Genomic DNA, 68,768 nt, shown 5'->3' on the forward strand with positions numbered 1-68,768 from the left:
TATTTATCCCAGCTGGAGAAGAAACTAGTATGGAAAACTCAGTTACACTGTGCACATCCAGGAAAACAGCTGGCTGAAACTTTTTGGTAGCGTGGAAGTAAACTACCTACAACCATTCCTCCATGCTCCCACTCCTTAATGTAATTCACCACATCTAATGTAGTTAATTTGGAAAGAAGGAAGAGCAGTTTTCCTGAAGGAGTTTGCTGACTGATAGCTGTTTTACATAATCAGCACAGAAACAGCGGTGGTGGAGCATACTGCAGCTATTATCTCCTAATGGACATTTACTTTGCTTTACTACTGTTTTCCTCAGCAAGATAGCTAGGGACATTCAATTTAAATTCCTTCCCCCATACAATTAATTCTTTAGCTAAGCATGTATGTTACAGAAACTTTTGCTTCGGGGCAATAACGAGCACCCAGTGCCCCATCAGTCTGCAAGTCACATACGTATTCCTCAGAAATATCAGCATCAGAAACCAAGTATCAGTTCAAAAATCCTCCTTCCCAGTGAGTAAATGGTAATATCTTAGATACTCGTAGCTTTGTGTAACTGTAAAGAAAACGCAAGGACCCCAATAACATTTGTAAAATGATTTGTGAGTGCTTAATGAGGGAAACTATATTCATTTTAATAATTATTCAAGCCTATTTGACTGAATTTGTGAGGTGAAATGGAAAAGCACTGCAAAGAAAAAGCAAATAATCATTTGATGATTTTCTGGGGCAAAGTGTAGTGAAGAAGGGATGAAGAGTAGTAAATATATAATAAATCAAATATTTGATTCCTCCTGAATAATGTTTACCTCATTTGTGGGAGGAAAAGAATCACACCTTTCCCTCTTGGCTCATGTGATATACAGGCGACTTGTGGAATGCGTGTCGAATTTTCCACGTTTGGTTTAAATGAAAAGCTGTGTATTTTTCTAATCTAAATTTGGAAAGAACCATCAACTTGGTAGGAGTTCCCCCCACACACTGTACATGTAGATGTTCAACAGTAGGTGGTGCTCCCAGGGTAGAAATGTACATAGTCTAAAACGCAAATTAAAGAGCGTTTACTGAGGAAGGAGAGCTCTTTGGGGTTTTTAATATGGTAAGTGAAGAGTATTTAAAGTGCAACATCTCTAAAAAGATATTAAAAACTATACTAACTGATTTTTAAATCCTGTGCAACTACATGACCACTCAAACATGGAAGATGCACATATTTCAGTCCGTTCTTTTTCTTCCAAATATTCAAGCAACAAATTGTTCACTCAACTTACACCCTGACTATGGAATTTCTGTCCATGTGCTTTATTGCCCAGATGTCATTCACATTTGCTGAGAATGTAAGTATCAAATCCAAATTACCTATAGGGTTTTCTCGGTTGTTAAATGTTTAATCTGTTTTATTAGCAATTGTGCACTTCATATATTCTTTTTGAATTTCATCCTAGATTTATAGCACATAACATGGGATTCTTAAAAATCCTAGAGTCTTTTAAAAGTTATAAATAGCAGTAGAAGCTAACATTTTCTGTTGGGTTTCTTTGCTGTAGGCATTCTTCATTCAATATATGTTTGCTTTTCAGTTTTGTTGCTTGAATTTTGTGATACAAATATGTTCTCACACATTCTTTATATGACCAGAGAGCACCACATGGGGGACATAACTTAGTACACTCAAATTCCAGCGTGAATGGCATTGGCAGAGCATCCTACAAATTTTTAATGAAACATAGAACTGAAGTTAAAATTGCAGTTGAAAACAAACCACAAAGATCAAGTGCCCCAAATAGCTTTCAAAGAGGAGGGTGTTGGTTTTGGGGGTTTTTTTGGTGAATATTGGAATTTCTTTGACTGTTTATATTTCTGTAGGAGTTCGACAACATTTGCATAATATACTGCTTGTTTACACACAATCTGACAAATCTGGTAATTTGCAAACAGTGTATTTAGTTAATTATAGTAGGTGCTTTGGCTATTTATGTATTTGAGCAGCTTGAGCTAAATTGAGAGAATAAAACCAATGAGGCAGGAAAGTCCAATTAAAAGCGCATTAATCAAATGCCCCCCAAATGCCTTTCCTCTCTAATATGTATTGTTGCACTTTATGTAGAGTGCCTGTTTGATGTCAGTTGTCCTTCTGTATCTAATCTTGTTCAGTCAGTGTGCAGTAATACACATAATTGTCAAGTGCCTGTTTTGGACACTTCGTTTTATACTTCTATAAATTTCTTTGTTAATTTAAATTTTAAACCATTCTTCTTTTTAAGATTAATTATAACCCGGAAACAAAGAGAAATGAGAAAGTAACTACCATGTTAAGAAATGACTGTTTAAAACACAGGCTTGCTTTTGATCTACCATAGCTGCAGTAGACTGTCTTCTGATCTGCATTGGAATAAGCAGAAGTAAACTCTGTTGGTTTTCACCTAAAATTCAAATAGAAAAAAGTGCTTCAACGCAGCACTTAAAATTTGTTCCCTTGATATCTGATGAACAATATTAGCTTGACTCAGCTTCTAGTACAACACCATAAATCAGGGATATGTCTGTGGGAGCCTGTATGAAAGGTTTATTTTGCTGTACTGACGCATCTCTCAATAAAAAATTGAGGACTTGCAGTTGTTCTGAAACACAAATTATGTAGTCAAGTAGCCTGAGAGCTGGACACAGAATTCCAGTTCTCTGCTCCATCGCAGCATCTTTATGCGATGCCAGGCAAGACATTTAGGACCAGATCTCAAAAAGAAAACAAAGGGAAATTAGAACAAGATTCACACAGAATTTAGGATCTGAATCTGTTCTGTCTAATCCCAGGAGTGCCTCGATCCTGTTGTGCTTTTTGGTTCCTTGTAATCCTAAAGCACATTCCTGCTTATTTTGGAAGCCGCCCTACTTTGAACAAGGCTGAGCAGGGTGCTGTGCTGTCTACCCAACTCTAAGACCGTCCAGGGACGGGGCAGTGTTTGTCCCAGCAGCGGGGTTTGTCTGGCAGGCGTTGTCAGCACATTTTGAAGGCTTGCTGACAAGACTGGGGTCCCTACAGAACCCCACTGCGCTCACAGTCAAAACCTAAACCTCACTCAGATGCTGCTATAGAGAAAGAAATAGACGATTTCCAGAAAATGGTACATCAAGTTCAAATATTTCTTTGTCCGTACAGGGCTGGAAGCTCTTGAGAGGAGCGGTTGGAGTTGAAATTCTCTCAAGCTGGAGAGAGATCTGGAACCAGCACTTGGTTTAGGTTTCTCACTTAGAGGATTGTAAAAGGTGAGTCCCATGGCCTTCTCTTCGGGTGAGAAACAGGGAGACAGAGAGAGGGGCTGTTTGAGTGAAAGGAGTGTAGGAGTCTGCCTGCAGAGGCTGAGCTGTGGGTGCCTGCATCTCTGCATGAGGCATGGGAACCAGAGAAGAGGTTGGATTGCAGCTACACATGCTGTACTCATCATCTCCTGTGTGTTAGTGCTACCTGGTGCTGCACTGAGTGTGATAACTTTAGGTAAGTGCCTGAAAGCAAGTTCCACCAAGTTCATCCTTTGGATCCTTTTCTGAGCTAACTGGCCATGGACACATCTGCCTCCAGTTCCAGCTGAGCCAACTGGAGAGGTTTCACTCCCCAGCTAGCTTCTTCCACCCTCATTCCCTTTTGCATGCCCCCCCAATGCAGACACACCTCCCTTTCTCTCCCTTTCTCCACCTCTTTGCACCAGAGGTTTCCATCCTCCTCAGCCTCCCAGCTGAGCTGCTTATAAGCCATCCCTGACAACAGGAGTCAAGTTGGCAAAGACCTAAATTAATTCTGCTCAAGCCATCCCATCCCAGATAACTGCACTTAAGACAAACTGAGGAGGGTTCATACAAGCAGGTCAGATGGACAGAAGCTTTAAGGCATGAGGGCCCTGTAGGCAGCCCCGCCAGTGACGAAAGAGTCCTTGTGGACAGAGGAAGGAGTATCCAAATAAATTTTGGTAGGAGACTTAAAGATATTGCTTCACATGGGTGTTAAACCTGGGCTCATCTTTAGTGTTCTTCTAGCAATGGCCATTTTGCTGTACAGAAAAAAAATAGCAGTTTGTTCATTATTTCTATTCAAATGACTCACACAATTGTTTGCAGTAGCTGAGTATTCAATAACATGCACTAATATTAACTGTTGAATTTCCCTTCAGTGAGAGGATTTTCAGGAGGAGACTTCTGACTTCTGAATTAAGTTAAAGGGGCTTCATCATAAAATTTTATATAACTAGCAATGGAATCACCTTTGGTGGTTGTATTGCCATTGAATATTTATAACTGGAGAAGTAGCATCCCATGTTAAGCTAACCCTTCCGTGGGAGAAAGAGAGTTTACTAGAGTACATGTTCAATATGCATAATAGATATCATTTCACAGGATTAAAAATGTGGACTTCTGAACGGTAATTTAAGCCTTCTGACTTGCCTTTCCTAGTTATCTTTAGCAGCTATCTTAGGCGCAGTTCAGAAACCATGGTGTCCATGTTCCCTGGTTATAGAGCACGGAAACTGGACAAGTTTAAGGAGAATAGCACTAAATAATGAAGCTTGAATGGCACCTTCAACTCAAAAAGCCCTTAAAACAATGATTAACAAAAATCTCTGAAGAAATAACAAGATAAGATTGTTACCAATGAATTTTCTTTCGTTATATGAAATTCTAAATAAAATAGCCAGGTATATTGTGTCCTTAATGATGAGTAAATAAAATATGCCTAGGTATATGATTGCCCTTTTCATTAGTAATGCTTCTCTACAATCTGGCATGCAGAAAAAAAATGGTTGATAGTACATTATGTGGTGGGCTAATTTGTTTAAATTTGAAATATTGTACTGAACTAAAATTAAAACATATGTTCTCTGCATATGTTATGCAGGCACAAAACATTTTATACATGAAGCACTGCAGATAGATAGATATTCTTGTCATAAGTAAATGAAGATGTTTTAAAAAATGTATCTCTGATTTCTTTCTAGGGATATGCAGGCCAAGCAAATGTGCCTTGCCTCAGTGCTGCTTTAAAAGCAGACTCATAGAGAACCTGGAATCAAATATTTGATATGAACCTCTGACACTCAATGAGGTATGACATAGTAGCTTTTAAGTTTATTCTTCTTGCCATGTTTTGAAAAAATACCAAGAACACTGGCAAACGTTAAATATATATATATATATTAGTCCATTCTGCCTCCTAGCAAAAAATAGAGCTCATTACGCATTTATAAAGCACTACATCCATTCCTCCAGCATTCCAGCAAGGCAGTTTGATTTGTTGTTTTGCAGAAAGGGAAGACTGAGGAACTTGTCTTAGAAGGATGTTAGGAGAAGAAGTTAGGAGGACTTGCTCAAAATCACAAAGTAAAATAACAGAAGCAGAAAGAAAACAGAAAAAACCTGACTGCTTATCTCCCACAACAAATGAATAATTCTCTCCAGTGCTATTATTGAATTATAACAGAGAGTCATATTCTCAATTTTCTTACCTCCAGTAGGATTCCTTCATTGTCCAGTAATGTTTTGCCGCTTAATTAGTTCAATGGTAATCAGAGGCAGGAACCCATTCCTCAGCCTATAAAGTCCTCCTGTGTTTAAATTGAAATAAGACAGAATCATTTAAATGAGAGAGAACCAAAAATCAAGATTTCTTTCACCAGGAAAATAAACACTATAGGAGGCAATTACTGAGCAACACATACGCCATATATGCCTGTAGGCTTCAGCTGTAAGGCTGATTTTCCTTGACCAAGCATAAAAAATGGTTTCTAAAACCAACATGAATTAAAGAAGTCAAAATAAAAACATCTTCTCACAGAATAATTTACTTTCCACAGGATTTTCTGAACCTTGCGCTGTAGATCAATGTTCTCAGTGTGCCTGGAAACTTTTATTCTCTGAATAGGCTCCTTGGCCACGACGCTACTTTACTGAACTCTGCTATCCTGCTAAATAATATGTCATCCCACAATACATCCACTGTTTTATTTGGCCTGTAGACCTGTGGGACTCATTCCTTTTCCAGAATTGTAAGTTATGGGGTCATGTACTGATTATGGAGCATAGCCAAGGGTCTAAATACAGAGCAACTAAAATCACAGTTTCTGAGAACATATCAATAGGATCTAATCCCACTGCTCGATTCCTGATTGCCGGGTGCCTCCAGCCTACGTTTAAATAAAAAAATTAAAAGTTTCAAAGTGGACTAAATATGGTTTTCACAGTCAGCCGTTCTTTAACCTTGGCCTGTGCAGGACTGTGTGTCCATGCCGGGATCCTGACTGTCTCTGCCACTGCCTGCATCCACCTTGTACCTGGCAGAACGTCCCTGGCAGCAATTTGAGCTCCAGGCTATGACCCAGTACTAGGCATCTGTTCCTCTAGGCAGACTGTATCCAACTAAAGCCCTCGATGTCTACTGCTGTGTCTGTTCCTGAGGCAAGCAGTATCAGAGCTTTTTAAAGGAGGTCCCACTCTGTCTTCTCTCCCCATCTCAGGCCACCTTTCCTCCCCCTCATCTGGATCACGGCAACTGGGACAGCTGGAAAAACTATGGAGAAAGCTCTGCCTGATCACATGGCAGACAGCTGCACACTGGAGAACATTAAATGTAAATGCAACTGAGATTTCTTCTGGAATTAACAAGCACACTGGAAACAACTAACGTATTTTAGCTTTGAGCTCATCCTAGGAACTTCTGTGCAGCAGTGGAAGGGCAACTGCTGACAACCAGAGATCCATATGTTCTATAAACATAGAAATGGGGATTTAATTTTAAAAAATCTTTATCAGGTCTTTAAAGCCAAATATCTATTCTGTAAATTGATGGGAATGATGTCATTTTTGGCCTAGGCTTGCATTAACTCAAAAGTTGGGCAGAAAATTGTTCTATTCTTTTTTTTTTTGTCTCACTATTCAAATTAACAGATGCACTTCCTATCATTTGGCATTTTTTCTGTCAATAACACACAAATCCCATGGAAACATGCCAGAGATTTTCTTAGCAACCAAGCCTCTTGCCTGATATACACGATAAACCACAACAGCCTGTTAAAAGCTTAAAATAAACCTGTCTTTTTTATTTAGAATTTCACATAGTGAAATAAGATTCATTGGTAATGAATTTAGCACAGTTTCAGAAGAATTTATTTATTTTTATGGAGGCTGAGCCCTCAAGGGATGCCATGGTAAAAGCGAGTGTCACCATAAAGTCAAATCTGCTGGGATCAGTCCAGTGACCGTGCGTTCAGGTAAAGGAAAAGCACTCTCACCAACTGATGGTATTGGCTCCCCTATGATTAAAATGTAAATTGATTCATGCCTTGTTAGTGCATAATACTGCTGCAGAAAGCATCCTTCTCCACCAAGCAGTAGTAAAATTCATTATGAAAGATGGCATTTTGACAAGGTGTTTCTAGTTCCAAGAGAGTCACCATTTTGGAGAAGAGTATGCAGACTCTCGACACTGCTTTCTAAGCTTCTGGAAGGTGAAGACTAATCACATTTTCAGAAAACAGAAGTTGCAGTTTTTATATCTCCTCACTTGGATAAAGTAAAAGGGAACAAAATATCATAAGTTCTATCCTATTTCTAGAGCATCTTTTTTATCTTTGCTTAGAATAATCTCCATTGACTTCACGGTCTTTGAATTAGACCCAGGGTGCAGGCTGATGGTATATGAAAAAGAATTATTTTAGAAGCAGTGTACATAACTGCTATGAAAATAAATAAAACAACCGTATCTGAAGTAAAGACTGATACTCACTTGAACTCAACTTCATGTGGCATGCTTTTGTTACAAGCGAACCATCCATTTATGTTGCAGCCACCAAAAAATTTAGAGACCTTTAGGTCTCTCTGTAGGTATTAGATGAAGCTAGTATTTAAAAATCCTATTTGTCCAACAATCCTGAAAGTAGGTGTCTATGAGCAGAAACTTTTCTGTCACTGAGAAAAAAAATAACTATTAAGTAGGAGAATAAGAAACAAAGAAACCAGAAAACACAGCAGTAAACCTTATCAGCTGAAGACCTTAAGCATCCCTTTATTCAGGTCTTTTAAATAGTTTATGGACAATGGCAGCTTTAGTGATCTCATAGGAAGAATGATTTCTCCGGTAAACCTGCTTGTTGAAGTTTAATGATATGCCTCCAAGTACAATTCTCCTGATTTGTGCCTGCTGTCAGCCAGTACAATACATCATAACAACTCTTCTCTTCACAAGTGACCCACAAGATGCAACACAAACAGCTGCAGTATAGTAATGTGGAATGATCTAAATGGCTGTACTAAAGCTTACAGCAAGTTAGACATCCTCAAAGCTCTGCAAAGCTGTGCAAACTAGTAAAGAAAAAATTTTAAAAAAAGATTATTTCTTGTTTTAGCAGGTTTTACAGCAAAACATTATTAGAAAAGTAAGTATTTCATGTAACTTTGAAGACAAGGAATTCTTCAGTTACCTGGAGCTGAGTGGCTTGAGCCGTGCCCCACTGCAGTTGTTGGGGGTCTGAAATTGTACTGGTGCCAAATGTTAGCGTGGAGAATCATATTTGCCTGTGTTATGGCATGGTCATAAAATGCAATGACCAGTACTAGCTCTCTCTGTCATTCACTTCTGCTGCCAGGGGATGGGAAAAGGGCTTCCACAGCCATTTTGACAAACACACTGGCACGCCTCAGCGCGCTGCGCCTTTGCCTGATGCAGTTTCTAACCTTCATACCTCTGTTGCAGAGTCTTGAAATAACAGAGTTTTTTTTGTTAAGGTTTGGTCTATGCATAAATTTCTGAAGTAGTATTGTAGAAAATGGTCTTGTAGGGAAGGAATGTATTTTGAGGTAGAAAAAGAAGATAATTCAAGCTGAGTCACCACACCACCCCTGGAGCCAACCACTTTTCAGGCTGGGGAAGAAGTCTCTTCTTTTATGCACAGTGCAGTAGTTCAGTTCTCATTAATTTCAATTAGAAGCTGATGAAGTTCTTTGGTTTATTACGCTGTCATTCACACTACATTTTCAAACTGCAGCAAGACATTAAATATTCTCACAGGCGGTAACTGCTCACAGGGGATTTTATGCAGTGCAAGACATGTAATGAAACCCAACTCATTATTATTATTATTAATTATTTGTATCATTTTATTGCTTAGCAGTTGTAGTCATGGACCAAGCCCTCATTGCATCATGCACAAAGCCAGATCAAAAAGGCCATTACTCCCTTAATTGTTACAGATCTGAGGTTGTTCGTGGCATTGCTTGGCTTAAGAGCCTGAATTTGAATGTTCACCTTTCCAAAACCCAGGCAATGCTACCTGACGAGTCAGTTGGGTTGTCTGACAAGTGTTCAACCTGCCCTCACAATGTCTGTTAGGAACCAGCGCTGTCCGAGCAGCCATCCTCACTCAGCTGACCCCGAAGGAAATGAGAAGGATGCTGCAGGGGTTGGTGCGAGCCTGGGCAGCAGTTCTGGGTAAGTGGTGGATAGCGAAACGTGCATCTCTTAGAAGAGTTGAGTCAAGAATAAATATATCCAATACATATGATGTCTGACATGTCTACACCTATATTTATGCAAGTTACAGGAAGAGTCTGAAGATGAGAGGTGTGACTTGAAGCATACCCCAAGTTCTAGGGCCCTGACTTGCTGGCCGCGTGGGGTGGCCAGCACGATCTCCCCCCACAAAGAAAGGAGCCTGGGAGAAGGCTTGGCTGAGATCCACGTTAGTCACTCTGGGAGCTGATAATTATTCAAGACATGTCAGCAAGATGGGCCTGGATTGAACAGAGGAGAGAGGTCCAGAAGTTAAACCAGCTCTATCACCTGCATAGAGGTATTTGCTGTATATGGGATCAGCCAGCAGCTACACACGGAGAGAAAAGAAGCAAGAGTGGAGCTCCACTGGAGTGCCCCAGAAAGAGCAGTGGGTGAGGAAGATGGCCTGAAAACCATGTTAAGGTTTTTGAGAAATAGAAGGAGCAGCAGGAGATAAGAGGTCTGGAAGCTGGGCGAGAACAAGAAGGTATCTCTCTCTAGAAGGAAGTATTTGTTCTGCAATGAATGAGACTTGTCTCATCTGGGTGCTGCAGCTGCTAAACCAGCTTCCAGGTATTTGTGCCTAACCCAAGTATACGACTGCCCCTTTTTCCCAGCGGGTCTGGAGGGGTGCTGGTGTGTCCTTGTCCTGACGGACTGGCTCCACCAGCAGAGCACGTTCCAGATGGTAACTGCCCTTAGGACAAAGTACATACGGAATGGGGTCAGGGAAGAACAAAACAGTGGGAAAAAATTCAACTCATTTCAGTACAGAGGCTACGCCCTTAGGCTATATATAGATAGCGTACTTCTTAAATGAGAGGAAAGAAATGGATGTGCAGAAAACAGTTGCCAAAACCACGGTACCTTGCTGTCAGCCACCTGCAACCCAAAAGAGAATACCTCCCTGGAGTCATTTTAACGAGCACTGTATGAGCACGAAAAAATGCTCATACTCCCGTTAGAAACACTGACCAACAGCTCCTAAATTTCTAGTTTCCAAAGGATGACAATTACTCTGCACACTGGCTGACCTGGAGCGCACACAGTCTTCCAATTAAAGAAGAACCTAGACGAAGGACCTCAGAAAAGATGTGGAATTCTCTAAACATTCCGTGAATAGAATCGGAAATTAAGCAGTTTTCTGAGCTGAAGACCTTGCAAAAGTATTTCTGAAAGTGGAAATTCCAGATTTGCTGGGGTATAGATGTAAGAAGATGAGGAATTTATTCAACCCTCAAAACCAGGAAAATGAAGCTCTCCTGATGGTTAACAGAGAACTGTAGCCAAGTAGTAACACTGAAAGGACTTGCATTGGGGTAGGTGGACAGGTAATAGCAGCATATTTGGGCTGATAACTTCCTGGACATTTTTATCCAAAGCTTGTCAATCCCAGACAGTAAGGAAGGGGAGGGAGGGGAAAAAAAAAAAAAAAAAGAAGGAAAAAAAGTATCCTTACCTGGAGCATGAGGGCTGTTTTGGACTCAGGAACTTCAAAAGCAGAGTAGTTTCAACAGGAGATGCAGAATCATCCTGGACTTGAGCAATCATGCAGAAATCACTGCTTAATTAATAGAAAATCACAACAGCTAAGTTAGGACACTGCCATGGAGGACATCTGAGATCACTTGAACACCCATCAATCAATGCCAGCTGCCTCCAAGACGGACCCACCGCTGGCCAAGACCGAGCCCATCAGCAATGGTGGTAACACCTCTGGGGTAACAGGGTTAAAAAAGGGGGGAAAAACAGCACACAGCAACTGCAGCCGGAGAGAGGAGTGAGAATATGCGAGAGAACAGCCCTGCAGCCCCCAGGTCAGAGCAGCAGGAGGGGCAGGAGCTGCTCCAGGCGCCGGAGCAGAGACTCCCCGGCAGCCCCTGGGGAAGCCCATGGCGAGGCCGGCTGTGCCCCTGCAGCCATGGAGCTCCACGGGGGAGCAGATCTCCACCCGCACCCGGGGAGGGCCCCACGCGGGAGCAGGGGGATGCCCGAAGGAGGCCGTGACCCCGTGGGCAGCCCAGGCTGGAGCCGGCTGCTGGCAGGAGCTGTGGCCCCGTGGGGAGAGGAGCCCCGGCTGGAGCAGGGTTGCTGGCAGGACTTGTGACCCCGCGGGGGACCCAGGCTGGAGCCGTCTGTTCCTGAAGGACGGCACCCGTGGGGGGACCCAGGCTGGAGCACTGCGTGAAGAACTGCAGCCCGTGGGAAGGACTCACGTGGGAGAAGTTTGTGGAGGACAGTCTCCCGTGGGAGGGACCCCACGCTGGAGCAGGGGCAGAGTGTGAGGAGTCCTGCCCTGAGGAGGAAGGAGCAGTAGAAAACAATTGACCACAGCCCCCATTCCCCATCCCTCTGCACCACTCGGGGGGAGAAGGTAGAGAAATGGGGAGTGAAGCTGAGCCTGGGAAGAAGGGAGGGGTGAGGGGAAAGGGGTTTTAAGATTTGGTTTTATTTCTCATTATCCTACTCTGATTTGATTGGCAATAAATTAAACTAATTTCCCCAAATCGAGCCTGTTTTGCCCGTGACGGCAATTGGTGAGTGATCTCTCCCTGCCCTTATCCCAACCCACAAGCTTCTCATTATATTTTCTCTCCCTGGCCCAGCTGAGGAGGGGATTGGCAGAGTGACTTCGGTGGGCACCTGGTGTCCAGTCAGGGTCAACCCACCAGAGTCCTTTTTTGGCACCCAATGTGGGGCATGAGGAATCCAAGGAACTTGACAGGAGAGCTTTTGAAATCTGAAATAACTTTGCAGCAAGGGGAAACTGTTTCCTACCCATCTCTAGCTTTGATCTTATCAGGTGTCTGAGACATTTATGTGTGAAAGGAAAACCTCACTGTGGGTTGATGAGAAAAGCAATGAGATCCCAACCGTTTTCTCAGCTAAACAAATGGGGTCTTGCCAGGATTAACAAAGCAAGTCTCAGGAGAGCAAAACAACCTTACTGCTCCATAAATAGCAACACAGGATGCCGAGAACAGAGACGAGAGCAGCAGTCACCTGAAATTAATGCAGAAAGAAGAGTATGTCAAGGTGGAGAAGCATCAGTGTAAAAGCACAGCAGCAGTGACCGTACCCCCAAGATGAAGAGAAGCAAAGGGAATTCTCTCATCACTAAAGGATGATCCCTGGAAAGAGATGGACTCGGCATACAAACACACGTAGCGCTGTCTGTTCTGGAGGCTTCACTCATGTTTCCGTGTCTGATTACAGAAAAACACTTTGGTAGTCTCATCTTGTCACTGGTTGTGTCTCATATTGTCACTCACCAATACGCTGGTTTATGCCAATGGCAACTATCTTTTGACATACAGTTTTTGGAGTTTAAAAGTGTCCTTAATAAGAGAAGCAGGAAGAAAAAAAAAATCTAGCTATGTATAAGAATGTAAAAGGCATTAAAAGGATTAGAAAATCAACCATTCTTCTGTCAACCTAATATCAGTTCTAGTAAATGTAACAAAAGAGCAGATATAGGATTTCATTATTAAACAAATGGAAGGAGAGATGTACCATACCAATAAGAAAATAAGAACAGATTTTTTCCAAAGCAACTCAGTACCTTTTTGGTCATGTCACAGATTTGGATGACAAATGCATAAATGACAATCCAATATATGAAATACATGTATATATGGGAAATTTCAATTTTTATAATTATATTTCTGCTGAATCATCACTAAAATGGTAGACGATAAAATCAGTTAACTGCCTGATCTCAAACATAAGCGTACCTAGGGAATCCTCACTAAGGAAGTGCATTTTTAGTGTGCTGCTATATCTCTTCACATTATTTAACTTTTATCAGTGAACTGGAAGGAAATATAATACTGCTGATAAGGTTTGCAGATAAAGCAAAAATTTAAGAAAAATGTTGTTAAATAACAAAAAGGACTGGTCTTCCCTCCAGCAGATGCAATAAACTGAGCACAAACAAGCAAACGGAATTCACTTACAGTGAAGCCAAATAGCTACATAATTGGAAAAAGAACATAGTCTGTGTTTATGGGAGCAGAGATTATGTCCTGGGGAAAAGAAAAGCAGCTGAGGAGTCACTATAGATAGTGAGTTAATCATGAAACTGCAGCACAAGGTGGTGGCTTAAAGGGTTAACATGATCTTTAAATGCATCTGGGATGGCACGCTGAGTAGGAGCAGGGGCTTCTTATAAGTGCTGTATTTGACACCAGTTACTTGAAAAATAATGTTTCTGGCCTCAACAGAAACAACGGGAAATTGTCCCTCATCGTATCAGTCCTTTGCCCTCATGTTAGGTAGGGTGTGAAAGGCAGTTAGCCTGTGAATCTGAAAGATACCAGGGGTTGTGGCTGTATGTTGGATGTATACTTACATCTATAGGTCCCATTAGTTATCAGCAGTACATTGGATGGCAAATTTCATTACGATATATTTGAGTAATTGTCATAAAATGCTAATACAGCTCCTAATCAAGCTATCAGCTGTGAGCTGCAGCCACATTTTCATTAGTGAAATTTTGAGCAAATTACTATAATCAATAATAAATAATTATTATTAATTATTAAGAGATGAGGCACAGATTATATGCCTGGGTCCTAGCTCCTTTAGCTTTGAAGCTGCTCACATCCACGTATCAATTTCAATTCAAAATAATATCTAATGATTCTAGCAGACACCTGCACCAATCTACCTCTGCCTGGCAAGCTCCTAAGGAGAGGGCTCCATACAAACTTGGAGGGTGTTAAGGACAGTAAAGGGACTGGAGAGCCAGTATTTCCAGAGGAGACAAGGGCAGCCTGACTTGTTTAGCATCACGAAGAAAAGCAAGAGTAGCTCCTTTTAGAAATACCTTGGAGCCAGTGGAGAACCAAAAAAGAACCATCAGGGTAATTTTGAATTGGAGGCTTTCTTGTTGCTAAAGCAGTGAGAACAGCTTTCTAGAAGGAACACGAGGCAGAAAAGCCAACTTATGTTAACATTGGGCTAAATCAGCTTAAGTCGAGGATTATATGATATGGTTTCTTGTCTGAGTGCAGGACTGGGGTTCATGATGAAGAGGTCCCTTCTGCTCCTCTGCTGTTACACTGAAACAGAGGCTGAGGGTTAGGAGTGGGTGCATCCAAACTTTGTATGAAAGTTATACAAAGGTCATAAAATGGAATGAAAAGAAAATCTTTGGGGAAAAGTGAAAGAGGTTTAGGAGGCTGGAGTGCTACGGGGTTCTGCATGGCAGCAGTGGGGTGCAGTATCAGGATTCTGGTGAACTGGGGAACATCTGAAATGAGAGAGATTGAGGGAAAGAGAGAAAAACTGAAGGCCTGGAAAGATAAAAAACTGCTAAACCACGACAATATGACACTGGCACTGCTTTAAAGCAGGACTTCCTGAAAGTACAGCCATTTATTTTCCATTATAAAAGCCAGAAGTCACCCTAACAATACAATGTCTGAAGGAAGTTGAACCCTCAGAACACTGTACAAAATACCGTCCAATGTTTCCATTAAGGCAATAGGCAAATCTTGCGGAGTACCTGGGGGTGGCCACAACAGAAGTCTCTTGACCATCATTTTACAAACGATGGGAAAACTAGTGGTTTGAGCAAACGGGGGTTTGATGGTGTGCCATTGGAAGGGGAGGGGAGGAAGCCGTATGTCAGGTACACAGGATGTTAATGGTAGTACACAGGAAAATGAGAAGTCAACATTGTGTTTCAGAAATAAGATGATTTTACATCATCATCATCATCAACATCAAAATAAAATTTCACACTGGTGGCTCCACACAAACTATGGGCGTGCAAAAACACCCAGCAAGCCCTGAGCCCAGGACCAAACAAATGCTAACATGAGCTGAAACCAAGTACCACAGTGACAGCAGTGATTATCAGTAGCCAGGACTGATCACCATCCAAACCCTTCCAGACGGGCTACAAGGTACAGTAGAAGCTTTGTGCCCACGGTGTGATTACGGCACCTCACGCCAAATACTTTGCATTTGAGGGTCTTTCCGATAACTCGCATGGACCAGTCCTCCTTGGATGTATTTAGTCTTTCTAATAAGGACATTTATACCTTGGCTTACCCAACAATCTTTAATAAAAATTCTAGAACTTAATTAAGCATTGCACAAATAAAGCACTTCCTTTTGTTTGATTCAAATACATTGCTTTAATGTCATTGCCTCAGTTCTGACAATACTGTCACCACCCATCGTGTCATTCACTGTTTTATAACTTCTGTGGTACCCCCACTCCATCCCAGACATTTTTATGAAGGCTTCTGACCAACAGGGCAGTTATGGGACAACATTCAGAGTACAAGGAGTAAATTGTTTTTGATATAAGATGCACCTCTATTGCTGTATTAACTACAGTTTCCCTTTAAATAAATAAAATATAGTTGAATTCTGACCTTCCAAGGAGGAAGCTGATTGTGTTTTGGAAAGATAAGTCTAGCCTAAAATTCAAGCAGAACCCATTACGGACATAGTGACAGAGAAAAATTTCATAATTCTGCATCAATGACAGCAGACCATCCAATGGCACCATTGACAGTAACTGGTCTTTGAAAGAGGAAGATCAGGAGCACATGTCTTTTGGAGGAAATCTCTCTTAGGCTGAAGCAGATAAAGTGCTGCTGTATTTGGGACAAGCCTCCAGAAAGAAGACAGCCAAAACTGTACTTGTAAGAAGGGAAGTAACCTCTTCTGCTGCTGAAAGCCTCTTTCACAACTGCTATGAGGATGCAGCCCTGGACTTGACCGCTCTTCAGCTAGCTTTGTCTATGCTGCCTTGCAGTAGAAAGGTGAATTTGGAGCCTACAAGGCATCTGGGGTCCCCGGTACTTCCCTCTTTTATGTTATAGCTGAGCCCGTGGCAGGAAGCTGCACAGAAAGAGGAAGACGTCTTATGCCGTGAGCAGTGAGTCAGCACAGGAACCGACTTCAGGCTCAGGTTTAGCTTGTGTCTGTGACCACCTTCTCCTTTTGCTAGTTTTGCTTTTTGACAGTGGGGAGCTCACTTGTCTCATGAAGAATCATTACGAGCAGCAAGCTAGAGAGGTAAACCCGAGATATCACATAGAGCAACCCTGCTCCACCCACACATTGCTGCAGCCTGCCAGGCTCATCGCACTCAGAGGTGCTCCAGACCTGTGGTCTGAATGCTCAAGAGTATTTCAGGACCTACTGCCCACTGCTTTCCCTGCAGATCAGGTGCCTGAGTGCTCTTAAACCAAGTTTAAGAGCAAAGTGTTTTATAAATGGTCTTGAAACAGAGCAGGTGAGAACATCTTCTTAACCCGAACAGATTTCCTTCTATGACCAGGTGACTTATCTAGTGGATGAGGGAAAGGCTGTGGATGCTGCCTACCTGGACTTTAGTAAAGCCTTTGACAGCATCTCCCACAGCATTCTCCTGGAGAAACTGGCGGCTTGTGGCTTAGACAGGTTTACTCTTTGCTGGTTAAAGAACTGGCTGGATGGTCGAGCCAGAGAGTTGTGGTGAACGGCGTTAAATCTGGCTGGTGGCCGGTCACAAGCGGTGTTCCCCAGGGCTCGGTTCTGGGGCCGGTCTTGTTCAATATCTTTATTGATGACCTGGATGAGGGGATCGAATGTTCCCTCAGTAAGTTTGCAGATGACACCAAGTTGGGTGGAAGTGTTGATCTGCTGAGGGCAGGAGGGCTCTGCAGAGGAATCTGGACAGGCTGGATCGATGGGCAGAGGTCAACTGTATGAGGTTTAATAAGGCCAAGTGCCGGGTCCTGCACTTTGGCCACAACAACTCCATGCAATGCTACAGGCTTGGGGAGGAGTGGCTGGAGAGCTGCCCAGTGGAAAGGGACCTGGGGGTGCTGGTTGACAGCCGGCTGAACATGAGCCAGCAGTGTACCCAGGTGGCCAAGAAGGCCAACAGCATCCTGGCCTGTATCAGAAATAGTGTGGCCAGCAGGAGTAGGGAAGTGATCGTGCCCCTGTACTCGGCACTGGTGAGGCCGCACCTCGAATCCTGTGTTCAGTGTTGGGCCCCTCACTACAAGAAGGATGCTGAGGTGCTGGAGCGTGTCCAGAGAAGGGCAATGAAGCTGGTGAGGAGTCTGGAGCACAAGTCTTATGGAGAGCGGCTGAGGGAACTGGGGTTGTTTAGTCTGGAGAAGAGGAGGCTGAGGGGAGACCTTATCGCTCTCTACAACTACCTGAAAGGGGGTTGTGGTGAGGTGGGTGTTGGGTCTCTTCTCCCAACTATCTAGTGATAGAATGAGAGGAAATGGCCTCAGGTTGCACAAGGGGAGGTTTAGATTAGATATTAGGAAAAATTTCTGTACCGAGAGGGTGGTCAAGCATTGGAACAGGCTGCCCAGGGAGGTGGTGGAGTCACCGTCTCTGGAAGTGTTCAAAAAAAGGTGTCGATGTGGCGCTTACAGGACATGGTTTAGGACACATGGTGGCATTGGGTTAATTGTTGGACTTGATGATCTTGAAGGTCCTTTCCAACCTTAGTGATTCTGTGATCTTAGACCAGTAGGTAACTGATTTCCTTCAAATCTAGTTTCTACTTCACTGGAATGATCTTAACTCTGAGGTGTTTCAGTCCCTTGAGCTTTGCAAGGAAGAAGATCTCAGGGTTACAAATAGTTGTATGTTAACTAGTACCTCCCTGAGACTCATCGCTGTTCTCACCTTTCAGAAGGGAGAGGAACAAAGGTGCAGGGAACTTGTAGTTACAGAGAGGTTGTCACTAGCCCCACTGGCTCTCGTATGAACTGAGATTAAAGCACTGCACTCAAGTCTGAAACTGGACCAAGCAGGTACAGTTACTGAGCGGCAAAGCCTCCCTTAAGGTACCTGGGAGCCAGACGTTCCCAGCGGCTCTGGAAGAGCCAGCTTATGTGTACTTGTTCTCCTCCTCTAAGGGGGAGACACTGATAATAAATAATTATTTAATTGGATTGGATTTAATTGGATAATTCCTCTCTTATTTCGGAAGAATACAGCATTGAGTGTAACGGCACAAACCAGCCTGAAACTGATGGTCATCTTAATGGAGACTTGAAGAACAGTTTTTCTGAGCGAATCCAAAATCATGAATTGTCGCCTTCTGTCATGAAGATTTCTTTTTTTAAAGGACAAGGTGAAATATGCATTTAGAACTTCTATTATTTTATCATGTATTTTTATTTCTTAAACGTACTTCCTTTTTTCTTTGAGGCCTCTAGCTTCTAACTTTCAAGGTTTTCTCCACAGCCATAGGAAAAAAACACCCTGGATTTTGAAAATCAAAGCTAAAAATCTCATGGGATTTGCGGAGACTCAGCAGCCCCGAAATGAAATGCAATTCCCTGAGGTTTAGGATCACAGAGATGTAAACATGCCTGCCACAGAGGACTACCCAAATGAACAAGAAGTCTAGGAGAACTAAATTTTCTTCCAACTTGGTTCTGCTGATATAACTAGGAAACAGAAAAAAAAAGACATTTTATAACATTGTAGAAGACATTTCACGTTTTCAATATGTTGTAACACTGAGGTTGCAAGCTTTTGGGGATCAATGCATAAAAGTGAATCCCACTAACAGAAGGTTTAAGTTTATGCTGAGTTTCCTGAATATCAGGTTTTCATTCAGGAGGTTTAATCTGCTGTGGCAGAGATGGAAGAAGAGATAAGTGATGGGATGGTGAGATTCATAGGATTACATACCTAGGGACTTCTGCTGGGCTGCCTTCCAGCTGTTGCTGCTGCCCTGTGAGTGCTTCACGGTGCTTGAAAAATCCTTTGCAAGGCATCAAAGGATGGCTTTTCCACCCTCATCTGAGCTTTTCTTCATCTTTCTTCAACCCAGTCCTCCTACTCTGCCTGTGCCAGTCAGCCTGCTCCCGCTGTAGGCTACAGGTACCTTTTAAGCCAATGAAAGACGACAATGTTATGAGCAGGATCAAAGATTTGGTTCAGGGGCTGCAAATGCGCTAAACAGACCCCAGGCATCTGCAATGTTAGAGATGGGCTCACTGCAGCTCTGCAGTTAATTAACCACGTAAGTATAAAATATAAACCCACATTATCAGGACTACGTTGATGCAATTGCACAGAAGAGTGTATAAGCAATCATAATAAGGAGCGAGAGAGAAGGTAAGCATCTGAACGACCATTTTGTTGGATGTTACTTCATCTCCATGAAATTACAATAATTATCTGGACAAAAGAGATAAATCTTTTTGAGGGTCCAATTCTAAAATTAAGCTCATTTTTTGTTGCGGAGCAGACATTTATTTACACAATTATCCTGCTTATATCACTGTGGACTTCCCTTGAACCGTGTATTGCCTCAAGCTGGGACACTATGCTAGGCACTTTCTATACTTCCCTGATCTCTGTGCTTCTTCATTAAAAAATAAGCAGAAAAATAGATTAAGAAATCTAAAAGTAACTTTCTTCATTCTAGAAAATAACTCATGTCACCCATTGACCTCCTAGAGCTGCACCCTTCTGGCATCACTTTATCAAGCAAATCTGCCCAGCTTGGGTACAGCATACAAAAAAAAGAAAGTGAGAGTAAGAGAGAAAGAGATGGAGTGATAGATCTGGCTGCAGAAACACCACTTTTGCTGGAAAACAGATAAAGTCATAGGGAAGGAGAATCAAATACATCTTTCTAGATCCAGTAACTAGTCACACAGGATGGGGGAACCTGCATCTCTGAGACCACATGCTGGAAGTGAAGGTTCACTTGTATGCTGGCCTCTATGTCTTGAAGTTGAGCGCTCCATCCCGTTATTGGAAGTCTCTTTATTAGAAGACATAGTTCAGCATCCCGGAGTGTATGCTCCTACCAACATTATACTTGGTGATTAAGAAAATCATCGTAGCCAAGGCCTGAGAAGTCTATCGCAAGGTGTATTTTATGTCAAATATTTGCATATAGTAGATAATGTGCACGAGCCCACAGCATCCCAAATATTTAGAGCAAAAAACATTCAAGACATGGACCTCAGATGTCCAGATGTGGATAATAAGCCTCATTAACAGCAAGTACAGACATTTACGTAGACTTCAGGGAAGTCAATGGTGCCCTCTAAAGGAAATTAATGTGATACACAGGAGCTCTTGGCAGGTGGTGTACCCACTTCCCATACAGCCACTGAATAATCCATGAACTATTTCTGAGCAATAATTCAAATAATCAATAAGCTGACAAAATACAGAGTCCTTAATATCCCTTCTGAATTTGGGAAAGACAGCCTGTGCAAAGCTCAGGTTGTTTTCAAACATTTATTGTCTAGGGCAAGAAGGCATCCTTGTCCCAAAACATAATGTAAATATTGTTGGGTGCAACACTTCAGATCATGGCTCAGGAAAGAAAGCTACATCAAACTAGCAAGACAGTGTGCACAAGTGAAAGTGGGCCATGATATATTTCATAAAACTTTATCCTGAGCTAAACAACACAAAACAGCAGCAGGTACATAGTCGGCTCCTCAGGAATGAGGTGTGTGAGTGAACAAGCACCACAGAGGAACTAGGGCTCTTTAAGCAGCGTTTTGCCTCCGCCTTAGCCAACAGGAGTCTGCAATTAGCTTATAAAATTCAACATATTCTCTTTCAAGAAATATGAAGTACCGTGAACAATAACATATGCTTTTGTTTCAAACTTTCAGTTGAGCTCTGGCTGATTGCACCAGCCAAAAAACATCGTTTGGCCAAATCAGGGAAAGAGCTATTGATCTCCAATATACTGATGGTGCAGATCTTATACAGGGGTATACATTATTTCAGGACAACAGTCTGCTGCCCAGGAAAATTAATCTTGTGTTGAATTCAATAGGCACTGCAATGCTTTGCTGCTCAGAAAGTCAGGACAGTTATTCCCCAGTTTTGTGATTGCCACTCATTAAAATGAGGATTTACTTGATTAGGTTTTGGAGGAACTCTAGATCTCAGAGTGTAATTTATAACTGATAAGAACACAAAAGTATTAATATTGCTTAGAATTAAGTATTTCTAGTGAATGTTGTAAATGTTGCTCATGCTTTAGCTGTGCTTTTTTCTCTGGATTGCAGGTATAGTATGAGAATGGTGTAATTTACCAGTTAAACCAAAGTTAACATATTTTGCTTACAAAAGTTACATCCATGTGCCAGCATATGTGGTGTATTCACTAGAAACAAAAAACCAAACAAATCAGAGACAGAATTTTTAGAAGACATTAGAATATTCTTGGGAACATTTTCATCCTAGATTTATACATTTCTTCAATAGAAGAAATTATACATTGCAGCTCATTCCAGGACTGAAGATTGGTTGAGTGCCTTTTTCATTAAAATACCAGAGATATGCATAGAGGATGCGTATACACACACGAAAATGGGGGCGGTGCCTTATAGTGTGTGAGAATGTGGAAATCTCTAGTCTAACTTCCATCACCGATCAGTGAAACTCTGAGAAGGCCTTTTGTATGTCTCATTTCCTCAGGGTTTCCACATGGGTGGCATGAGGCCAATAGGCTTAGAAAGCACATTGAGACAAAAATGTCTCTGAAACGCAAGCGACGCTGCTGTTACTCTGTATGATGGGTCATAGTCATCATAGTCAAGGAAAATCGTGTACTAAGCGAACAAACGCTTGCTAGTTACCCCAGGGCTCGGATGCTTGGTTCACACAGGCAGTTTAAGGCTTAGTTTTGTGCTTGTTTAGACTGAGAATTCAAAGCTAGAGTTAGCTTTATAGCAAGAGGAAGGTCAGGTACAGGCGTTCAGTTTGTGCCCTTTGCCAATCCAAGCATGATTTCTTCACGCTGAGCGCTAGTAATTAACTGATCTCTAGTGAATTACAGCACCTGGGTTATCCATCCTTGCTACCGTGAGAATTATTAAGCAGCAAACTGTGAAGCTAACAGCTCATTAGAAGCTTTGCAAAACACGCAGCCATAGCTCGAGTCCCACAGACTCCCAATACGTCGCAGCACAGATAACAGCAACGGAAACAAGACGATTGGTATAAAGGGAGAATGGGAAGGTCTGGGATGAGGGAGCAGCAGGAGGATCAGCAGAAGGGCTGCAAGAGGTGCTCAGGTTAGCAGGTGATCAGGATCCTAGCACAGCAACATGCAGCTTTTCAGGTTACTTGGGTTAGCCTATACCGAGGCTAAAACAAAGACTTAAGCCATTGAGGGGACATAGCAGGAAGATGAACAGGCTGGAGCCCTTGGCAGCTCAGAGGAGGTGAGAAAGGACAGTGAGTAAATCCTAATAACTCACAGAGGTGGGACAGGAGGGATACAAAAATCATGGGCAGCTTCTAAAGGGTACTTCCAAAGCCAGCCAGCCACCCTCCCCAGCCAAAGCAGTGACCAGGAGATGTGACTTCAGAGCAGGCAAGCCTTTTTCTCTGGGTCACTGTAAGGACCCATGACCAGGCCAACTGGGTATGAGCATCTTGGTGCCTGGCCACTGGACAGACTGCTTGAGTACATGCATCTTAGGGCTGATATGTGGGTGTGTGAGTACAAGCAAATCAGTTTCAAAATAAGATCACCTCCCCTTCTCAAGAGGCCTTCCTACCCTCTTGCAACATTACTTCCACCCAGAGGTGAGAAGAAACACAGCACAACATTGCTGGAAAGGAGCTCCAGAGTGAGGAAAGAAACTGTGGGAGAGGAGATAAAGGCAATTTAGGGAGAAGACAACTGTGGTGCTTAGGAGATAAAAAGCAAAGACTGTTCAGACAGAACAAATGAATGATGGTCATCAAGAGGAAAGACACCGTGGAAGCAGCAAGAGGAGTTCAGGAAAGTTAAGAGGGAAAGAGAAGAAGGAGGGTTGTGGAACAAGGGAAGATTCACAGAAATGACAGCAAAAGGTCCTGAAGACAAAGTTTGAACAAAATGTTTCAGGAAACAGGAAGATGGAGAAAAAAGGGTATTGGAAGGATGAGCATGCACAAAGCAGCTATTGTGGAGAGAGAGAGAGAGTTGAGTTAGGATTTGTGTCCTGAATACAATGCTGTCATATTCAAGAACAGATGGACACCCAGGAGGTATCTGAGGCAACTTTGTGCAAGGAGCACGAAGGAGCTTTGTACAAAGGATTTCTGCTGGAAGGAAGCATTAATACTGGTGGGATGTAGCAAGGATAACAGGATCACAGAGTAGCTTCCGTTGGGACCTTGGCGGGTCATCTCATCCACCCCCCTGCTCAGCACGGGAAAGAAAATATTGCATAGGAGATGAAAAATTCCCTTGCATCTTTCACAGACAGAAAGTTAAGCCTTAGCTATACGCCAGAAATGCGTATCTAAAGTCAAACCTTCCCTTGGTTTCCCTGTGGTTGATGTTCCCCTCTGGAAGCAATGCTCCTCTCACAGATTGCTGGAATTGCTACTACAGTTGTTCTGGATCCTTTGCTATGGAGCACAGAGTTGTTTTGCATATCAAAACAGGCAACAGACACACATGACAATCAACCTGTAGCTTGCTCTAAACCCGTATGCACATCTGATGCACAGCTGATGCCAGCACAAAATGAAGATGTGAAAAATATTTCTCATGCAAACTGGGTTGGTGGTTACCCAAGTGAATCGTACCTTTTAGAGAGGTATCCTAGCAACTCCCCAGCAGCCACGAGTCCCAGCAGACAGTGCACACTGATGCAATTGTTCTCCTCCTGCAGACATCAAAACTTTGCAGCTAATCAAAGAGATAATTTGGAACAGGAGACCACATTAAATTTGATCCAACAAAAGGGAATTTTATAAATGAGCAATGTCAACTGGGTCATCTCTTATGCTTAAAGTTGTCATCTCAGACCAAGAGTAGGTCACGCTTAGCAAAGCCATGCAGCTCTGGGAACAAAACCTCCCTTCCTGCAATTGGCAGCATGATTCTCCTGAAGGCGCTCACTTCTGCTGCGTAGATTTTTGCTGGTGTCCACTTTAGAGGACTATGCAGAATTTATTACTATTTTCTTGAATAGCAAAGGCTCACCCGAAGCACTTCTAGAGCACAAGTATCAGCAAAAGCCCTGCTGATGCTCTTATAGCCATTTGCCTCAAGATGTTTCCCTGAACAAATTCCTACTCCTAAAGTGCCAGATCAGATATTCTTTCACATCTCCTGACAGAGCAAATAAGGCTCTGAGCTAGCTGGATTAGACCTTCTGTCTCAGGACCAGCAACAAACCTGAGGCTGGCAAGTAGCCTAAGCACATCCTCTCCATGCATCACCATTTTGGAAATATTATAGATTTGCAATTCATTTCTTCAGGCATGTATGCACTAGGCGAAGCAAAATCAGAAACACAAGATTTATTAGGTTTCTGAAAAATCTTTTTTTTTTTTTTTTTTTTTTTTTACTTTTTAGATAGCCCAAAGATACCACAGATCTGAGAAAATTATTTCAATATGTTTAAGCATTTCCCGGTTCACTTTTCGTACCACTGTAGCGCTCTTCAGGCTTCAGCTTAGAGTGGTGAAGAGCAGCATCCTAAATTCTCCTCCTACAGCTCACATCTCTTCTCCTGGATTACAGAAGATCTACTACACTCCCCCCACCCTTCACCATTCAACTCCTCTCTCAAAATCTTCATTCTTAAAACTTCCTGTTTTCTCTGTCAGGTGTGCCCTGACTCCTGGCCACCTTCATCAGATGCTCCAGATACTTTTGTTTGATGACCACTCTCTTGGGTATTAGAACTGGAAGGCCAGTTTTCCCAGGGCAGTAGCAATCTCCCTGAATATTCCACTAAAACAGCTAATCAAACTTTAATGGTCTTTTCTTGTTGGAATGGAGGAAACTCTCCCATCACCTTTGGTGAGTCAGAAGGAAAGCAAAACACAATAGATGGAATAGCCATATGATCTGAACATCTAACAAACAGAATCTACAACTGGACATAAACATCAAATCATACACAAATCATCATCAAAGCATTTGTCACCTCTCTTTACCGCAAAAGATGAATTCTTTTGCAGTCTATCAAGCACTATTAAACACTGCCACTGCTAAAAGCAACATGCAGACTATCTGGATACAGCAGTTGAAACCAGGGGTCAAGAGAACGACAGGGGATCAATGTGCCTAATCATAAGGTCCACAGACCCTTTTAAGACTTTGCAAAAGTTGCTTCCAGTTAGTAGAAAACTGTTGCTCAACAGCAGAAACACTGCTTACAGTTATTAGAAGGACCGAGAGGTTTCCTCCCCACAAACAGAAGATCCCCTCTCAAAGCGCTGGCTTTATACATTTTAACTGTAATGATATTTGCATACAAGTAACCCTAAAACTAGAAAGTGCAGCAAGAAAAGAAAATAAGCCGTAGAGATAGAGAACAACAAGAGGAAAAGGGAAACTATACCTGTGATACTGCTCCCAGCAGATTAATTTATTTTCACTTTCCTAACACAGATACACCTTTTTTTTGTGTGCAAGTTGCCACAGTGTTTGCTTCAGGAAGAGTCTGCTAACAGGATGGGAACATTTGTGAACTTCAGAAGGGGCTGATAATATGAAACAGCTTAGAAACTATACATTTGTAATTGAAACAGCAGGGCACGTCAGTTCAACATGATAGTTACGATTTGCCAGATGTTAATGGGTTGACTTGCAAAGAAACAAAAAACAACCCTCCATAACACTACATGATCCTTAATAACCGCAGCAGCTACATCATTGTTTTATGCCTTGGAATCCTCAACCACAGGAAAGAAAAATAAACAACCCACCCCAGCAGTATCCTCAGGAGCAAAGCGCCTTCTCCTAGAAGGGCAGCAGTCACTCACCATTAGGACAAGACAGTTAAGACAAATAACCACCCACTCACAAACACCCACAGTGCTTACCCACAGACTTCTCCTACCTCTTACAAAACAGTATCTCCCCAAAGAAGTCACTGCAGAAGAGTAACACAGAGAGTTAAATTCACCGTTGCTGGTCAGAACTGTCCTGATATTCTGACCATTTGCAAGCAAAATGAACCAGCTAAATTCTGTAGTATTATAATCAGTATAATTGGGACTGTAAGCAAGCAGGTGAGCATGAGTTGCCTTTCACTACAGGGTGCCTAGTGAGAATGGTCCCACACACTGGGTCTGGGTCTGTGACTAATTTTCTTTCTAAAGGGGGCGGGGGGGAAGGAGCAAACAAAGTTATTGCATGATGCAGACATCAGCCTTTCTTTTCAGAAGAGCCATTGTCTTCAGAGAAATCTGGACTCAAAGCATCTTGAAATCATGGGAATTCTTTTCTGTATTTTGGTATGTTTTGAATCAGGCTCATAGGGAGCATATCAGAGAGGCATTTCAAAATCTGTTGTTCTAGTAGGGAATGACCTTCAGCTTATTTTCTGGAATGCCTCTGCCAAATCCTTCATTGTCTACCTTTTTGTCTGTGTACATGGCACCATGCAGTGAGTAACATCACTCACAATGTTGACTGTCAACCCTCTCTCCCCCCAGTATCAGTAACATTATAGAAAAAGTCAGAACTTTGTGTTAAATATGATCTACACACAAAAATTTTACTCAAGTCATTTAATAAAACCATTTTGTTAAAAAATGACTTAGTAATGATTTGAATTTTACATAGAAAATTCAGAAATTACAAAAAATGGCATTATATAATAAATATAACCTGAATGTATGAGAAGAGTTAGACAAATTTGGTAGTAAGGTCTACAGAAAACCTATGCAGAAGAGAGACCAGCTGTTCCTGAGTTAATTGTGTTTCTGTTGACATCTTCTGAGATAACATGATTGCAGTGTAGAATATTCTCTTTCTACCTGAGCTTTTGTGCTGGGTACCTCTCTTCTACCTGTTTCATGACACTGATGTTACACATGCCTTCTCCTGACACAGTTAAAAGGCTCTCCAAACGCCTGAGAAAGAAAAGAGCTGAGGCCTAGAAGAACACCTAAAAGCAGTGTACTGTGAGCAGCCTACAGGTATAAAAAAAACCCAAACCACCCAACACTTCCTATGCTGGCTAGCCAGAGATGCTCAGCAAGTAGCGGCCCTGAATGCCAGGGCCACCACCTTAGCCAACTCATTCTGTAATAAATAACAATGCTCCCTTGTGAGAAGTATCATTTTACTTAACATACCACTACACATTGGTAGGTCTCAAAAATGTAAACAGCGATGGCAAGAGAGAGAGGCTGAGAGCAAGCAAAGGGAAAAAGTGACAGGATGATGAGGGGGGGAAGAGAGCGAGCACACAAGAGAGCAAGAGCGAGAAGGAGCATGAAGGGTGTGTGAGAGAGCATAAGCAAAGGGCGCAAGCGAATGTGAGCCTCTGCAAGTCTTTCCATTCCTGTGGCATCCCGACCAGCTCTGCGCTACCGAGCCTCTGGGACCCCGACCCATAGCTGTGCAAGTCAGATGGCACCACATGGCACCAGTGACAGTCGGTCTGGAGCCCAAGTCGGGGCAAGAGTGTCTTCCTCCGATTGACGGAAGCGGCCAGCCAGCACCTAGCTCACCTATCAAAGTCTCTCAGGACACCTTCCCTATCTTTCTGCCAGAAGAGTCACTGCCACAGCTCCAAGGGCTGTATTTGGATATTACACCTTAGAAGAAAATTCCTGCATATAGGTTAGGAATTGTTGATAGAACTTTTGTTCTATCCAAGTGCATCTTTCCTCTCTACATATACTCATTTACGTAAATTATTCCTTCATAAGGCTTTACAATATATCTGACGTTTCAAATCTGTATCTAATAAATATTACATGAAAATATTTTTTCAGTATTTACATATGAAACATATAAAATTACGATCATTGTAAAGTTACTTCTTCGATTTCATCTTGTAAAGAACCAAGGGTCTTAACTCCTGGCTTGCTTGTAGTATGTTGCAAACGGTGCCTGTTTAGGTTTCTTCCTTTACTGAAAAGCTCATTGTCGTCTTTTACTTTGACTTTACTGCTTTTATCAACAAGAAGAGTATTACTAGAGTCCCAGTCGAGGTCAAAAGGTGTTGCATTGTTATTTTTAGAAAGAAGGATGGTACTGGCACGGCTTCCAAAGAGTTGTTCCATTAAATTGGACTTCTTTTCTTTCTTACTATTGAAATCTGCATTTTCCTTAACATTTTCTTCTAAGTTGACACTTTTCTGGGTAAGCCAACTCGGTCTCCCTGATCCTTTCCCAAAGGAAGGTACATAACTACCAAACGTTAACTCACTACTTAAATCTACGGTCCTTAGATTTCGTTGCTTCTGCCCTTTTGCTCTTGTGGCATCATCCTGGCTGTCATCTACAGGAAATCCATTAGTAACTTTCCCAGGAATCTCAGAGAATTGATTAGTTTTTTCTTTTTTCTCCAGGGAATCAGATTTTCTTGCTGTATTTAGGAGTGGTGGCTGGGAAGCAGGTTTCATGTTTGTTACATTTTGAGTCTCTCTATCAATTTCTCGCATTTTAGCAAGCAGGAAGTCTCTTTTTTGCCGCTCTTCCAGCATTTCAGTGCTTTCTCTCTCTACTTCAGGTTTGTGGATTTCTGTCTCCATTTTTGTTTTCTCATCTTTATCCAGTAAAAAGCTGCTTTCTTTTTTCATTTTGTCATATTCTTCCCTTTCCCACTCTGCAGGAAACGTTTAGACATTATTTAAAATGTTTTAGCTTTAAAATGCCTTTAGAAGACTATTTAAAAAATAACACAAGCAAAAGTCATTGAGTTTTTAATATGCTCTTCTATGCATAAAGTAGTTTTCCTACTGCAAAAATAAATTCTTAAAAAATTAAACTAAATTCACACCAGGTTCGCTGCTAAGATATAAAAGTTTACTGTCATCTTCCAAAGGGATTAGGACATTATCCACATTTTAGAATTTTCAGAGGAATTTAATTTCTGCCAACTGGCTTCCTGTTTCCTGGGTTTGAATGAAAATGAATACAACACCCCCAATGTTAATAGTTCTAACTTGCACAGCACTTTATTTTTCTTTGTCAGCACCACTGACATTAGGATGGTTCTGGGATATATGTTTGGCATTTTTTTTCCATAAAAGGAACTACTCCTGTAAAGCTATCAGGCCATAAAGTCATAGGAGTCATTACAGGTCTCAAGTAGTGAATGATTTAAAGTATACTGCATCTGCTGCACACAGAAAACACCTTTACACGAGTGTTTTGCACATCACCATGTGAATTCAATGACAGTGTCTGTGGAAATACCAGTATCAGTTTGCACAGCTATAAAGGGACACCAAAGGTGCAAAACAGTAATAAACTTCTAGATAAGACCTGCAAATACTGTACAAATAAATGTGTACATAAAAAGGAAACTTCTCAAATATTTCTCTCTTCAAAATATTTTTCTATCAAGACAACAGATGTGTGTTTGACCAGAAGCTGAATACGACTACTTGGCCCCTTCAAGATACTGGCATTCCCCTTTGAATACTTTATACAAATTTCTGACTGATGTTTACACAAAGTTCTACGTTATCTATTGTACTTTGGATCAAGCTTACAGAAATAGCTGCAACAGTTCAGTTAATATACTTACCATATATATTTTTTCAATAGCATATCATTATACCAAGTTGAGCAAGGTGGGCAAAGTATCAGTTTATACTGTAAGATGGGTAAGGTGGTCAAATCATCTTAAGAGACACAACAGAACAGATTTTTGGCTTACGTAAGTTGTGCACTGGTGCTAACGGAGATAGAAGATTTTTCACAGAATTTATCTCTGAAAGCGTCTACAGATTTTTCAAAATTCTTCCCTGTCATCTAGACTAAGTGTTGCTGTTCATTAACGATAATCACTGAAAGATTATTTAACATGACAGGATGGAGTCCATCTAAAATATTGTAGATTAAAAGACTTATGAATGTAAATCATTAAGAAGTTATGAAAACCAAATTAATAAAAAGCAACATTAAAATATGATGATAGAAACTGACATTTCTCAAATAGCCACACCAAATCATAACCACAAGCAAAAAGAGAAACCACAATTTCAAATGATACAAGTGAAGTAGATATGTACTGAAAAAACAGGCCATATTAAGGAAAGCAGATTTGTTCTACAACAGTAAAAATCTACTGCCTATCTCAGTAACATCTGGCAAGTCAGAGATAACATCAGCATTTACCTGCTATGTCATCCTTGTTTTGTAAAGAAAAATCTCTCAAGGCTTCAATACTTTTTCGTGGACAGCATTTTTTGCTGCTGCATACTTAATCACAGCAGAGTACAGGGCACAGATTATTCTATATCCCATATTTCTTTCTGATTCTCTTTGCATAATATAACTGAAAATAATTTTCCACTGTAGTGATCTCTGAAAATCATTTTGCTCTTCTCACAAGAAACTAGCAGCCTCACTCAATTAGTATTCTACGGTGTATTTTCCATCCTTCAGCTGCCTGTCTCCTTACCATCATGAGGTTTTTGAACCCTCTCCTCTAAAGCCTCTGTTTCCTGAAAACGTTTCAGTTTCTCTTCCCCTTCCCTGTCTTGGTCTTGTCTTAGGAGGTCTGCTTGCTCTTTCCATCCTTTGTCTTGAGTTTCTTTTTCCTGAAATAAATTAATACAAAACTGAATGCTGATGGGGGAAAATAATCAATAAAAACAAAATCATATGAACTTCTATGTCATTCTGAAACCACATTCTTACTGCTACACATGAAAACGAGCAAGGTATCTAAACCAAACCAGCTTTGGAAACCCAGGGGTTTGGCCCTACAATCTTATCACCTCTAGCATAGTTTTATGCACCTAAAACAAAATTAATAGACAATCAACTCTATTCTGTATTACACATTTCAGGGAAGTTGCAGCTCCAATGTCATAAAGCAAAATTATCACTGTGTGACAGTAGTTCTCTTTAGAAGTCAGAAGTTGTCTTTTTCAAGGACTTTAATAGAAGGCCAGACCCCACTACCTTATTCTTTTAACAAGCAAGCAATTAGTTACCCTCTATTTCCACAATCTGATCTTTTTACTGAAGTGAGGGCATTGTAGATTCACAGTCTCACAGTGGTAAAGTTATGGAGTATTAAGTAACAAACAGTGAAAGAGAAAGGTTTCATCTTGGCTGAAAAATTCAGCTAGTGAGTGTATTCAGTATACATTTAAAGGAAAGAACCTGCAGAAGAGATATTAATGTCAGCAGTAAAAATCACTAACACAGAAAAGTAGTGGCAATGAAGTGAAGAGAAAGCCAGCGTAACCCAACGTGTGGATGCTAACTTTGTAGCTTGTGCTTATTTTAGAGCAAAATAAGCTTCCAGATAAAAATACACTTCCAAGAGAAGTAAGAGAAAGTTACTACTTAATGAAAAAACAAAATATGACTGCTAGCCAAAACAACTTCAAGTATTTTCCCTTCATGTACAAGACTATCATTATTATATAAAAAAAAAAAAACCCCACAACAAAAACCTTCATGAAGAGATGGTGGCCAAGTATTTAAAATGCTTGACTTCGAAAAGTGATGAAAGCACAGGCTCGCCAAATTTAATTGCCGTTACTTAGAGCAATAGCCATACACAAACTAGAGAGGTTTGTAAGATGACATACAGTTGTACTCCATAAGCTGCACCTGTACCAACTGTGTGGTTCTGTAACTCACACACCAAAGTATATGCTGGAATAATGCATCCATTAAACTATATCCATAGTTACAGAAAGCATTTTGGAAGACAGAACATGTGAATGAAAACAGCCATGAAAAAGCTTCAGTCCTACCAGGAAGCCAGTCAAGACCATCATCAGAGCATTGTTTTTGACAAATAGTCCTAGCCTTATGTAATCAGAATTTGTACAATTTGTACCAGACTGTGTCATTCTGATTTGGAATACCTTACGAATCTCTTTAATTTTAGCCTGAGGTCACAGAAGTATTAGCAATATTTCTAATGGTACTATTTTATAATAAAAAGGGAAATGGAAAAAACAAAAAAAAATCCAACCATATTCACAAAGCTGGAAAAACGACAGAAGAAATACCAGCACTATGACAATAAAAGGAAGTGTTAGATTTATGCATTGTGAAATAAAACTGGAAAGTAAAAGAAACCATAATTAAGACCAAAGCAAAAAGAGAGACAAGGCAACTGGCACTGTTACAACAGATTGCTCAAATAAGCATTAGAAATGAAGAAAAGGGGAGAAAACCAAAATGAAGTCTCAAAAACTTTAAAGAAATGACAGTGGCAGAAAATGAAACAAACAGAGTTAATGGCTATCAGTAAGACATAGAACATGATGAACTAAGTGCCACAAAAATGGAGTAGGGTATTTCAGGAAAAGCAGAGTTTCTCTTAAAGATCAGAATGTTTTCTAAATTATATTTTCTATATATTTATATTTGTATATTTACGCATTTTCTAAAATATAAGTTCTGCATTAAACGTTCAGTCTGATAGATGAGTTATGTGGAACAAGTCTCAAATTTTTATGGAACTCACTATTTTAGGAAGAATCCCTTCTTTCTTGTTTACTGTGTCACCACAGACAAGTTCTGATTCTGGAAGAAATTCTACTGGTGAGAAGTATCCACTGGTCTGTACACCTTTTGTGAGCTGTGCTCCTTTTTTAATATTTTGGATGTTGGCTGTAGAAAATACAAACTAATCAAATAATGTTTTTGCTTGAAAATATTCCACTATATACCTATCTCTCATTTTTAATGATTTGCAGCAAACATAAAAGACTGTATCAGAGCCAATGGAAGCAGAGAATATTGACAAATTTCACATAGTGGTTTTCAGCATCTGTAAAAGCTAATGAAAAAAATTGCATGCAAAACTTCTACTGAAAAAAATAATTAAAACTCCCACCTTAAAGCTACTTATAAAGTCATTACAGTATACTGAATATTTGTTAAAAAATCCCCACAAACTACCTTGCTCATCTTACTGCTTGTCACAGAAGCTACATGTAGAGAAGCAAACTCTAAGAAATTAAAATTCACCGCTTTGCCCCTTTGAAACACATACGCTTATCTCTATGGAATGACATTTAAAAAAACCTGAACCTAAAACGTAATAATAGTAGAGTATCTATAATAAAAGGAGCAGCAGACAAACTGTTTGAAATGCTGGCATTAAATATTTAAAACAATCCCATAAATTCCTGCTTCTTCTGACAAGTAGATTCTACTGATCCAGTGAAAATAGTCTAAGTACACACACAGACACACATACATACACACATATATATGTGGTTAGCATAAGGCTTGAGGCTGCCTTGTCACACCAGAAGAAATTACTGCACCGATATTTTCAGAAGATTATGTTCTGGGACATACGTACTCTTTGAGGAGAAGGAAAAAAAAAAAAAAAAAAAAAAAGAAAAAAAAAGAGTGCAACTCATCTCCCAGACAGTCAATTTGAATTAGTAAAAAATAAGTAAAAAACATCACCAAAATATTCATAGCAGTGAAGTTACGTATTTTAAAATCCTCTGTAATTTATTGCCATGTAGACATTATCTATGATCTATTAGAGAATTTACTAAACAATCTTCCCCTCCTCCTTCACCCAGGAAAATCTGGTACAAAAGGAGTTAAGAATGCTGTTTGATGAAGTTCTGGGTTTTTGTTCTGCTACAGTTACAGAATGCTCAAACAACGTGTCCTTCTTTGTAACCAGTGCTGTGTTGAAAGCAGTGCACAAAAGTAAACATTCTTGAACAAGAAGTGGTAGGGCCAAACACTGAATGGCATGAATGATATAACCTAGCACAATAATTTTAAAGTGTCGCTATTATTTTCTCTGCCTTTATTGCTTTATGTAGGTTACCTCTTTTTCTTTGTGTAATATCCATGTCTTTTCTTGGTGATAGCTTCAACATACGATTTGCATATATATTTTTTGCTTCAAGTTCTCTTTCTTTTTCCTATGAATGAAAGAGGTAGCTGTAACAATGAGCTACTAATGTTTCATTTACTAGCCATTAGCAGAGCTGTAAATTAAATTAAAAAAATTAAAAATACATGTTGTAAATAGAAACAGAGTAAAGTCATCGATAGTTACGTCCAATGCTTTAAGGAGAACAATCACATTGTTAACTTTGCTTATTCTGTAAGAAAGCAAGTAGAACTTTCCCCGCCCCCAAAATCATTAGCAAAATATTTCGGGAGGGAGAGGGAAAGCATCTCTGCAGTGAAAATGAAACTAAATGCCAGTGCTTTCATGAACTTGAATAAGACTTGCAATATATAGATTGCACAACTGAATTTTCAGTATTGTAAAGAGTTAAACATTTCAATGCTAGCAGTGTCATGTGTCACAGGGCATGTCAGTACCACAGAGCAGAGGCCCACTGCATCACAGAGGTAGAGGCATATTCTTCTTTCATGACATTTGCTAAATAGAATACAGGAATGAACAGTGAGTTATCAGAAATCATCTGATAATGAAAATATTTTCAAAATATTAAACTCTTCACTAACAAATCAGGCTTAAAACACTTACTCTAAACAAATATGGTTTTGAGTTACTAACGCTACTGCTACTTGCTTGATAGCTAGTAAGGTGGTAAACTGGTGCATCTCCATTATATAAGCATGTTTGAAACTTGGCGTTTCAAGGAAATTCTGCTAGAAACTAAGTACTTTAGCTCAAGTCTTTTTTTTTTTTCCTTGAAGATAAGCTGACTAGGTAGAATATAACAATATTTTCAGTCCTTAAATTTAGAATTTGGACCATGATGGGGTGGAGGGTGCAAATAAACTTTGCACAAATTTAGTAACACACGTGGCTATCACAAATACATTAAATTAATCTTCACACAAACTACTGTAATGCAAGTACATTATTAACATAAAGTACTGTATATACCTGCAGATTTAATTTTAAATTCAAGCCTTCAAAACCTAATTTTCCAGGAGATCTTGTATTTTAATCGTAATACTTGGCTATGTACTTGATCTTGCCTTTCTCAACTAGTGCTAACAATAATGATTAACATAGAGACATTCCTGTTATAAACGCTCTAAGGTCAGAGAACAGAACACTTCAATTTAAAGCAGGAAAAGAACTCACATGTGGTATATAATTAAGTACACATCAGAGAGTACAGTCACTGGTAAACTATTCAAACTTGATTACAGATACTCCCAAAGATAAAATGCCAGAACATGGTCAGCAACTTGTATCGCTTCACGTTTTACCTTCAGTTTCTGATTTAGTCGATGAAGCTCTTCTTGGAGAACTCTGTTTTCTTCTTGAGCCTCATACATCTTTTTTTTCTTTGAATGTAACTCTCGTTGAAAACTGCTGCCACTTAATTCAAGGTTTTTTTCCAGATCCTTCAATTAAAACAAAATAATATTTTTTTAGTAACTGAAGTACTTTTTTCATAGTCAAATTACTTGAATAAGATTACAGTAAACCAGCATCTTGGATTCAGATATTGGCTCCGTGATTGCTGTAACACTGAATACATTTAAACCATTTAAACCAAAAATCCTAACTTTGTGAGAGGGCAGACAGAGCACCTGCAGATGCTGCGGCTCATCCTTCTGCAGTATTGAGAGGTGATTTGAGGACATAACAGGAACACACACTACTTTCTGCAAGGCTCTTATCACAGTGGACCTCCAGACCTCTACGATAAATCTCAAACTGATGGTTAAGAAAGAGAATACATCCCTGAAAGTGCAGGATTAGAAGGAAGAAGACAAGAAATAATTTTTAACCTTTCTACTAGAAACAAATTTGTGAATGTGTTTTCATTTACATAACCTCGTCTTGCAATAGCTGTTTTAAATGAACCTGTGACGATGACAGAAGGAAAAAAAGTAGAAGAAAACCCTTTACTTTTTAGAGCATGATTCACTTTAACATTATCCAGTACTACAAATGCTGAAATACCTGATCATAAAACTACAGATGCCAGATGGTGACACAACAGGGTGTACAGAGGTGATTTGGGTAACTCAGCAGTTTGCATCTTGGTATTTTGGGATTTATTTTATGAAAGCTTAGTTTCCAGCTTAATCGTTTGGATGTCCACATCTATTATCTCTGTAATGTAATTCAGCTTTAATTACCAATATAAACACTGAACTTTAATGCCGTTTTAATGACCAACATAATTTCAACTAAAAATAGTATTGCATACAACTACCAACAGTTTAATAGTGTTCACTCAATTATTTTTAAATGAGTTTTTAGACATGCTTACAGTGTAAACATGTAAACAGTTTTGCTGAACCAAATTAAAATATATTGCACAAAATTCTTAAAATGGATACTTGTAAAATGTTTTAAAGCTCATTTTGGTATTAAAAATAATTGCTGTAATTTTGTTCAGCTCAGCTCTCAGATGTGCAGAATAGTGGACAATCAAACACTGCATGAATGCAGCTCACAAAATTGAAAAAGAATTACTATATACATGTTTTTTAGAATTTTAGCATACAGTTCCTTAAATACCCAGAAATTTTTTAACAAATGTTTCCCCTCCAAGAGGATAAATTAGTTTTCATAAAGTTGTATTATAGCTGCATGCATTTCTGAAATATTATTACTAGTTATAAAAATACTAAAAGCACAAGCCCACAGTATATATTCTGACAAAATATACTTAATCTGTAAACAGAAATTTGAATGCACAACTACCAAGTATGTAACTATATAATCACCTTGGAAATAACTTACTTGACACTACTTCTATGTAAAAAAAAAATTAAAATCTATTTGCTCCACAGCTGTGAAAAAATACAATTCATGAAGCTCACTATGGTAAGAAATATCTGTACCAGAATTTCTTACAAAAAGGAAGTCATCTCACCTTAATTCTTTTTTCACTCTCCTCTAGTCTGCTCTCGGCATAGGCTAGTTTCTTTGCCAGGTCATCTCTTTCGGCAAGGTGCTTATCTGCAGACAGCTTTTTCAGTTTCTGCAAGAGAGTTTTTGTTCTGTACAGTTCACCTTCCGAATCTTTCAGCTGTCTCTCAGTTACACGTTCTCTCTCTTGAGATTTTCGTAGGCGCTCCCTTAATATTCTAATCTCATTGTTGTGCCGAGCAAGGAGCTGAGAGATTTCGTTTTCTGTATCTTCAAACTTATTCAAGGCTTTCTCCTGCCTGTGCTGAAGCCTCTTCAGTGCCCTGTTTTCCTTCTGCAGCTCATCTAGTTTGATGTGGAGTTCAGTTAGTTCATTTCGGAGCTCATTGATTTTCAGCAGCCTAGCAGAAAGAACTCTTTTTGTAACAAGATCTATATCTTTTGCAGGAGAATCCCTAGTGAGGCTCTGAGAACGGAAACCCCACCGTGTCCCTCTTTTGCTTGGTGCATATTTGGAACCCAATTTCTTTGTGGCTAGGACAAGAAAAATAAAAAGCATGTTTACTATAAGACAATGCAATTTGTCTATTCAAACATCCTTCTTGGAATAAAGCTCTGCCTGAAACAATTTTACAATGCTTAGCAGAGATTGCAGCTTTCAAGCCAGACAATAAAAGGCATATATATGAGAGACTTATGCTCCTTTTGATAGGCAAAAAAAATATGGAGATTTATGTCTGTGATCTACTGTAAGAGGTAATATTTGCAGCCATCAATATAGGACTGTTGCAAAGTAATCATCTGCAAATTGTATCAGAAAAATCATATTTTGTTAATATTTGATGATGTTTATTAAAATGTTTTAGAAATACTGTACTCTTACGCATCCAATATTATCAAATGCTTTTAAAATGGCAACAATTAGCTGAGAGCTAGCTAGTTATGTATAATGCAAGATGTAATTCTCTGAGACAAATGCAGTAGTATTTTTAAATCCAGCTGCCATGCTTGCAGACAAAACAGCAGATTTCAAAGGCTCAATGCAAAAAGCCTCCAAAGCAAAATTATAAATCCCATGAAAATTCAGTTCTCCCCTGAATAATTTATTCCTGTATCACAAGTTATTTTCCACACAGTATCCTTATTTGATTACTAGTATGCATCACTTGCATTCCTATTTTATATTATTATTTTATTATCAACCCCATAGATAAAAGCTAAACATTTTGTTTCTATCTCATTTGCCTCTCAAGCCACACTCAAAGAATGAAACATATAATCCATGAAAAGTATCTCTTAAAAACAACTGACTACATAGAGAGTGTGTAATTCATTAAGGTACATCAGTGTTCAGAAGAAACATACTGAGCAGCAGCTTATAATTCAGGCTTGAAAGCTGGGATACAGCAATACTGCAGTTACCAACACACAGGCAGTGAGTGTGTGTGACAGCAAATTATTCCTCCCCTTTGGTGCTCACCATGTTTCTATTCTATAGAAAATATTTTACAGCAAAAATAACAGTTTTAAAATATCTTCTTATAATTTCCTCTAAACATTTTGCACCAATACTCATTCATGTTCTGCTTGATGCTTGGTTTTTTCCACAGCTTGGGCAAACAAAAGAAGGTGTTTTTTTTTTCCTTGACAAAGAACACTTATGTCACATTCAGGTGTGAAAAGATTATCTACTACATGCACTGCAGGAATGATGCCACTCCTATCACTAACTGTAACTATATCTATCACTGTAACTAAGGGAATTCCTATTAATCCTACACTTCTATCCCCTTCAAGAACTTCTCCACATTTAGAGCAGAACAGAAAATTTCAATACCAAGTTTGCACTTTTGACCATACAGTTAAATTGGGGAATAGTGTCTTTCAAGAACAACATGACATTCACAGTATCTTCATGTAATAATTATGTTCAATTCTGGCTATGTAATCGAAGAACTAGTCATTCATTTGCCCCCTCCAATTTAACATATAGCGCAATGGAACTGCAGTTTTTGTTTCCCAGACAGCTACACCATGACTGCTATGGAGAAGATGCCACTTCTGAACATAGAGAAGCTTGGCAAAACGCCAGTTGCACCAGGACACAACACTGTCAAAGACCTTAAGAGATACGCTCCCTGGGCAAATTCAAGATTTAGGGTCAGACCTTCTGGCACACTCTAGATCATAATGTTGACCAAATGATTGATAAAGCATCAAGCACTTAGGAATGAAATAAAGCATTTGCTTACGAAAGGCAGAATATGCTCTGACTTCACCAGAAAATGTGTGCAATTTTTTAGAACAAGCTGTCAGAAAGGCTTTGCATCTCTACTTAAACCTCTATAACTTTTCTCTCCCTTTTTGTAGGGATATTCACTTCCCCGCAGTATCAATCAAGAAAGCAGCTTATACAGGTGAGGTGTGTGTGAGGGAGCTCAAAGTGGATCTATTTAATCTCAAATTGAAGATATCTTACCCTCGTGGCAAGACCAGGAAAAACTTTCTTTTGAATTTCCACGTGAACCTAACTTTCACCAAACATATTTTCTTTCTCTTGCCGCATTGGTGGTCTTTTGTTTGTTTGTTTGTTTGTTGAAAGTACACAGTATTACACTGTAAAGCTTAATCAACTAGACTTCCACAGGAGAGATAACTTCAGGATATTTTGTCAGAGAAATTTTAACAATAGTCTCTCTTATACAGACTGCATAGTAAGGACTTGCCTTGGGTTCTTGGCCTCAAGTTTTTTGTCAAAGACAAGAAGAGAGCATCAGCATGATTCAACAAAAGGCTAGTAGAAGAGCCATGTTCACTTGTTAAGAAAAATATGAGTAATTCTGAATATCACCAAAAATTCTGCTCATGCAGGAGCAGGTTAATTTCGGTTTTCAAAGGAACAGTTACAGTCTACCTGCCATCTGTAGCATAATTCACATGAACCTTATTTGTAGATTCTCATAATGGTAGTTTCACATTTTTATTTCGGCTTTCAAAGATAATTAACTCTTTGGAGCAGTTACAAAGCAGCAATTTTTGCTATCTACCTACCTTGGTAGTGCACAAGGCTGTTTGAAGTTTGTGTTTTGTGACGTCTTTTTTCTTGGCTTGTAGATGGATAGCTTAGTGTTGGCGACTGGTCAGATGAATGAGATGCATTACCTTCATCTGAATAATAGGAGTCACTATTTTTATCCTCATCTGATTTCCTGTTGTGTTCAGAATCCGGGCTCCTTACTCTCTCTCCCATTTTTCACATTTAACGGCTTTCCAGATTTTTCTCAAAGACTGTTCATTTTGACGCAAAGGATCTTTCAGTTGTCACAATGGCGACAGTTGGATTATTTCCTTGGGTTTATCGCTTCATCTCCAAAGCATGAGATCTTGTCAGTTCAGTTCAGCAAGCAGTAGTTATCATTCAGAATGCATTTTTCTGTAACCATTTAGAGAGAGAGAAAAAAGTGAGAATGGTTTTGCTGTTTAGTTAAAAAAGAAAGAGAAAAAACCCCTGTAAAATTATTCAGGATTCCTATAACCTTATGCCATGTGCTGTGCTACATTAGCCTTATTGTTTATATTAAATGTGACAGACATCACTCTAGGAATACTACTAGTATTAGACTCAGTAGTTTGAGGCACTTCATCCCGAAAAGAGAAATCAGAAAATTAACACAGCTAAATCTTGAATAAGAAGTTACTCCCAGATTAGAGAAAGGGGAAAGGAAGCATTTTGAAAACAAAACAGAGGACAAGTGAAAGTTTGCTGCTCTTCAGGAAAGTAATTCAAACATATTCTAAAATTTTTTAACCAAATGAATTAACAACTTATTCACGCAGCTAGAAATGAGGTATTTGTAAAATTTGACTAAATCTTCCCTATCTCAATGTCTGACACTCCAATGATGTTAAATAATGGGCTTGAAAATCAGTTGTCCCATTTGTCTGGAGGACATTCTGTCCCTAACCGCTAATGAGGCTGTACCTATGTATCGCAGTCTTTGCCCTAGGAAGTACTCTTGTACCCTGCAACATCTAGTGTTTCATGCCTTCAAGAACTGGCAGGAGCATACACATTTGTGTCATGTGCTTTATAGGAAAACACAAATATAGCCTTTTGGGCTTTTTATATCTGATAAGGAAGACCACACTGCTGGTATATGGTACACATTACATCTGCAGCAGGTATAAAACGAGAAGGGTTGCTCCTGCAGCCTGCCTTTTGATGTAAATCAAAAAATCCCCTAACCTCAAGGTAAAAATCACGTTATTTTGCATTTTTGGAGACCATTCCAGAGAATATAATGCAGCAAATATATACAAAGAGAGACACCTTCTCAGTCAAAAGAATTTTCTCATCAGTTCAGAAAGTATTTTACAGACTATGCTCAGCCTTCCATGTCTTTTGTCTTTCTCACCGTTCTTTGCAGCTCTCAAGCTTGTTTCACCATCTATCTCCCTTCAATCCAACTTCAAGACATCAAGCCTCTAATGGGTGAATAAATAGGACTTGCATCAGAGCCCATCAGTTCTGCCTGTTGAATGACATAAGCTACTAGGCCATTTCTAAATGGTAAAGCAAACCACACAAAAAAAAAATTGAGCAGCTTTCAATCAAAACTGCTCTACACTGCAGGGCATACAATATACCTGTAAATGAGCTGTAAATTTTTCACTACCTTATTTCCCAATAAAATGAGCTTAGCATGCTTCTCGGCCTTGTATTCCACTGTCTATACATGCAGAATTGCATAGCCAAGCAGAACAGAAATGCCAGCTGCCAAGAAAATTTTCATTACAAATTCAAGCTTTCTGGCCCAGCTCACTGTTAGCACAACTCTGTCTCCAGTCACTGGAACCCATTTGCCCTCATAATCTATACAGAAGAACTTAGAGGAATAAATATCCCAACAGATTTCTAAACTGGGAAGCTGCTAGGAAATTAATACTGAATTATTTGGAAGAGAGTGTTTTTCTTTACTTTGGGAGTAACTTTCCAAACTAATGTTTTTTAAGCACCTAAATATTTTCAAACTGGTCCAAATAAATTACATGCCTAAAACTTACGTCAGAGAGGATTCTGATGAAAAAGAAAACTGCATTGCAAAGCCCCGAAAGAAGACAATCTATTCTTGACATCACTTGTACTAGAGATTGCTAAACACATGCTGGAAGGTATCAGTTACTGCAAACATTCAAATGATCAGTATTGACTGTTCTTTTCTCCTTCTGAAACAGCGCAGTTACTAAAGATATTTCAAAAGTATACACCTAACAATAACTCCATTACCTTGTTTGCCTTTAAGTGTAATAAAGACCCTCAGACATGCTCATGAGCGCAACACTAAGCTCATGTAAGAATATTAGAACGTATCAGGGTGCATCCCTACTCCCAAACAGCTCCACTCCTAAGTCCTGGGCTCACAAACATCTGTGCAGAATGTATATTATTTTGCTCCTTGAAGAGCAAACCAAACCCAAACTGAAATATACGCAGAGTTTGGGGACAATCTATTCTTCTAGAGGGTGCAAAGGCAAGACTGCATCAGTTCTGTCTCCACAGGACAGAATGCAAGAAATATAAAATAAATATAAAATATTTGTATTAAAATACTAAAGTAAAATAAAATGTAAAAATAGTACTCAGAAGGGTTGTAATACAGACCTCCTATTATTACAGTCATCCTGACTGAAAAAAAAACCACATTAGAAACAGTAGTTGCCTCTGTAACCCACACAAAGTGTGGTGTTGTCATTGAAGCCACAGGCTTCAGTTCCAGCTAACACCATGGGCCACAAAACTTGTCAGACTTTCTCTGACCTCATCTTGGGTGCCTGGAGCTTATTTAGCTGCAACAAAATTAGTTAACAACCAGGGAACTTACCTAATCTGGTTTAGCTTTTTGCTTAGCTTTGTACAATTGCCTAGCATCTACTGTTACATTTATGTTCACAACAGATAGCAATAACAAGTAGTTATCCTGTGCTGAGCAATCAACAACAATTCTTGCAAAAGTGCAGCATAGAGGAGTACAGGTATGGGGTGCAAGGCAAGGCCCTGAAAGCACAAATCCAGGGCAATACTGAGGCCCCCAAGTTATCACAGCTCACCTGTGCTCAATTACTGGTCATCAGTGGGATGCAGTCTTGGGAGCTGGGTAAAACCGGTTTTATAGGCAACATATAAGAACAAAGAACAAGTACTCAACATATGTAAAACACACCACGTGGTAAATTCAGATGTAATTTGGAACCGTGAATCAATGGAGAGAGGAAAGCAGAAGAGAAGAGGTGCACAGTGTGTTAAAAAGCATATAAAAATGATCCCAAATGGACCTAAGGCAAGGAGGAAGAAACCATCACCATCCTCCTCCTGCCAGGGGAAAATGTGGGATGCTGATGACCTGCTGTAAGGACTTCCTCCTCCCAGTAGAGTCCCATAGGGAAAGTGGATAGGTGAAGATAACACCAGAGAAAAGGTTTGGTACTAGAGTTCGTGCCTATATCACTGTAACCGTATACAGCTTGAACTGTGTTATTATCTAGACTAATATGACATCTTTGATTAGGCTGTTAAGATTTTAATTAGACTAACAATCAATGGTTAGCTCTGCATATAAGATGTGTTCCCTGTTTTGCTCATAACAACGTGCTGAACAAAACAAACTGGTGGGAATTCAAGCAACCTAGTCTGTTACTTGGATGCAAGACTGTCCCAAGGCCACACATGGCACCCAGAGGAGTCCTGGGCTCCTGGAGCAGGCACATCAGTGTTAAAGACACCACCACATCCAGAGTGTTAACCTAGCCCTGTGTGGAGGCACGGGTTACTTTATGGGGCAAATATCTTCAACAGTGTAGATATTATATCTACATATATACATAGATACATAGAATTGTATGTATATAGATATACATATGTATATATGTATGCATATATAAATGTGCATAGATACACCCGAATTTTCTCTGCCTTCAGGACACAGGACAGAAAGCAAACATCATGCATAGACTTTTTCTTGAGAGGAAAACAAACATGAATGGAAAGAAATGGGACTGCATTTACGGAAAACATAAATGCCTACAGTTCAATCATCAAGATGTCTAATAATATATATAAAATAAGAATATTCACTTTCACTTACTGACTTAAAGCTGATCAGTTATTTTATAGCCCCACAAGTGTTCACTGAAGAGGCAATAATCTTTTTGAGGAATGCTTTTCATAACTCACTGCATTTAAAACAGACAAATTGTAAGAACTGGAGGATTACAATTATCCATCACTTCTGTACTGGATATTCCCCACTTTTGAGAATATTTTGCTAAGTATCATTTTGACATATAGCAACATAAATGAACAGTAATTTTTGATGCATTCCAGAAGTACTTTGAAAAGCACTGGCCTGAAAACAAATTGGAAAAGGTGAACCAATAAAAGCTACCTTGAGGGATCACCAAAACCATTTTCTGACTCTTTAAACAGTTTTCAGTTTTCTGAATTGGTAGTATTATCACATTTTCCATAAAAAACAAGAAACCTTAATCTGTCAAGTCTTACCAAATTCAGTTTTCCACCAGTTTATAATGTAATTTGATTAACATAAAGAATGCACACTTTATCTTGAAAACGAATGAATCACTAGGTTATTTGAGTTTTACTTCAGTTAGACTAAGGACCTTCTAATTAAGGAACACTTTGTCTCTTTGACTTTTCAGCTGTTAACTACTAGTTTGAGTTGATTACAAATTTAAGTTCAACTTGTGTAAGATCCACAAAGACATCTATTTTCCCCTGGTACATTTAATAAGTTTGTGAGGAGTGAAACATTATGGGTTAGCAGTGGGTCTACCAGGCTCCATCACCACCACCAAAACCCAAACCCTTCCCTGCAAAAGCTCCACGCATGCTTTCAGAAGCCTAATGCATCAAGATTAGATCAGTACAGAATGGCTGAAGTAAATCTGGGGCTTGTAGAAACTTTAAAAACAGTTTTGTTTCCAGAATTTCATACTCCTTCACTTCAGCAACTTCTATCTATTGCTATTATTTTGTATTGAAAACATGCTCATTATTACAAAAAACAGTCAAGCTCCAGGTCACTGCAAAGGACATGACAGACAAAACAGAGAACACAACTGCAATGGTGACAGAATACCGTCTCCCTGTCACTTCTAAGTAAATGACAGAAACTGAACTACTGTATTACAGGTATTAAGCAATAGGAAGGAAAGTTGCTCCGTAATTCTTCTCTCACAGTATACCCATAGCTAGTTCTGTAACACAAGACCCATGAAACTTTTTAAGTCTTTTTCAATCTTAATACCTTTCAAAGACCAGAAGCAGCTAGGTGTTTTTACTGGTCACCACAAGGCACTTCCCAATTACAAATGCTGACCTCTAACAGCCCACTCAGTTTTTCCACCTACTCTGAGAGAGGGACAGCGCAAGAAAGAGCCAGCTTCAGACAAGTACAAAAGCATCAATCCAAATTATTAAAGTGCTGAATTTAGAGCACAGAATAACTTCAAAAGAAATTTGTCTCCCTCCTCTTCCTCCACCCATCTTTTTCACATCTAAATACTGTAGTTTCTCCAGAAAAGAGAGGAGCAAAATAATTAACTTGTATCACATCAAAACATATTCACTGATGAGGCTTTAGAGAGGAGCACATCTTTTATTAGGGAAGCCTCCTGCAGCTGCTAACTTAACTGTATGCATTTCTTCCAGGTTTACCAGCTGCAGGACTGAAAATGCTATATGGTTTTAAAAGCCAATGTTAAATTTACCTGACTCTGACAGTAATACCTAGTGTTACTTTCATCAGCACATCTCAAAAGAAAAAGTCGCACTAAGTCCCAGGTCAGAGATAAGGAAACGGTAGTCCAAATAGGCAATATGCAGACCAGTCCTACAATCAGGAAAAGAGATTATCTTTCTAAATCCTCCACCAAGGAAGCCCATGCAGTTGTTCATATTTCCACCTATACCTCCAGGGTGTGTAAACTTACCTAGTTGAACTTAGCCATTCCTGAAAGCAGCTCTCCAGTTCCCAAAGTGTAAACAAAGCAATTTTCCTTCACTGAGGAGAATTTCGTAAAGAACATATCGAATATTATTGTTCATGAACACTTTTTAAAACAACTAATCACTACACGTGAGAGTATATTTTAAATGCAGTCACTTAACCCTAAAATAAATGACTTCCAAGGAAAGGGACCGAACATTCGCGGCCCGGCGTACACCACTTTTCACAAGGCCTGCTGCCTGAAACCCGCCGGTGCTGGGGACGAAGCGCCTCCTCCGCGCCCGAACTCCGCCGCTGGGAGCCCTGGGACCCAGCCGCTGTCCCCGCCGCCTGCCCCAGTACCGAGCCGGTCAGCCCAGCCCACGCAGCACGTCGGCAGTAAGACCCGCAGCTGCGAATCCGAGCAACATCCTCGGAGGCTAAGCCAGGGCCTAGGCCCGGGCCCGCTCCCAACCCCCACAGCCCCCAGCAACAATCCTCCCCGCCCCCGGCTCTTCCCTCCGCCCTGCGGTACCCCTGTTGTCCCAGACGGCCCCGGCCCACCCCCGCGGCGCCCCCCGAGCAGCCCCGCGCCGGTACCTTGCCCGCCGTCCCGGCGGACGCGCCGGTGGTTGCCGCGCTACGCTTAAAGGGGCCGTGGCGGCCCGCGGTGGCTATTGACACCGGCTGCCCGGGCAACGGGACAGACGAAGAGGCGGGCTCTCGTCGTCAACCATTGGCTATCCGCTCTGCCAGCTCGACGGCGCGCGGCGGCTCCCAGCAGCTCATTGGTAGAGCGGATGGAGGCGGCCGAGGGGTAATCTCTCTTCCCATTGGTGGGACTCTACATCCCGGCTGCTGATTGGTTGAGACTCTGCAGGGGCGAGGTGGGAGGGGTCTTTAACGCTTGGGCGCTGCATGCGTCCAGTGGTGGTCTGGAGGTGGCTCACGGTGGCGGTGGAGGCCTGGCTGGGCCTTACGCCGAGTGACCTCGCTCGAGCTCCCGCCCCGCGGGGAGCCTCCGGCCGGGCTGACCACCCCAAGGCCGGCAGGACCCCAGGCCCTGCCCTGGCGCCGCCATCTTGGTTTTGTAAGGAGGAGTGTGTGTACTCGAAGGACGCACGGAGTGCAATATCTGAGGGGTGCCCAGGAGTGCGGGGGGCATGAAGGCAGCAGCTCATCTTTGAGCTAGCACCCATAACGTGGTAATGAGCCACCCCCCTCATAACCAGCCATGAGGAGAGGGGGCGAGGGAAACCATGGGTGGTTTGAGAATGAGGCTTTGGGTCAGAGCAACATCTGGGGGTGATGACTGATCAGAGGAGAGAGCAAAAGGGATAAAAATACTCCTTGCTTTAATATTTAAGTAGGATGGAGTGCTAGATGAATAGCCAGTATTTGCCAGATTATATGCATGTATACATATATCTATCTCTCTGCATGTGCACTGTATGATGCAATTTAAAAGCAAAACTCCCCTAAACCAGAAGGAAAAAAAAAAGAGGAATGGTATCAAATTATGAAATACCTCAGAACTTAAAGCAAAATGGATTATACTGACAAGTGGATAAAAATACTGCATAAAGCTAGCAAAGAAGCTTGACTTCAAGGGCAGGCCCAATTTAACAAGTCTTTTGTGTTTTATTCCACAAAGAAGTAAAAGGGTTTCTAAACCTTGGCTTTTATTATTCCAAGTTACTGCTTGCTTCCCCCCCCCCCCGCCCAATGCTAACCTTTAATAACAAATATAGTCAAGCAAACTTCTTTCTGGAGAGAGGAGGGGAAAAAGAAACAAATAGTAGATCATGCTTACTTAACTTACTGATGAAGTATATTACAATAGCACAGTGATGAAAGTGACATAAGAATTTGGGTGGAATCTAACAAAGTAGAATAAAACAGACCATTTCATATGAAAGTTACAACTTGCTTGCATGGGAAGGCATAAAAGGGACATTCTGGAGAGGGAGACAGATTTGCCCTTGACAGAACCGTTTCTCCACACTTTTGAATGTTCAAAATTAACACTCTTTGACCACTAAATGAAAATTAAAAAAAATGGAGGAAACAGGAAAAGCTACCGGTTTTGGTAACCAAGGTAATGTTTTCGGGCAAAAAAAACCCTTACCTTCTTCACAGTAATATATAAGGAAATATGTGAGAAAATACAGTTTTCATGCACTTGAAATTAAAAGAATATGCTTAATTAAATTTCTTGAAAATGTAATTAAATGAGTAGGCTAGAATACAATCATAAACGTGTCAGCATAAACTCCTCTAAAAGAAGAGGAGACAGAAACAGGAATTTCAAACGCACGAAAGCACCTGGCAGGCATAGACCTAACATGGAGTCTCCCAAGCTGAATGGAGCTTTTAATTTTTTGATCCTAAAATTCTAGAAAACAGGCATGAAGCATGCAAAAAACCCAACAACCAGTCCGTGAATTTCCTAATTTGGTTGTCTCCCTAATTGCACTTAATATTTTTTATATATTTGCATTACTATTGTGAAATTGCTTTAAAAAAACCAAAACAATAAAAACTCATGTGGATCATTTTTTAAATTCATCCTCCTGTGGCTTTACATAGCTCATCCTTGTGCTAAACAGCTAAAGCATGTAATTCATCACAGCAATGCTGGCAGAGAATCATTGATGTCCTTCAAAAAGATCCAGGAAAATGCAGAATAACAAAGACAGAATAATTTTATTGCTTGCAACTGGAGGAAATGTATTGCTTGTCTCTGGCAGCAGGCCAGGCCAGAATCTGAAATGCTGTTGCTGCTGTAAATAGGTTGAAAGGGATTCATAATCCATCTCCATGCCCACTGTAGCTAGGAAAATCATAAGCAGAAAAAGCAATTAAAAAAACCCAAAACACAAGAGAAAGCATTAAAAAATGGGGAAGAAACTTTTTTGTGTTGATAATTTATAGACTAATTGTCATGACTAACCATTTGGGGATTGGTTAGCAACTGACTAATAATTATTTATTGAATATAAGTAATACAGGTATTGAATTTAGGCAGTATGTGTATTTAGTACAGGGATTGAATTATACGGAATACAGGCCTCTTGTTCAGTCAAACAACATCTCATCAGACTTCTCCATCAACTGCTCCATCCAGAATAATGCTAACATACTTGAACCAGTTGCTGAACTGGAATAAATTCAGATATTGTGCAATATCAGCATAGGGATTAATTGATGGAAGTTTGTTAATCTAAAACCTACAAATAATGTATTTAAGGCATTGTCCCCTAGGTAACAGTTGAAACAGTGCAGATAAATGGTGTGGTATTTCAGTTTCCCTTGGACAGGACAAACAGATGAATCACCTGAGCAAGAAATAGTGTTTTGCAGTTTTCCTCTCTCTGTGTTAAAGCAAGTCTGATGTCTTAACTGCTTGCTTGGATGGGAAGGTCATTGAAACATAGAACTTCATTCAGGACCTGGAGGAGGAAGTAGAAGGCTTGAAAGGAACGGCCCTAGCCTTGGAGCTTAACTGAGGGGAGGGTGGAAACCTTCAAAAGCTAAATCAGCTGATAGTGTCACGCAGTTCGGTATTGCCAGAGGTACCAACAGGGATAAAGCCCCCGGGCTTATTCAGATGAGTGGAACTCATCCTCATTTAATTGTTACACATACATATCGATGGGAAATCTCTGATGCATAGAAAAAATGCTGTTGATTTCCACTGCAGCATAGCAATGGCTGTGGCATATGGGGTGGGAACTATTATAATGACTGTATCTAATGTGATGGATAAAACAGATTGCCAGAACAGAGATGGCATGAAACTTCAGAAAGGGAAAATCTTCATGGTATTGCACTGAATACCATAACTTCTTGAAGGAGTGGGGACTTAAAGAACACAGGACGACATAAATGGGGGAACCAAAGCAACATGCTGCTTGCTTTAACCAGGGGTACGGCATGATGTGAAACTTGGCTGTGAGATTCAGAATTTGACACTCGATTTCTGCAAAAGATCAAAGGCTGGTGAAAACCATCAGGTTGAGTATGAAATACCAAAGAAGATCCCTTTTGGCTCCTTCAGCCTTCACATTTTGTGATGCTTTCCCTCAGAATAGTCTATATGATATTGCCTTGCACATTGGAACAGCTGCATGAACGTTTATACACATCTCTCTACATACACACCAGAGGTAGTACCTTGCATCCACACTTGCAGAAAAGCTTTGTTCAAAATCCAGGAGTGTTTCTAAAGAGATTTTGGATCAAAGCAGTTCCGCAGATCTGGGTAGCCAAGAGTACCAGTTCAGGCTGCTGTTTCCAATAGCAAGGTAGATACTTGCTCCCTCTCTCCACTGCTGTAAAGGTGACCGACAATGTGACTAAGATCTCTGTATTTAGAACATGAGTTTGGATGTAGTTAGGGTCCAGCTGAAGATTTTTTCCTTTGACATATGTTGGAATATTCTCCTGCATAAAAGATACCCTGTGTATCAGCATGTGCTTCCCTTTGCTCTCAATTAATCTGCAATCATATATATCATCAAAATATTTTAAACTGTAATGCAAATAAAATTAAATGTCAGTCTGTTTTGATGCTATAAATATTCATGGTCTCCTTGTACTTTTTAATGCATTTGTGAAACTACGGTGTGGTTTTGCTGGAGGCTGGTTGCTTTTCTTACTGCATGCTCACCTACCTTGAGAAATGAGAAGCCCAAAATCACTTGCAAAGCTTGTCTCCCACGCCCTGGACTCTGAAGTGACCCGAAATCTTTTCACTGCTTCTTTTCTCAAGTGCTCCTGAGTCATCTGGTGAAAAGTGACCGCTCACCTTTTACAATTTAGTGTTATAATTCTTTGAAAGAATGTCTGTTGGTGTCATTTCTCATACTATGGCTAGTTGCAACCCCCTCAAGGGGATTTTCTTGAGCATTCTCTGACTGCGGTGGCATTGGAGCTGCTGCGGCATTACTGACACCCCTTTTGTGTCTCTGACAGGCAACGGAGAATGGGCTTCCGTGGACTCGGCTGAACTTGAAGATGGATAAAAGCAGCACGTTGGGCATTGTTCATGGGGAATTATTGTTAACAATAAAATTTTCCAAGGCTGTGAAATACTGAAATATTAAAAAGAACATATAGTGCAATGAAAGAAACATTTACATAAACTTCACACCACTAGCTGATTTCAGAGATTTTACAAATTCATTAAAATTCCTTGTTTTGGTATACCTGCTTAGATTTTGAACTCCCAGCTGCCTTGTAGAGAAATACTAGTTGAGTAACAAAAGTGGTTGCTGGTGAATCACAGGAATATAATTTAAAATGTGATGAAGTAACACTTCCACATAATAAAATAAGATGCTCCCCATTACTACAATATGAAGCTTTAACTGCCCATGTTGTGCATATAAATGTGTTTTAACACGGTCCCAAATGAAAACAATGAAATTACTGCTTATGGGCTAGCAACAAGTACTTTATAAGCAATTTAAATTAAAAAAAAAAACACAGTAAAGCCTGGGAAGGTGGAGAAGATGCTGAGGAGACAAGTATTGAATGTTTGATTAGAAAAAAAGTATTGTTTGAAGGAGACAAATATTTCAGTTAAGGACCTCTTTCTCCAGAGGACATATGCTATTGGGAGGAAAATTTCATGCAAATTGTTCAGGATCTAGCAGTTTTATGTTAAATGCTGCATTTGTTCTTAGTAGGTTTTGGTAATGCTTTCCCACAAAACCACTTCTTGAAGTACAAATGTGGTATCTGTGGACTTGTTTCTACTGCTTTTGCATAATCTACAATTTCATATTCACAATATGTATATTAGTCTTTGACAAAAAAAAATGCAGTGACCAAATAATTTTGACATACTCTTCAATCAAAAGCAGTGCACGTTGCTTCTGAACATCCGTGTCTTTTGGCTTGAAAATTCATTTCTATTGCTATGATAGCAAATAAATTTTGTTCTGTCTCTGTAGAGTTTAGTGATACAAACTATGTTGTAGATAAATAAAGTCAAATGTGTCTTTGAAGCCAGTAAAGAGAATGGATGTTATATCAAAATAAATTTAGCCTCAGTGTTGAATGCGACTGCTTTGAAAACATTTTTATTGTCCCAGTTACACAAGTGTAGTATAGGGACAAAGAAAAATCTTCCCCTTAAAAAAAAAATCTTCATTCAAAATATAAACACATCATATTAGTGTTAGATTCAGAAGGTGACCTAGGCAACTCACACCGCTTCTAGGCACCTGACCATATCATCAGTTTTTAATTTTTTTTATTTTTTAATGCAAAATGGAACGCTTCCAGTGAGGGGGGGGAGAAGTGCCAACATCTCAGCCCACAGTCTTACAGATCACAGACTTTGGGAAAGTAGGAGGTGGGGATTTATGCCCACTCAGAGGAGGGAGTTGGAACTTGGGTCCTTGGATTTCTGGATGCACCTCCCAAGTCAAGCCTGTGAAGGGAGCGTAGGCAGACCGAAGTTCTCCGTGCGACACGTCCCGAGCTGCCCAACGCTGCGAAGGCTGAGATGCCTCTGAGCAGAACACGTGCCTTGGGAACTTTGGGCACCAGTGATTATGACAGCAACTTGGAGAGATCATTCTTGACTTAACTACTTTAATTGCTTAAAATCCCATTTAGGGTAAGTCTGAGCCTTTACAACCTGAAGTGTATAAACTCTTGCAACGTATCCATCAGCGTACTGGAATTCTCTTCACTGGAATTAAATAACGTTAAACCAACACCCTTTTCGTCTTCTCAGGATCTGCAGTAGTTCAACTTTTTTTTGGCAATAAAAAAGCTAGACTATTCTATTATTCATGTTGTGCTTCCATACTGTGCTTCAAGGATGCTTTGATTGATGAAGACTGCTTTCTGGATGTTTTTTTCCCTTTCTGTTTTTGTAACCTATGCTGTCAATCCTTGCCTAAGACCTAGTAAATGAGATCAATCACTGTGTAGTCGGTGGAAAAGCAAGGACAGTGACTGAGCCAACCCTGGTCTGCGGGTGAACAAACAGCGGAAGGGCATTTCAGATAGCTAAAGCAAAATCCTGGGCTTGCTCGGACAGATTGAAGGACTGCACCAGGAATGTTTACAAAGGCTAATGTTAGGCTCAAGGGGCGAGTCCTCTGGACAACCCCTATCGTCAATAAAAAGGGAGAGGTGCTCATCCAGACAGAGCAGGTGAAGTAGGCTTTGCTCTCATTTGCTTTATCCCCTTCTGTTCACCACCCAGGGAACCTTCTAGTAGCCCAGCACAGTGCCAGGAGCTGCCTCCCTGCTGGAGTCACCATCTGAAGTGTGGTGAGCCAGCTACTACAAGGTGGGGGACGGTGGTGGTGGGGAATGCTTCCTCAGGAAAGGTTTGTCTTCACCTGTACCGCAGGTGAATTCTGAGCAGATTCTCCTCCTTTCTTTCCGTCCTGCACCTTTCATGGTCTTGAGTTTACTGCAGTTCTGGAGACAGAGAAGGGGTCGTTTTGTAATTGGGGCTTTAAGGCCATTTTAGTTAAAGTAATAAAAAAATGATAAGCAGTATTGATCGTTGGGCGTTTAGTTTGGAAAGTGGCATCACATCTTTCTGTGCCACTAGTGAAAACTGTCAGCTGAAATAAGGTAGGCAGTTCTGGTGACCACACTTGAAGAAAGGTCTTGAAAAACTAAAAAGGTTTCACAAACACATTTCTAGAATCACTGGGGTCCATGAAACTTGATGTAAAAGGGGGAGAAACCCAAGAGAAGATTCAATAGAAAAAATGGTTGAGGTATGATTTGATAGCAAGTTCTGTTGTTCCTGGTGGTAGATGGCTTTTAGTCTAGCAGTAAAGAGGTGCAATGAACCTTTGCACTCAGAAGCTGGAGCTAGTTCAAAGCAAGAAAGCGCACTGTGATTTTTAACAGTGAAAAGAAGTGCTTTCACCCAGATGAACCCGGCAGAAGAGATGCGGGGGTTTTACGTCATGGCATTACCCTTAGCTGTCTGCTCCGCGCCCCTGCTGCAGGTGACTTACAGAAGGAGGCGTGGGGCTGTCTCTCGGGTACTGCCGAGTAAGTCTGGTATTTTTAGTCAAACTCATCTTCACTGGTAACTGAAGCTGCTCTTCCGGGGAAGGGGGAATTTTATCACGCTAAGTTACCGTAACGGTGTTTGGCAGAACTGGTAGGTTGTGTCCTCATTACACCGTGAGAACAGGGTGAAAGGGTTGGTTGACTGTGACTACGTGTCACGTGGTTGAAATAAGTGCAACGAAGCAGGGTGGAGCAGTTCTCAATAGCAAGATGCTGAAATCGGCTTAACCTCGTGTTTTTAACTAGATCCTAGCTCCAAGGTCATTTCCAGTCTGGACCAGCCTCTGTGGGACAAGGATAGGTGGGTACCTGTGCCAGGGAGATTATTAGGTGCTGATCGCTTGAACATAACCTATAACTAAGTGCGTGCTAGTTGTGCTGCATCATACATGGCTACATCATGTGCTAACGAGTGTTAGCGTGAGCCAGCGATGCACCCTTGCGGCAAAGGCAGCCAATGGCTGCCGGGGCTGCAGGAGGGGGAGCGCTGCCAGCCGCTGAGGCGGGTGACCCTTCTCCTCTGCTCTGCACTGGTGGGGCACATCGGGAGTGCTGGGACCCGTTCTGCGCTCCCCAGTCCAAGTGAGACACGGACATACTGGAGTGGGTCCAGTGAAGGGCCTTGGAGGTGATGAAGGGGTTGAGGCATCGGACATAGGAGGAGAGGCTGAGCAAGCTGTGACTGTTCAGCCTGGAGGAAGAGGAGGCTCATCAATGTCTATAAATAACTGACATGGGGGCTAAAGGAAAAGGAACCAAACTCTCCTCAGTGGTGCCCAGAGACAGAACAAGAAGCAAATGGGCACACTTTGAAATACAGGAAATTAAATTTAAACATAGGAAAACAGTATTTACTGTGCAGGTGATCAGGGGCAAGAAGTTTGCCCAAGGAGGTTTTGGAGTGTCCATCCTTGGACATGCTCAAAACCTAACTGGACACAGCCCTGGACAACCTACGCTGCTTGAGCCTGGGGCATTGGACAGCACGATCTCCAGAGGTCCCCACAACCTCAACCATTCTGTGATTCTGCAATCCTAGAATGCACATGACGTGCCAGGAGTGCTGGGGCTGACAGCATTGGTCCTAATAAGATACTTTATCATTTTAATTCTCATGTATGCAGTGCTTTATTGGAACTTTTCACCGTGGCATCAGCACCAAACTGCTGTTCGATTAGTCCCTCAGGATTTCTTCTGATGGGGCTCTTTCTTCATGTCCTGTTGCATCTTAGGTGTCAGCCTCAGATCTAGAAATTTGATGATGTTTTTTGTTCTTAGGTGCATGAGCTTGCATTTGGCTTCAGATCTGCACTAACAAAACTGGACACTTTTTTTATCTCAACGAATGATCAGTCTGTGTAAAAGAACTGTTGCCTTTGTTGTTTTTCACACGAGCAATTTGTGTGTCATATCACAAATTTTATGTGCAGTAATGCTGTGTTTTCATCAAGGGCGTTGATAAACGTATTGAAAAAAATAATGCCAAAACAGATCCCTCTGTAAACTCACAAAATATGCAATCCCTTGGAATGAAAACACTTCAACTATGGTATATTTTTATATAACCAGTTTTAAAAATTATCCTTTAAGATGTGTTACATTGATTTTTTTTGAGTTATTTTCTATTGCAAGATTATGTCATTTTTTTGCTAAAGACACTACTTCAGCCACAATCTTCATTATCAGACTAATGCTTAATCTCATTAAAACAGTATCAAATTTGTTTGACAGCCTGAGTTCCTGGGAAGCCGCGTCGACCGACATTAATAAATCCGTAATCCGTTAATTCTTTCATCAGCACCCCACACCAGCGTTTCGGTTAGCTTGCTTGCTAGCTAAAGCGGCCTGTAGTTCCCCAGGCGACAATATTTTTTGCCGGAAAACACCCGCTTCCGCCGTAGCTGTTACGGACGCCGGGGCTGGAATGCAGGCGGCGGCGGTACCAGCGCCAGGCGACCGGGCGCGCTGCGCCCGCAGACCGCCGCCTCGCCGCTGCCTTAAGGGCGGTGGACGCCGAGGGGGAGCGGTGGGCGGTCCCGGCGGGCGGGACGGGGCGGGGCGGAACGGGGCGGGGCGGGGCCGCGGGCGCAGTAGCGCGGCGGGGCTCTAGGTGGGGCTTGAGCCGCGGCAGAGGCGCGAGCCGGGCGTCCGCCGCTGCGGGGGTACAGCCCGCCGCTGCGGGGGTACAGCCCGCCGCTGCGGGCGACCGAGGGGCTTGAAACCGCTTTGTCCTGTCTTTAAATTGGTCCTTGCTCCTAACTGCCTTTCTGCGCTGGCCTGCTTGCTGGGCTGCTTCCTCTGCATCGTGCTGAAACGAGAACACCTTTTTGCCCGGTCCTGTTTCTGTGGCCTTAAAATTCGTCAGTGTGCGTGGAGGAGGTTTGCACGGCAGTGCAAGGGTGCAGTCTTGTTAGCAGAAGATACACCCACAAGTCCTCTAAACTATTTTGAACATGTCAAACTCCTGCATCAAGAAGAAGCTGCATCCAAAGCAGCGTGGCCAGCAGGTCGAGGGAGGTGATTCTGCCCCTCTGCTCTGGTGAGACCCCACCTGGAGTCCTGCATCCAGCTCTGGAGCCCTCAGCACAGGAAAGCCATGGACCTGTTGGAGTGGGTCCAGAGGAGGCCACAAAAATGATCAGAGGGATCACGGAACACCTCTCTATGAGGACAGGTTGAGAGAGTTGGGGTTGTTCAGCCTGGAGAAGGCTCCAGGGAGACCTTATTGCAGCCTTCCAGTACTTCAAGGGGGCTTATAAGAAAGATGGGGACAGACTTTTTATCAGGGCCTGTTGCAATAGGACAGGGTGTAAGGGTTTCAAACTAAAAGAAAGTAGATTTAGACTAGATAGAAGGAAGAAGATTTTCCCAATGAGGGTGGTGAGACACTGGCACAGGTTGCCCAAAGAGGTGGTAGATGCCCCATCCTGGCAACATTCCAGGGCAGGTTGCACGGGGCTCTGAGCAACCTGATCTAGTTGCAGATGTCCCTGCTTATTGCAGGGGGTTTGGACTAGATGGCCTTTAAAGGTCCTTTCCAACCCAAACTGTTCTATGACTCTATTCTATGATTCTATGAAACTCTCCTCTTACGACCTCATTGCTCTCTACAACTACCTGAAAGGGGGTTGTGGTGAGGTGGCTGTTGGTCTCTTCTCCCAAGTAACTAGCGACAGAACGAGAGGAAATGGCCTCAAGTTGCACCAGAGGAGGTTTAGACTGGATATTAGGAAAAATTTCTTTACTGAGAGGGTGGTCAAACATTGGAACAGGCTGCCCAGGGAGGTGGTGGAGTCACCATCACGGGTAGTGTTCAAAAAGCGTGTGGGCATGGCACTTCAGGACAGGGTTTAGGGGACATGGTGGTGTTGGGTTGACGGTTGGACTTGTTTTCCAACCTTAATGATTCTGTGATTCTGTGTGACTCTCTGATTACTGTGCTAGTGGGGAACAGCATTGCCTTGGTCTGGCACCAAGGTCTCTGCAGGCAAGAGAGCTGGCCCAGCATTGGATTTGGGGTCTGAGCTGTCGGCTGGGACTCTGTGCTGGCAACATTGAACCAAACCATGCTGGGAGCCTCTCGGTGGCCAGTTGCTGTTGTCCGCCCACTTCCACACCTTTAAGTCTCTTAGCCTCCACAGGACACATAAAGACGGAGACTCATTAAGGTGGGTGAAAACTGACAGACTCAAAAGTTTATGATCAACAGTAAAAGGTCCAGCTGGCCGCTGATGACTAGAGGCATCCCTCAGGGATGGACACTGGAGCCATTACTGTGTAATGTCTTTATTACTGAGCTGGACAAGGGGATGGAGTTTGTCAGGGCTTTGAGTATATTCTCCCACTCCTGGTGTTTGGCTGCTGGGCTTGGCGCTTGCTCCATGCCTGTGCAGCCAAGAGTGACTGCTGGGGACTGGGTGCCGGGGGGTGTCTCAGATGTGCTGTGGAGGGGCTGCAGCCAGGGCCAGCCCTTGCCATCGGGAGCTGCTTTCAGCTGTGTGTCTTGTGCCAAGGGCACTGGCCTGCGGACGGGACCTTTCAGCTCATCCACAGGCTGCCCCGTGACTGTGGACCAGCCTGGTGACCGCAGCGTGTGGGCTGACGCCATCACTGCCCTGGCTTACAGGTACTGTGGGGCTGGCCCCAGCCAGTGAGAGCCTGTGGGCCCCACTGTCACCCTCGGGGATGGAGTAACCCCATGCGGCAGTACACGCTGGGCAAGTATGGGCCAGGAAGCAGCTCTCCAGAAAAACCCCTGGGATCCTGGTGGACAACAGGTTGAACGTGAGTCAGCGATGCACCCTGGGATCCGCAGTACAAGAAAAACATTGAAAACCTGGAACGAGTCCTGTAGAGGAGCACCAAGCTAATGAGGGGCTGGAGCACAGGATGTTCGAGGAGAGGCTGAGGCCACTGGCTTTGCTCAGCCTGGAGAAGAGATGCTTCAGGGAGAACTTAACTGCTGTCTACAGTTAGTTACCTGCTGGGAGGGTGCGGAGAAGATTGATCCAGACTCTTCTCTGAGGTGCCCAGTGGAAGGACAAGAGGCAGCTGGACACATGTTGCAACATGGGGAACTCTGACCAGATGTTAGAAAAAATTGTTCACCACGAGGGTGGTCAAACACTGGAGCAGGCTGCCCGGAGCAGTCGTGGAGTCTCTGTCCTTGGAGATACTAAAACTTGACTGGACCCATCCTCGAGCAATCCAGCCTACTTTGAGCAGATGGCCTGGCTGATGACCTCCAGAAGTCCCTTCCAAACTCTGTTAGTCTGTGGGTCTGTGACTCTGAAACTGTGCAGCTGTACCCAAAGCAGCAGTGCTCCCTGGCCTGTGCTGCCGCCCAAACCGTGCGTGGGGACCGCTGGGCAGCATGCTAGCTGACGAGGGGGAAAGCCACGGTGCCGGCCTCGGTCGCCGTTTCACCGTGAAGGAGAGCGGGTTCCAGTGTCTGGTACGGTTTAAGTAAAGAAACCCAGTTTCCAAAAATAGAAACGTTAATATAAATATGGAAAATAAAAACACTGCTTTATTTTCATGCAAATGCTGTCAGCTTCTTCATTCCGTTCGGTTCATTTATGGCAATAGTTACAAATGTGAAATCCTGATTCTCCCCAGCCTGTGCACTGGGCGGCTATCACTGAAGGCTTGTGTGCACCATTATGACTATATGCAAATACCTTTTCAGTAGCGATGATATTTAATTTACGCTTTTGTAGATTGAAAACCCTTTTTGAAACTGAAAACTTAATTTTCAGAACCGAACTAAAGAGTTCTTATGTTTGACTGATTTTCTGCAATAATACGCGTAGCTAATTATTAATTCCTTACTCCTTGTTACCTTCCATTCATATCAAGATTTGTACAACATGACTTTTAAGATTGCCTTATTTTTTTGCATACAGAAGACAGTATTTACTATATACATACTTTAAGCAGGTTTTCTGGAAAACCAGAAAACTGAGAATCTTTCCTGCACCTTCCAAGATCATAGTGTCATTCCTAGAGGGGGAATATAACCCAAAGCAACTGAAAAGTGCCTGCCATCAGCCTTTTTCTGTTTAATCTATTAGCTACTCAGCTGTATAATGTATTATCTGACACACAGTGATAAGCAGCTTAGCTGTCCGAGATCATATTAAATATGATTGGTTTAGCCTAATTCTGCAGTGCTCCGTGAGGAGACACCCTGATGTCCATCTGGAGCCCCTTTGAAATCACTGCAGCCATGTATAGGGGTGGGGACCCTCCTGCATGGCTCATGGCCTTGGAGGAGAATACACTTGCCAATTGCCTGGTCCTTCCTCCTTTTCCAAAACCCTTTCTTCAGCTCCTGTTCATGCACTTAAGAAATGAAATATTCAGGTGAGCCCATGCCCTAGAAAACAAAAATATCCCTATAGCACATCATCCAGAAGTTTATAGGTTAGAATGGAACAGCCTTGATCTCTTGTTTAATGATTTCTGCTGGAAAAACACATTTTAAAAAGGACTCCTACACTGTATTTTCCATACTTTAAAACCACATCTTTTTAGTGTTTTGTTAATAGTTGTTGGAAGATTGGCAATCACCACATCTACTCCCTATATTCTCTTTTTAATTACTTGTAAAATTCACGTCACCTTGCAAAAAACCCTGAATAACAGGTTTCTCTTGAGTCTGCCAAAAGTCCCGACACTAACACACAGGTGAGGCAGCAGTCTTTGCCTCTTTTTGACACCTCTCTGAGGTCGAAGGGATAAAGACTCTGTAAGGACAGATCCTCTCAACCCCCTCTCCACTGTGGCTCCAACTGTTCCTGGCACGGATGCGTGGACTCCTTTTGCTGTTCTGGGAGCTCCATCTGCAGCTCAGTGATCACAAGCTGAATTTTAACCAATAGATATAAATAGATTTGATGGGGATGGTGAATGTGATAGTCATCCCTAGACAGCCACTGCCAAGAAAACAGCAATATTATTTAAAAAAGAAATCCAGAATGTTTGGGGGTTTTTTTGTTGTTGTTGTTGTTTTGGGAAATGGGGACAAACTGAGGTGGAAGGAAGCAGTTAAGACAACTGTGGAACTCCAAAGTTGTATTAACTGATATTAACATTGGCTAAATAAATATAATAGAAACAGCACTGGCTAAAATGCAGGTCTACCAGTATTGGTGGGTGACCCTGAAGTAGGAATTGGTGAATATTGCTTGTGGTAGGAAAAGGAGAACAAGCACAAGTTTCTGCTTTTTTTGTTTGACTTTTGTATTCATTCTTTGCATATTTTAAAACAAAATCACAGCCCTCAGATCATCAGCTTAAAAAAAAAATCTGCTCAGGCTTCTTCTCTTTATAAATTCTAAAATGCCTATTTTAAGGGGATTGCTTGTACTCCTTTTGGTGGGGAATTACATTCGACAATGGAGTTAAAGGTCATATGACCTCAAACAAGATGGGTGCCAGTGCTGAGAAAACTGAATAGAGTGGTACAATTTCCACAGGATTTAAAATTAACCTGATTGCATGATTGGCTTACATTTCTAATCCGATATATCAGGCTAAATATAGCCTTTGAAGACCATTTCTTTCCATGCAAATAACCACTGCAGGCTAAAAATGAGTGAAAATGTAAATAAAGAAAGAAAAATGTTAAATTAAATTATAGACAAACTGTCATCTTGCTAGAATATTGACCTGAAACTGCATATATAGAAGACACCCGCAATGGAGAGAAGACAAAAGGGAAAAAATAAATAGAGAAATTAGTATGTTTGAATATATATTTATAGAGGAAGAGTTTCTGATGCTGGCAGCAATTTCTGTCAAAGACCTACCTTCAGAGACATCACTGTTGACATTCAAATATTTCATGTTTTATTACTGCATTTTAATTATTAACTATGAATGGCATCCCTGGGTGATCTGCAGGAGCTATGAATCATTCATGATAACTAAACCAAACTCTTTTTTTTTTTTTCCATTAAAATAAACAAATACAAAATAGTTTCCAAAAAATCAGGACATCAAAACCTTTAGAAAAGAACTAATATTTTAGGAAATGTTACAAATCAATACTACAAAAAACTCCAAGGATAGAGAAGGAACCGGAGAGTGGGGAGCTGAGATTAAGACTGTATGCAGATTTTTTTTCTTTTCTCCTTTAGAATCCTAAATTCCCGAAGAATGAAAATATCATGAAATGTATCATGTGGGTAGGTACAGTTCCAATTTAGTAAGTCCATACTAATATTTTGTAGATAAGAGAGCTGCCTCTGTGCAAGAACCAGCTCTGTGGCACTAAGCCCATTTGGGAACAGTCTTTCATTTCCCATATTAATGCAAAACATGAATTTCCATGTGACAGACAAAAAAGATTTGCTTCACTGACAAAGGTTCCTATCTCTGTTGGAATTCAGCGAGCTCCAAAGATAGAAGAAATATTATAACCCAGTTCACTTGGTTTTATTTATTTGTTAGTGCAACTTCTGTACCAAGAAGTATAAATAGCCCTTAGTTCCCGGGGAAGTTCACAGCACTGTTTCTGATCAGCCTCAGAAGAAATTTGCTCTGAATCCCTAAGGAGTTTGTTCTTAATACATGAATTCCAGCCTATGAGAGAAAGTACATCTTCAACCGTGATCTTCATTATATCCAAGTCCCATAAAAATCAGTCTCATTGGTTCAACATCCAGATGCAGCTTTCAGATAAGCAGGTGAGACAAGCCAGGCTTGCACGTGACAGCAACATGGAGATGGCGTGAGGGTACCACAGGTAAAGCTGAACCTGAGCAGGATGGAGAGGTCTGTAGGTATGAAAACCACGACTAACAGTTACCTACTGCTTGTCAAGCTTAATGGCTGCATCCCAGTGGGTGACAAAATGGAAAGATCCTAAAAGAAATATTGAAAGAGACACTGTCTCTCAGAGATTGCTTTAAAGAAGATACACCTGCTACACACTAGGTCGGCTGCAAAACTCCGAACCAAGCCAGGTTTCTTGGCCTGTAGGCCAGTCTCTCACCACTGGATCATGCTACGGAAGGTTTCTAAGGCCCTCGCCAAGTCACATCCTAAGAAGAAGTTTGCTGTTTGAGTTCATGTTGATTCACAGTTGCTATCTCACAGCCTGAATCGGCAACCTGTTTTGCTGAGTATCATTCATTCACACAGATAGTCCCATTTATTTCACTGATTGCTGCTTGTCTCAGTGAGGTCTACTCAACGGGAGTAAGGACTGCAGAGATGGGCTTTAGTGATTGCATGGGGAGGCCGGCAAGTGAATCGAAATAAAGAAGCTGAACTGGCTCTGTGAAACAGTACTTTTCCTTTCTGTGAATTCTTCCATGAGGTCTTTGCTGGACCATTGATAGTCTTTGACCCACTGATGATGTGAGGGATCTCAAGAGGAACCCCTCACACTGGCCTCCATATAGCCTATTCTGTAGTCCAAAAACTATGAGAAAGGGTCTGTTCCCTGAAAAGGGTCCTATTATCTAGATTCCATTAAGAAATGCTGCACCCAGTTATGATACCAAAGTATCCATTGTGCTAAGTTTAATATCTCTCTGACATTCCTAGACTGCAGTCATCAAGATTAAAAAATCAATATTGAGTCAAAGTCATCTCCTGTTATTTTAAATAGAACTGTGTTTTTTTAAGTGTAGAAAGTAGATTGGGCATCACAGATCTTTACCCACTTAGGATCTGATATAGCTGTGGTACTATATTTGTCCACTTGTCCACTATACAAGTAAGAAAATAATAAAAAAATAGATTTTAAAAAATTGTAGCTTCTTTTTCAGGAGTTATCTAAGAGCAGCCTGTGCTGACCAATTCATGGCTAAAATAGGTTATGACTGAGACAGGTATGCTGTCTAAAACAGGCTAGTTTGCATGCATTGCTCTTGTAAACCTTAAGATTTGAAGTGTATTTCTACTTGCCAAACAACCTCCTTAATATTTTTTTCTTTTAAAATTTAGTCCAGTCTTTAGCATTCTTACATAGTCCAGGGTCATATTCTGCACTCAAATTCACCCCCAAGGGTTGCTGTTGGGTTTAGCAACATAATTGTGTGGCCATACCTTCACCAGTTACTGTAGATCTGCTATTGGGGAAGTAACTCTAGTTCAGTCCAGCTGCATTTAGAAAAAATCAATAGCAGCTTTGACGTGCTTACCCTTGCCATGCCATTAGTACAACAGCAGATTCGACCCTGCTGGCTGCATGATAGGTCTGTTGCTTCGTGAAACAGAAAGTATGTGTCTTGAGATAATGATTTTGATGAATCGAACAAATAATATTTCTTGCAGCAAGATTAATCTTTGCTGCTTCTCATAACTTCTCATACCTTCTCACTTGGCTCGCCATGTTTGTTTTACAGATTTCCGATGAAGACCAGTTGTGTGCCATTCACCATGCTTTTCCAATTAATTAAAAAAAAGGGATTGAATTAGTTTTTTGTTCTTACCATCCAAGTCATGCTCTGAATAGTCTGGAAGCTGTCCTAAGCTGTGCCTTCACTGACAAAAGCGATACATATTTATTGTGTCAACCGGCAGTTCTCCCAATGGAAAAACATGGACACAAAGCACGTCATTTTTTCTGCAAAGAAGAGCTGGTAAGGTCAAATGTGGCCGGGGGTAACAGTACCGAGTTTTGTAGCTAACTTTTGGGAAGTGCTAAAAATGCCAATTAGCATTTTCACCACTTTACATTTTAGAACTGAACAACAGTTATAGGTTAATTAGTCCTCTATGGAAAATATTACTTCCCAACCGCTACCTCCCCAGTACCTTTAGGGCAGTAGAAAATAAATCTCAGATAGCTCTCAGACAGAATAACAGCTGCACTGACGAGCTGATGTGGGAAAACATGGTGCAAAAAACAGGACATGGAAATGCAAAATGTAACAAACTTGATGCTACAAATCCAAAAGGAATAAATAAATGTTAGCAAATTTTGCAGGGCTACTTTACCAAAGAATATAAAAAGTGTATCTGCTTTGACAGACAGGTTCACGCTTAGCAAAAAAAAACAGCCTCCGTTGAGACTAGTAAGACGATGCATATGGAAGGGCAATTATTTGTCTACCCATCACTTGAGAAGTTGTATAGTTTTTCATTTATTTAGCTGCCCTTTAGCCTGAGTTTCATTGCCTCCTACACGCTCCTTTGCTCAGAGCATTAGTTGCCAGGCCAGGCCGCTGGTTTCAGCCCGGTGTGCTCCTGCTCTGAATCCACCTCTCTTTTGCTTCTGTCCAGGAGGAGAGGGTCCTCTCTGTTCAAACTAGCTCATGAAAGTGCAGTCAGTTCCCACATAGGTCAATGCAACCAGCACATCCCTAATCACCACTGCCGCAGTTTCCTTTTCTGCCTTCTCCCTCCACTAGCTCCGGCTCCCACTTGCTAGTCCCCTTCCCAGTTTGGGAAATGGGACCCACATGCTGTCCCCTCCCCAATCTCTATCACTGTTCTCCGTGGCCCCTGCCCACAAAGCCTGCGATGCCGACAGGGCATCACGGCCCTGGTGTAGAAGGATGCCGGTAGGTTGTCTGCGGCCATCGCCGCTGCTTTTATGGTGTTAAATTCATGCCACTTGCGCAGCCTGTCTCTGGGGAAGGGCTCTGCCAGTCACGAGGCATCATCTCCAGAGAGACGGGATACACCTGCGACAGGGCCGGGGCCAGCACAACGCGCCCGGGCCACGGGAACACCTTTGGCTCTGAGCTGGGGAGTAGTCTGGGCCAAAGACTCTTCCTTGCTGGTTCCTAAAGGTCACCTCAAACCTGTGCCCGAGTACAGTCTTGTGTCCCCACGATGCGAATGTGGCCTCTGTTTGTAAGCGTGAACCCATGCTTGAAATGCAGCGCGCACATAATCTTCATCCCCAAATTTATGTCAGCTTTCCAAGTTTGAGATTTGTTTTCCCCTCTCCATTCTGTGAAACATCTCAAAAACTCCTAAGTACTATAAAAATAATAACTATTCTTAGCTTATTTGGTGCATACGCTTTAGGAAAGGTGCCAGTATTCAGGTACTCGGCTGCTTCTTATTCTCCACAAGATTACTTGCTCCTTGTCCTTGTATACGTAAATATTATTGCTGACCCACTTCTCCTGCATCCTGCAAGAAATGAATCTTCTGAAGTGCCTTGTCAGAGTGGAACTGGACAGACATGGAAAACCAGCTGGAAAACGGCCAAAATGGATGTGGCGGTAGATTGCTTTTCCAAGGGCTTGGCAGAAGGTCCCCCAGAAAAGGGCTGGCAGGAATGTAATGCTCTGTGACTGCTCCCTGAGTGCACTTCGCATCTCCAGTGCTCGCAAATTGAAGTTTTGTTGGAACTGCAGATGGGGAAATGAGATTTGTGGGGGCTTTCATGCCTCTGCAGTAATGTAGATTACTAAAGGTTGTTCAAATTAGCAGAAATAAGGACAAAACCTTTCCCTAAATTAAAAAAAAAATTTTAAAAAAGCTGCTCACAAGTTTGGTATTACCAAGAAATGCAAGCCTACGGGGCTTGACATTGTTGAGCCTGATTTGTTCGCAATACCTTGGGCTGAAAGAGTGGATGGGGTAGAAGACTGGGCACTGGCTGAAACCTGCCTGGATTCCTGCTCCTCAGAGCCACCGGCTTCAGCAACAGTGGGATCTTTAAAGACACAAGTGCAAGATGAACTCTGGCACTTCTTATACAATGTAGCTGTAAGTTTAAGGAATGATGAATGATTTAATACAGAGCAGGAAAGATGTTTTTACCTCCAGGTTCCGTTATTGCAAGTCAGATGACTGAGCTACTTCAGATGATGAATTTCACAGGAAAATGTTTTTCTTTCAAAGGTCCTTAGTATTAGGAATTCATGGAGGGAATTAAAGCAGCCACAGGTACTAACAACTAGTCATGCTTCAACTAAAGGGCAGCAGCTGAGAAGAATGGACTGTTATGGAATTATCTAGGTATATTTAGATTTAAATGGCATGAAGGAAGGTTTACGCAGCTCTCTGTGTTTGGGGTTTTTTGCTGTTTGTTATAAAGAGATGCTACAGAAATCATTCTGAAAGCACGAACCACCATACCTTTCTGCTTTCCTCAACATGCCATGAATTTGTGAATGCAAGAATCAAAACCTTTCTCAAAATTGTTCCAGCTCTGTCTCTTCCCAAGAGCCTGCTTTAACACCTGCACTTTGTAGTAGATTCACAGTAATTCACATCAAAAGAGAAAAAGCTTTATCTTTGGGGCAGTGTTTAATTTCCTTTTGTGTTGTGGTGTTATCTCTAAAATCTGATGGTGGGGAAAGCTGTGAAATGCTCTGAATGTAAACCTCTGGCCACAGTCAAGATTCTGGAAAAAAACAGAGTTGTGCGTGAAACTGAGTTTGTTATTGAGATACTCTGGTGTGACTTACAAAACCTCCAAAGTAATTTTTGCAAGGAATAAGGTGATCTTGAGCAGGAGCTGCTTGACCTGTTGTGCATGTAGAGAAGTCACAGTAGTATGCACAACCCACGACTGCAGGAATTAATGCACAACTGAGACAGTGTACCCTGGAGGTTCCTTCTGTGATTAATCAATACCTTAAAAGTACAGTGGCTTCTATGACGTATGTGCAGAATCAGGCTTGGAACAGCATTATCTTCTATGCTTTCAAGCTGTGTCGAGGCAAGATACTTATAGGCTATCAGCCACCACACTGACTGCCATTACTAAACAACAAGTGGAACAATCCTGTACTTACATCACATTATCTTGGTCATTTTGTATGTTTTAGAGCCTTTAAGTTATCTACTTTCTCGTGGGGTCTGCAGTGCGAGATCAGCTGATGATACTCTGTAGCTCTACTGCAGGTGGAGTATTGTTTTCTCTACTATTTATTGTCTCCTTTTGCTGCTCCCTGGCATGACAGTCACATTTCTACCAAGGAAGATTGATCAGGACTGCCAGAGCTTTTAGAGACACTCTAAACCAGTAGTTTTTAACATGTTTTGAAACTTAGAATTTTTAAAGAGTACAGAATACGGCTTTAGAAATTTCAAGTATGTGGATTGTTGCAGAGCCTATGTGAATTTACTACTTCTTAGCAACTCTTCACAGAACCCAGAGAAATAACTGATGGATACCAACAACCCACAGACCAGAAAACTTCTAAAATACCTCAGACAGACTGCTCCTTTCTGGTGAGAGATGAAGCTATATTAACCACTTTTTCAGTCCTGATCATAATATTCCATTTCTCCAGGATTTTTCTCCTATACCTGTTGCATCTTCCTATACAAATAATCTTTTATCATAATTAGAATCTTCTTTGTCCGAGGTTGTACTTTTATACTTCTGTTTTCACACGTTCACAAGCCTTGGTTTTGTGTGTTCTTTGTTACCTTAGCAGCAGCAAAGTTCTGTTTAATCTTCCATGAAGATCTGGCATGACAATGAATCATTCTTACCATGAAATCTTTAGAAACTACCCTTTGCTCCCTATAAATTCACATTTTCAACTCCAGTCTGCACCTCCTGTAAACATGGAAAACTGCTCATAAATAATTTTAACAATGTTTTTAATTGATCACATTTCTTCTACTTAACTAAATGATTGTACCATTTGGTCTTTAAGCTTCTAGAACTGTACAGTAGAAATGGAGTTAAAGGTATGGCCTCAGGACATTTACCAGCAGCGGCTGCAGGATGGAGGATGATGGCCAGTCTTAACCTGTACACCGCCTAAAAATGCAAAATGTCACATGGCGATGTCTAATTGGTTTTACCCTCCACAGAGTAATAGTTCTCTGCTTAGGAGCCATATAAAGTAAGAGGCTGCTCTACAAGCTTTGAAATCTTCAACTTCTCAGTGTTACGTTTCTTTTTCCTAGCTTTCTGGATTACTTCCACAACAGAACTAGCTTCTTTGTGCATATGGAAACACTAACAAAAGAGAGAAATGAAAAAGCTGTCTGGATTCTTAATGCCCATGCTACATC

The 68,768-nt window shown here is 41.2% G+C and overlaps 1 protein-coding gene across 1 annotated transcript; it reads right to left on the reverse strand.

The window, feature by feature from the left end:
• Positions 1–28,273: 28,273 nt before the first annotated feature.
• LCA5 (lebercilin LCA5) lies at positions 28,274–40,498 on the reverse strand (the record flags this gene model as incomplete). Its single annotated transcript, XM_081997345.1, has 7 exons — positions 28,274–29,079; positions 30,886–31,024; positions 32,920–33,065; positions 34,255–34,351; positions 35,628–35,765; positions 37,253–37,782; positions 40,300–40,498. 7 exons carry the CDS (start codon positions 40,496–40,498, stop codon positions 28,274–28,276), a joined length of 2,055 nt encoding a protein of 684 aa, XP_081853471.1.
• Positions 40,499–68,768: the final 28,270 nt, after the last annotated feature.

The sequence above is a fragment of the Phaethon aethereus genome (assembly GCF_964289735.1).
Source record: "Phaethon aethereus genome assembly, chromosome: 3".
NCBI classification, from domain to species: Eukaryota; Metazoa; Chordata; class Aves; order Phaethontiformes; family Phaethontidae; genus Phaethon; species Phaethon aethereus.